The sequence below is a fragment of the Epargyreus clarus genome, unplaced genomic scaffold (genome assembly GCF_041222505.1).
Source record: "Epargyreus clarus isolate Ecla_fem2 unplaced genomic scaffold, WU_Ecla_fem_2.2 ptg000021l, whole genome shotgun sequence".
Classification (NCBI taxonomy): Eukaryota; Metazoa; Arthropoda; class Insecta; order Lepidoptera; family Hesperiidae; genus Epargyreus; species Epargyreus clarus.
The window spans coordinates 8,342,033-8,393,831 of record NW_027332228.1 but is presented as its reverse complement, the minus strand read 5'-3'; the positions used below and the strand labels follow the sequence as shown (position 1 = coordinate 8,393,831).

Below are 51,799 nucleotides of genomic sequence, written 5' to 3'. Positions count from 1 at the left end.
ATCATCGCCAAACCTCTTTCTGCTTTATAATAAGAATTGTTAAGCGGTGCTGAGTTGTGGTCAATGGGTGGCAGTTTGCTTTTATATTTAAAAAAATATATGCTAAGCATATTATTATGTAAAGGCGTAATTCTATCATTCATTTGGTTGTGTATTTTATTTTATATAATGAAACTTTAACTGGGTTATCTGGTAATCTGCACTACCGCCAACACAGCATTAATCGTTGGCCGCATGCGGCAATTGAAGTTATGCGTCGGCGATCCTAAGGCGTCGTACCTGGATGTCTATATCGTTATCTTCGGCTGTTGTCAATGTGAGGCCGTCTGGGACTTACCTGGATAGCCGACAGAACTTGGGTTCTCACTTTGAACGCCTGTTACCTCGTTTATCGGATGGTGGCGGCGCGAGGAGGCTGGGGCTACTCACTGGCACAACAGGAAAAGTAGAGGGGCAAAAAGCGAAGTTGCGTCAATGGGCAATAGAATCGTAAACGTCCAGGCTGACACAGTCTAGCGTTGGCCTGGGGTCTAATTCCTCAAAATTTTCAGCGGTGGTTAGTTAGAGAATTCGGCACCCTGTTCTTCAGTCTTACTCAGGCGTTCTTGGTACTTGGTTGTTTTGTTTTTTTTTTATAAATTAGAAGTAGAAGACGAGCAGTCCACCTTATGGTAAGTGATTACTGCCGCCCGTGGACATCTATAATCAATCTCAGATAGGTTTTGATATTCCTACCTGAGGTCGGCCACAGATGCGCCGCTTCCCCTGAGGACTAAGCTGGAACCCTTCGGAAAAGTGTGTCTCCCTTGCCACACCCTTCAAACCAGAACACAGAAGCGCTTAACATTGCTGTTATAAGGCAGAAATAGGTGTGGCGGTGGTGCCACCGGAGTCGAACCACAAAGGGCTTTACCAACTTTACAATCTGTATCTGTGTCAAATCATTGCAACGATTACCTAGACGAGATGGCCCAGCTTACGCTGGAGGTATTGAGTACTTGGAATGTGGAGTGCACCGCATTCAGCTATGTATTGAGAGCCGACCTCACACTTTCAGCTAAGGAGGATGATGTATTCCCAACCGCTTTTTTGCAAGACGCTGCAGACTACATACAAGATAAGACGCTGGAGAACAGCTTTCGCATTCCCATGCGTCTATGGAGTCACATTCGGCAGAATTTACTATTGCCGGGCCGCAAATGTAATGGAAACTTTTTGACGGAATCTGGGACCTAGCGTCCAGAAGAACACCGTGGACTTCTACTCGATAAGAGTCCGATATACCCTATCTGCTCCGGGCTAAGGAGTTGTTTTTGTTTTACATTTAACCTGACGATAATGCTAACGGGCTACCTGATGGAAAGCAATCATTGTCGCCTATGGACATTTGTAACACCAGAGGAGTCGCCAATGCATCGCCGGCTTTGAAGGAGAGCTCTTATTACACCTCTCTTGAAGAACTCCACGTCATAGTCCTGAGGGAATACCTCAGAAGGAAATTGATTCCACCTTTTGCACGTACGCGACAAAAATGACCGAGGACTAGTTACATGAGGATATTTCCGCATTAAAAAAAAAATAATTAATTGGCAGTGAATGCTACTAGGCATTAAGTTTACCCTTTAACTCAAGGTGTTGTAAAACTAATCAATACATGAGAAATATAAATGCGTTTTCACAGGGAAGTTTCTTTTAAGCTAATTTAAAGGACGCGTACGATCACGAAATCTATGTATTCATAGTTATTGTAGCGTAAGCCTATATTTCCAACACATAGCAATTATCCATAAAAAATACTTAGTAATGTTGGTATTATTGCTAATAGTCGCAATACCCCGGTAATATACCGGTTTCTTCCATCCATGGACATTTGTAATCAATTCTTTCAGAATGCAGTCCTATCTGAAGTAAACTACATAGACGTTGCCTAAAAGGATCAAATTTGAATTCTTAAAATCAGGACACAGCTACATGATTATTGCTACTATAAAAGTGAATGAGGCGCATTTGAAACCTGCGGATATTCTACCATCTCAAAATAGAATAAACTTTAAACTTTTGGCTTATGGATTTTTTCTTTTGTTTAGAGACCAAGGACATTTATTATAATTAGCACAGTAATAATATATCCTATCCTGCCAATATTAACACATTTTGGATCAGCTAACATGTTAGCACGTTAACAAGTCGGTGTGCATAATTTAATGAGCAACAAGATTGAGAAACTTTGCTAATGAATAGCTAATATCAAACTACACATTATAAATGAGAGGAACTGGACAGGAGAATCACTTCATAAAAATAGATGAAAAAAAGGTATAAATAGGAACTGATCTGTGAGACAGCACATTCAGGTAGTTTAGCTCGTACAATAATGCGCGGACTACTGGTACGTAATTAATTAGAGTAAATCAAATTAAATATTATTAGATCATCTTTTAATATGATTCATTTATTATCATCTTTTCAAATTTACGGAGTAAAATTTGTTTTAAGTAAATGATTATTATGTTCTACGAAGCTTTGTTTCTAAAAAATATTTTTTTGTTAATTTAAGGTACTTATTAAGAAAAAAATAACGTTTTTTTTTATTTATTACAGGTGATCTGTTTCTTTGCCACGGTTGCTTTGGCAGCTGAACCTGGAAAGTGAGTTTATTTTTTTTTAACACGTAAATTGTAATAAGGTGTATCAATTCGTTCTAGAGCGATGGAGTATAATCCAAACCCTTTTCAGTCTGAGAGGAGACTTGTGCTCAGCAGTGGAACAATATTGGGTTGATAATATTTTAACAGGACGTAAAAATATTCAAAGTATATAATATTTATTATTTATAGATATAAATAAGGAATATTTATATTAAATAGCAATCAATTGAGCTAAAGAAATCATTTTGAAATTTAAAAATATAGCGGTAAACAATGGTAGTCAAAAAATATTTCATCGTTGGAGTAGTGTTTTTTTTTTAATCTTAAATAACAAGAGCAACATTTTCTTCTTGGTAAGAATGTATATTATTCTTTCTTTCATTGTTCTAGGTACAACCCTTTCCAGTACGGCACCAGGGCAACAGCGACTGCAGCTACCCGCAGATACAATGATGGAGGTCGTTACGAAGCTGGTCGCTACGACCCCGGCAAATACGACCCCGGCAAATACGACCCTGGCAAATACAACCCCGGCAAATACGACAGCTCTGGTCGCTACATCCCCGATGGTAGCGGCAAATATGAGTAAGTATAAAATTAAACAAATATTAAAACACGGTTCCATATTCCAAAATTTACAGAATGGTAACTTGAACGTACAAATAAACATAGAGCACACTTAAATAAGAATATATTTTTCCAGTGGTGACCGTGGAGACCGTGGCCTAGCTGGTGGTTTCTACTCCGGATCATCCGACGCTGGCGGTCCTGGAGGCGCTTACGTAGGCAGCAAGGACGACATTGAGAAGTACAAGCCCGACAGGAGCTCTTCTGGGTACGTACATTTTTTGTAATAGAAATAAAACAAAAAATCTATCCTAGAAAATTCTTTGAAATAAGTAGTGCAGTAGTGTTATATTGCTTTCATTGAGTAAATGTTACATTTACTTTAGGCGTATTTTATAATATTTACGATGAATCATATTTTTCATACTTTTGATATGTAACAATTATGAATAACAATCTTATTCTATTAATTTGTGCACTATACCTAGACGAAAAGAATATTATTTTTTTAAGTTATATATTACTCGTATATTTCGACACTTAATAGTAGACACTTAGTAATTTAATTATTTTATTGCTATTAAAAAAATGTGGTTGACATTTTTAGGGGCGATGGTTACAAGGGAGACAGAGATAGTGGAGCTGGAGCCGGTGCAGGAGCTAATGCTGGTGGCGCAGGCGCCAGTGCCAATGCTGGTGCTGGTGCCAATGCTGGTGCTGGTGCCAATGCTGGTGCTGGTGCCAACGCCGGTGCCGTCAGCTCTACAGCAGCGCCCGTTCCTGTCAGCTCTACTCCCTTCTACGTTAGCTCCACCCCGATCGTGGTCAGGCCGACCCCTATCGTAGTTAGGCCCACTCCCTCCTACGTCAAGGTCGACTCTGGTACCTACGACTACAAATACGGTATCATCCGCCAAGAGACTGACGTTAACCCAGACGGCTACCATTACCTCTATGAGACCGAAAACAAAATCCTCGCTGAGGAGGCTGGAAAAATTGAGAAAATCGATAACGAGAGCGACGGTCTTAGGGCCAAAGGCTTCTTCGAATACGTTGGTCCTGACGGTGTTACCTACAGGGTCGACTACACAGCCGATGAGAACGGCTTCGTACCCTCTGGTGCTCATTTACCTTAATTTCTAGTCCTGTCCTACTACTTTAAGATTGAATATAAACTCTATATTTCTTACAAGGATTAATACAAATTGTGATCACTAAATTAAAATAAATGTAAATATGTATATCAAATAATTCGCTGACTTTTATTTAAACCTGATCATTATATCTCGGGTTAATTGTCCCGAGGAGTACTATTTTAATATCTGTATACAATTTCAATTTAACTAACAAGTTATACTTGGCGGTCTAGAAATTTCATCATCATAAAACAAGTATAAATCGATTTTAACATAATCCTGTTTTAGTCATTTAACACTTTGCGCTACATATTTTAATATAATAATTACAAAGAGTTAAGATAACTAAATAGTCACTTTAATTAATTTTATAAAATAAATATATATGGATTGGTTCTAAACATCAATTTATATTACTGGTGTCGATAGACACCTGTAATCAACTTGGAAGTCTTGCTTGATGTCACTGACAAGTTATAAATTTATTGATACAGATATTGATATATTTGACAATTACAATTATAGGTAAAAATATATACAAATTATTTCTAATTTACAATACATACAATCAAGTGTAAAAAAGAAAAAATCGTATGTAAAAATCTTCTAAAATTACCGTGTGAGGCATGGTTTTTAAGTTGTTATATTTGGGTAGAATTAAAACACCCCGTTTAAGTAAGAATTGATTAGTAAGAATATAACGTGTTGTATTACGATAGTCATATCTGTGAAAACCATTAATAATAATGAAGAATGCTTAAGGATTTGAGTTCATATAAACGGCGTTTTAACCGATTACGTTATATTGTACGTCAAATACAACTTTTAAGGTTTAAATTGAGATGTTACATTATGATTAAATCAAACATTTTAATTGGTGATTAGCACGTCAAATAATATTAAAAATAAGTTAAAATAGGAAATATAACAGCGCTGTTCGAATTGTAGATAAGCATAGAAACATTTTATAGAAGCTAATTTATGAAAAATGACTAATGTCCCATACATTAAGGGGTTTAAAATTGCCGATGTATGAAATTGCAGTATATTTATTTGACTATTACTTGAACTTAAATGTTCTTTAAACCACGTAAATTATGAAAATATCGAAGAGAAACATAACTTAATTTTCTACTAGTAGGTATATAAGAGATGCAAAGTTGTAAATAATTATTAATATAATGTTATGTTTGTTAATACTGGTAATGAAAACTTTTGTAGTTGTATGTGTGTTCATAACACACACATAATATATGTGTATAACAGAGTATAAAGTATCAAGTAAAGTAACTTCTTGAAGTCGTCTCTCTGACTAGAATGTCCAGTAGCAACTTTGAAACAAGGCAATAAAAACTAAGTATTATGTTATGCGCTACCTATAACTGTCATACACCTACGCTTCTAGTTTTGTGTTTGATGCGTATTGATATTAATGAATAATATAATATTTAAATGTTTATAGTTTCTGTCTAGCGGAATGTGTAGATAGACATTATTGCTATATTTGCTATGCTTGGCGAGGCGTTAATGTGTTGTTTTACAGACTTTGTATTTATTTTGACTGTAGAAAATATTGATGTGAATAGGTTATTAGAACTTATTAGCATTTTGGTCAATCTTTGTATAAAAAAAGATATGTTTTGTTTTCCAACGTACCTACCTGTGTGAGTCACATATTACTCCACAGAACAAGGGGAACTACGGTTCTTTGACAATTTTCTCATACCTTATTAATATTGTTAACTGGATTAACATATGGCTAGTCATATGGCACTATATCTGCTAAAACTTCAACTGAAAGACATGTTCTTGTTTAGGGATATTAGCTTGCTTATAATAAATAATGTAAAGCACGTTTTGCTTAAAAATAATCGAAATTAGTAATAATTATTCTAAACTTTGGTCAGCAACTATTTATAAAGATTTATTATTATTTACGACTACCGAGACTAGAACACCAATAACATTTATCTACTTTAAATTATTGCTTCTTGTAGAAAATAATCTATCTATATTTGTTTGTTGTTGAATATCTTACTAGACTCAGCTAAGTTTCGCTGCTATGATTATATTTTCCTTACAAAATTAAAGATAAAAAGGACATAGGTACATATAAGCTGCTATAAGAATACTCTTACTTATATAGAAAAGCAACAATGTGCGAAATATTTAAGCAAGATCCTCTAATTTTTTCGAATTTGGAAAATAAAACAGCTACCGTATACTTATCTGAATTATGTGGAAAAGAAAGATTGTGTTGAAAAATTCGTTTTAAATTTTTGCTATGAAAAATTAGAGTTTGCAATAATAACTGGTCCTTAATATTGGCAGGTAAATAACTATGTTTCGCATAAATAAGTAAAACTGAATAAAAGTATTATTTAAGTACATTACTAATATAAGTTTATGGCATTTTACGATATTATAAGAATTTGTCGTGAATCCTTATTCACAATTTTTACAACTCCTTAATTCTGTTTCAAACATATTGTATAAGTCGTGAGTGTTATTGCTCTTGTTAAAAAATTAGGCGGTTAAAATCTTTAAAAAAAAGTCTGCACGAACAGGTGTATGTAGGTACTTACTGCTTTACATCCAACTTTGTAATTGTGGGAGTTAAAATATACCATTTGTAACATGGTTTTTGATTCTATACAGTTACTAATTAATTTATTTGTGTTTTTTTAATGAAAACAAAAACACAAATCAACCAATTGTTTTTTTATAAGACTCGATCTGTAGTCTATACTATCTATACTAATATTATAAAGAGGAAGACCTTTTTCTACATTTATTTATATTTTATTTTAGCAATGGTATTTTAAGTAGTAAGATATAAAAATATTTCTGTCAGCAAAGTGTTATTGCTATTCAAAATTAACGGAACAAAGAAACAAATCTCAAGAAAATACCCATTTATTAATACTTCCTCAGGCTTTATAATCTTAGGTCCTTCAATATTTTGTATAATAGTCCTTATGTCACCTTCCTCTAACTCTAAACTCGTCACAGTTGCATCAGCATTGTCATGAAGCTGATTCTTCTAGACTTATGAATGTTCTCAGTTTTAGGTGGCGATGTTCAGTTAGTACCAGATGCCCTATCTAATTGTTGCTTGGGTTTTTCTGTTTCATCAGTGTTCAGTAAATACCAGGTAATCTATATGGGTAATAATTTTTATCTTTAGCGAAACTCTACAGTTAGGTTCTTTGCGCCGTTTCTTCTTAATAGCAAAAACACTTTGCCAATAAAAATAAATTTTTGACACATATTTTTACTTTATGGTTCATATTGTGTTAGCCAACGTTAGGTATAAATTCTGTGTACTATTTTGTAAAACTATATTCTAGCTTAATTAAAACTAAAACTATATTCTATAAGTGTGAATTCATTAGAATTTATTTATGTATGGGTTGAGAAGAATGAGAACTTACAGAGAGATTTTCTTCCACCTTCGCGTGCGTACGCGGTATTGTTTTTTTATCTCAAAGACGCGGTTATAGAGGTGCTGAAAATTCAGCGGAACACGATAGGTAGTCGTACAGAAAGAGATCGATATAAGTTGCCTGGCGTTACAATGAAACCAGCAACAACCGCGTACGCTGCGAAAATAAATCGCGCCGTGAAAATAGCAACTGTCATTTACCTGCAATTTCATATTTCTATGCTTGTTGCGGTTTCACATCCGCGGCGGAGGAGGGGGAACGTTCTATGGGTTGCCTCTTATATTATTTCCATTTCTTTATTTTCTCGATGACAGAACGACGCCCATGTAATTTTGTGTTCTTTACTCAGAGTCATGCTATAGCTGTTATTCTATGGTTGTTTTCGTTAAAATGTCACACAGATAATACTGTACTTCATGGACAGGTAGTGATGTGCAACACATAATGATTACTATAATAAAGATAAACGTAACACGATAACAGACTCGTTTTTTTCTACAAAATGTAAGAAACTAAACTACTGACGGATACGTTTGTACAAATTTATTAACTATAATATTATATTACAAATATCCTAATAAGCATCTTTCAGAAAAACAATAACGTCTCTCTCTTACAACGTAACACTTGAAAATTATACAAAATTATATTTTGAGCTCAAAACGCTGTGTAAGTCAGTATCAAATATTCGCAACTTTACATTATATAGACAAAATATTTAAAATATGTATTCGTACAAAGAGCAAGTTATATACATGAAATTTAAAGTAAGAAAAGTAATAAATTAAACTATAAACTAAAAAAAGAAATTATTTACAAATTTAAAAATTATAAGTAAAATAAGCCATCTAAAATTGCCGTGTGAGGCATGGTTCCCAAAACGCTGGCGGCGTTACCTTGCTGCACGGCAAGACTTTATCTTTGTGCAAAGTAGCCGCCAGCTCTTTGGTCACTGGAAGCAGTTACAAGCCTGGTCGACATATCTGACATGATTTTTTTTATGTCAGATGACCATGGACCCATTGTTTCTATAGCAAGCGCCGTAGATAAGTAATTGTCTAATAAATTAATAATTACATATACCTATAATATTATACTTCATTACAAGATGTTACATGTATATTTTTTTGATTGATAATGCCTACTTCTTTAAAATTTTCGAAGCTGTTGTAAAATAAGTAGGTATAGGTAGGTACTCGACAATGAAACGAAATAATTATTACGACAGGTAATCTTTATTTATTTATTTTATTCAAAATTTGATGAATCGTTACTGTCACTATATGAGATCGATATCATTACAAACAACTGTCATCGAGAAAATAAAGAAATGGAAATAGTTTATGTTACTTTTTGCCTATCAAATACCGACATTTGACAATTCCCATCTACTAGTAATGGTTAACTTTTGATCATTGGTACGCAAGAATTGGATAGATTGTTTATTAATAAAGGGCGTAAGTTAACTTGGTTAGGCTGTGTCCAGAAGTTACGGATTATTCTCTCACATAACTAGACGGACATACAGGAGAATTAAAACTTATCTGTTTGATATACAGGGTGAATTTTTAAAACGGGCCTTCAGGGCCAAATCCGAAACTATAAGGATAAGCGAAAAATGCTGAAAGGAGTTACGAGGCCGATTTTGATAAAAACTAAAACTGCATCATTACTTTTTTAAAATAACTTTTTCCCTAGCCGGGAATCGAACGAGTTCATTTTGAAAAAAAATGCACCCTCTATATTATTCCACTATCTGATAGTGTCGCTTATAAGGATCAAGTTCTGGGAAGTAATGTTATGTGACAAATTAAAGGAAAAGGAAAATTTTGAAGAAAATACGTATTTTTCCATACATTGGCATACTAATCCTTAAGGATTATACATAATAAATGATTTATGTATAATTCTCTAGAAACATACATAAGTCATACCATTGAAGAATTTGTTGGTTAATCAACTAATTATTCGATGTTATGACTATGACATACGGCTTAGTATGAGAAAGTAATAGTTTGGCAAATAAGTTACCGCCGTTTTTAGTATTTATTTATTAATGAAAATAGAGAACTGATTAAATAGTAAATTCTTATTGTTTGTTGTTCACAACTTCGTTTCAACGTTAAATATGATTTTCTATATCTCTTTTTTTAGTAATCACTCGGATTTGACTCTAAAAAGTAATTCTCGCAAATTGTCAACTTTACATCTGTATTAAACAAAACTCCGTCCATAGCAAGTAAATCTATTTTAATGGTCCTAAAATAACCTTAGCTAAGTTGGACATAAAAATATAAATTATTGGGAAACAAAACGTCCATTTCGAATGATTAGAAACATCGAGCCAAAAAAATGTTAATACACGAAATGTTTAAATTAATGAATGGCGGGAACTTAACTGCCAAATTAATATGAAAAAATATGTATTTTCTTAAAATTGAGGCTTTTCCTTTAGTTTGTCATTTATCATTACTTTCCAGATTTTGATCCTTATAAGCAACACTATCAGATAGTGGAATAATATAGAGGGTGCATTTTTTTTCAAAATGAACTCGTTTGATTCCCGGCTAGGGAAAAAGTTATTTTAAAAAAGTAATGATGCAGTTTTAGTTTTTATCAAAATCGGCCTCGTAACTCCTTTCAGCATTTTTCGCTAATCCTTATAGTTTCGGATTTGGCCCTGAAGGCCCGTTTTAAAAATTCACCCTGTATATGGTGTTGGAATGAGTCTTTTACTACAGACATCACCCGGAAGCTCAGGCTAATTCAGCGAGCTATGAAGAGAGCTTTGCTATTTTTTACGTGAAGAGTTCTTCACGATAAAAACCCAAATACAAGCATAGTTTGGTTTATAAATGATGTTATTTGGACGATTGATAAATGAAGTCATGCAATTAGTCGTCGTCGTTAACATATTACTGTCCTACTGCTGGCCACGGGTCTTCTCTCAGAATGAGAGAGATTACTCTACTGCGCTGGCTAAGTGAGTATTTGTAGTGCGTGCGTAGACTACTTTGAGATTTTTTTTAAGATTACTCATGTATGCAGTTTCCACACGACGTTTCATTCAACAATGCAGGAGTAGTGAGATCGGATATGAGGAGAAACAGTGTCATCCATGACTTTGTACCAATTGGTAATAAGTTGTTTTGAAATATATGACAAACGTCAATCCGAATGAGTATCAGTGTGAAGCGTGATGAATGTTTTTGTATGAAAATCTAGATAATGGCTATGTACTTAATGTCTTTGCTGCTGACGATCGTGAAAGAAAGATTTGAGAAAGTCAGACGAAGAACTTGAGGGAGATACCAGTAAACCTTTGGATTAATTTACAGAACGCAGTTGCTAACGTTGCTAAAAAGCAAAATTAAGGACACAACGAGCTAAAGTACAAGTTCTAATCATTTTGTTACAGAGATTTGTAAAAGGAATTCTAAGATAGAAAATGTTATGTAATAAACATTCTTTTATAAAAAACAATATGTCAATAAAGAATTCGGACCAGGAACTCACAGTGATTTATTTAGACTAAATAAAATTAAGTATTATTGGAGGAGGTCTCATAAATATGTTACACATGTTTTATATGTCACCTTGTGATTCGATGAAGGATCTTAATATACATGATTTGAAATGTTAAGTTAAGATTTGATGATTGATCAAGTTCATGCGTTCATAACTAGCCGAATATGGTGACTCTGCTTATGTGGATAAATGATTAAATTTTACCCTTTTAATAATTAGAGGGGAGACCGCATATGAGACCAATCACTTGCTTGTTGGTGAAACAGCCTGCATTGCCGGAGCAATGGATGAGGACCGAAGACTGGGCTCAATGGCTTGCCTTGAGGGAGACCTATGTTTAGCAGTGGACCGATTCTGGTCGTTAATAACCTTTTCTATGTCCATCAATCTATATGGGCTGCAAGGCATGCCAAGAATAACACACAAACATATATACATTGAAAAACGTCACCGTGCGCGTCGGGTAAAAATAACTTGGTCTTAATTGGCTTGCTGTTGATTACCTCACTATAGAAAAAAATATCAATTTTCATTTAATACTTACAATAATTGGTAGTAATTGAAGTTACTTCAGTCAAAGGTTGTAGAGACTTTTGTCGATCGAGTCCGATGGCACCACCGCTTCTGTTTAAAAATAGCAATGTGTTCGATTTGAAGGATGTTATAAGGAAGACATATTTTCCTAGGTGTTCCAGCGTAACCCTCAGGAGTAGCAGTGCATCCAAGGCAGTTTTGAGCTAAGAATGTAGAACGGACGTCGCACACTTTAATTTATCCTTCAGATATACATGTATGAAGTCCCATGCCCTAACGTTTTCTTTTAAATAATTTCACTGCACCTTCGATACTAAATACTTCATAGAACTTCTAATGTAATTATAAGGGTTATTTAATTGTCATTTCAGTACAGCATTAAAAAATTAATAAAAAATATTATATTCGTATACCCGTGCGTATCATGAATGCTTGTGGAGGCCACATAACATAGATGATTTAATTATCGCCGCAATTACGCCTTATTAGTGTTGCCAAAAATTTGTCACGGTCATAAAAGTTTTGTAAATTATTCAAACACTTCAAAAATAATGATCTGCAAAATTTTGCACCTATGAGAGCAAATTAATTTGGTGTCATTTTATGACCATGAAAACTTGATCTTTATCAAGATCCTTAATAGGTTTATGTTTAATTTTACGTCTCAGGGCTTATTAACATCAAGCTGTCATGCGATGTCACTTGCTCGTAGAAGGTGTCTTCTTCTTGTTTACGAGGGGGAAACCTACTAGGGAAGGTACTCGGTGCTGTGGAAGTATCACGTGGGAGTCTTATCGCACTAAAACCCCCGGTAGCCATCCTCAGCGCTACGTTGAGAACTATCGGATCTCCAAAGGATCGCAACCGGAGCTCTAAGCGCGTTGCCCTGTCGATCCGCCCAGGTGAGCATAAGCCCGCCACACTACATGGCGTGTACGATGGCATGCAGCAGCATATACCGACGTCCTTCCCGAGGTCGCTGGCCGTGCGGTTCGAGCTTCCACTAACGCCGCCTACCATTCCGGAAGCCCCCTTTTAGTCACTTCTTCCGACAGGCAGGGGATACCGTAGTTCTATCTTGGTCTTGAAATTGCAGGGACACTCCGAAGGTGCCTAAAATATACAATCTACAAAGAGAATTATAAGACTCTAAAGCGGACATTTACAAGATTTTCGTGCAAAAAAATCAACCGATTTTGAAGGTGGTAGACCCTCAGTGCTTGGACTCTGTTTAATAACACCACAGTTAAACTGTTGTGTTCCGATTTGAAGGGTTTGGTAAGGGAGACACAGTTATCCGAGGCATGGCTGGAATGCCCAGCTTTCTCCACAGGGGTAGCGGCGCATTTGTGGACACTTACCATCAGGTGTACTGCATGCTCGTCTACTACTCCGATATTATAAAAGAAAAGACATCATACAACACCATGACTGATTGATTGATATATATTTGAAATGTTTATTACTCAACTAGTAATATTGTATTGTCGGAATCTTCCCTACACATCCACCCTAAGTGTATTTTTAATGAATAGAATAAAACATAATATATAGTTATTAAGACATACATAGTGATTTTTTGCATGTATGTCGAAATGCCCCAGCCGGGAATCGAACGAGTAAACAATAAAAGAAAATTTAATCATGAAATTGTAATATCTGTGTTGTTGTTTACCAAAAATAAACTGACTACAAATATATTTTTTTTATATAGAACAATACGTAAAAGTTTGCTTGAAAATATTTATAATTAAATTAGTTGACAAATTGTATCGTATTTGTCATTTTAAACACGCGATATGACTCACTTGTATGGAACGTTTCAAAAAATAAATGAAAAAGCTGTTATAAAACTCGTTTGTGTTTAAAGATTTAGGTACTTATTTTGTTTATGTTATGTTGTGCAGTTGTGCCATAGAATCGATAGTGTTAATGTGCTATTATATATAGTAATATATTACAGGGTGAATTTTTCATATGGGCCTTCAGGGTCAAATCCGAAACTATAAGAAAGCTGAAAAATGCTGAAAGCAGTTACGAAGCCGATTTTGACAAAAAATAAAACTGTATCATTACTTGAAAAAAAAGCACACCCTTTATTATTCGACCACCGGATAGTGTCGCTTATATAGATCAAATTCTGAGAAATATGGATAATTGACAAACTCAAGGAAAAGGTTCATTTTAAGTAAAATAGATTTTATTAAGGGTACAGAGGAAAATTCGTATTTTCTTAAAAAATATAAAGCTACTATTAGACGAAAATTTGTCAAGTGTCAAACTACGTATTATTTTACATATTAGAGAAGTAGTTAACGGACATGCAGTCCAGCTGAAGTGGCACTGATGGAGACAGAACTAGGTGTGGCAATGGTCCCTCCGAAGTCTAAGTACAAAGTATTTTACCACCTTCTGATGATCGTATTTTCGCACACACATTATAAATTGAAAGTATGACAAATAATAAGAGAATAAATAAGTTACAAACAGACGAACTAATCAACTCTTATCACATATCATGTATACAACTTTTAACAATCAAAGAAGATATATTATTAGTCGTTATTCCTTTTATGGACTGGTTTAATATATTCGTATTGTGAAATTATATAGAGCACCAATTTTTCATGTCATGAATTTAAAATATGGTGTTTACGATTTTTTAGTACGATTAAAAAATCAAAATAATTTCTACAATTATTCTCAGGTATGAAATGTTTCTTTCGTGACACTATAACTTTTTAATTTTATGTCATAAAATTTAATATGTGTTCCGCCTTTTTTGTATAAATAATTAGAAATATGCTAAAATAGACCAGACTATTTAAAGTAATAACTTTTTAGTTACCATATTAATTTTGCAAAACAAGTTTTAACAATATTTTATATTATGAATATGGTGAGCTGTCGGCGGCTAGCTTAATTAAGTAGCCGGCGCCGGTGCGTAACCTAGTAGAATATGTAAAGGTAGCAATAAAGATCCGTGTTCTCGATCGTGTTGAAAACTAATAACAATGTTAATTTCCTTTACATACGTGAATTCGAAAGTTCCAGGTGCGTAAGGCGATGTCTTTTTTTAATATTTCTTTGCGCCTCCGTCGTCCAAGTGTCGTCTTCATACCAATCTCAGTACCACTCCTTATTGGTCGCGACGCTCCTGTCAGACTAGTTTAGAAGATATAATTCGCTCAAATTCTGAATATAAATAAGCAATTTGGGTGATATGATTCTTTGTGTCTTCCACGTCAAATTTGTGTAATGTGGCCATGCCAAGATGAGTGAATAAGAATTTGACCTTTGCGTGTTGGATCAATTTATCTTTATTAGGATATGGACATAATGCACTAGACGTGAAGAAAACATAGGTAACGTCCAAAGTTTTTTTTAATTTGTTAATGTTAAGCTGTTACAGTAGCATAAATGTTTACAGTTATTATTTTGTAGAGATTAGCTTTATTAACAGTTACATCAGTATAATTAAAATAATGTACATGTAGACCCCTACCTAATAATAAGGTCATCCGTATGTCTGCATACCTAAGTATATAATGTTTAAGCATTTTACGACCGATCAGTTATATTTTATGCAAATTGATTCTTTGAAGTAGGTAGCTCCTCTTGCGGTCTAATCAAATTATGAGAATTACGACCTGATGTGAGCCAGTCGCCTTTGAGTTAGTTCTGTATACATTGTTAAGATTTAAAGTTTTGTCACAATTCAAGAAAGTGCAATAGTGAGTGATCGATACCGTAGCACATTAGCGCCACGGAATTATCATTATAATGATATGAGCTATGCAAATTCTTCTGCCTGACCTCGTCACACCTGATTTTAGGATTCTGATCCACTTTTGGTATGTCTCGAACAAAATTTATTATACATTTAAATGTTAATTAAGGCAATGAGGAATAAGATATTTTTTGACGAATATTGGCTGTTATCTAACTAAAATACTGCTTACTTATGACACATTATCTGATCTAGTTTCAGATCTAAAACATAATCTGTGGAGTAAACAACCTGTACTGGTTGAGGCGTGTGAAAATTATTATTAGCAACATTAAGTATTTAAAATAATAATAGCTGTGACTCCTAATATAGCTAATAGTAAAGAAATTAGAGAAAGAATATGAAGCAATTTGGAAATTTTGTAAGTAGCCCGTTTTATACATGATTTATGATTAGTGTGCTTTTACGCTTACTTAGATAAGTTTATCAGTGTTGAGTGCTTTTTAGCTTTAGTATATGTTATTTATACATTTAATGGTGCAAGGGTAGATAGTTCAACATAGTAACACCGAAATATTTTTTAATTGAAATGTATAGTTATGTTGAGTATGATTAGATGTTTTTTAGTTTTCTTAGTTGATAGTAATAGTAGTGAGGAAATCTGCATACCTGAGAGATTTATAAATAAAATCTCAAAGGTCTGTGAAGTCTGCCAATATGGACTTGGCCAGCGCGGTGGACTATGGCCTAATCCTTCTCATTAAGAGAGGAGACCCGTGCCCAGCAGTGGGACAGTAATGGGTTGTTGATGAGTCGATAGTAATATGATAGGATTTATCATCTCTGTGTAGAATATTGATATTGTATAATAGTAACGTATAGTATTTAATTAGAAAGATTGCAGTTATGTTATTAATAGTTTAGTTAGTGAGTTCATAAGCGTAGGTTTCCGTAAAAAGGGATGTATGGTGTGACTCCTCTACATTATTGATACTTGAATTATGGATTTGTATGTATTAAAGGCTATTTAGTTTAACTTCTTTATTTAGTACCTTGTTTATTATTGAATATTTAGTTATTCAGCTCTTTCTCATTTTGAAATTTATCTGCCCAACCTAACTAACTGGTAGTCGTGAGAGTAATAACTTGATAATGAGGATATTGACTTTCACAAAACACGGGTTAAACACAAACTATTTTCTTAAACTAGGTTTACTGCTGATATGCCCGTTTTGTTATTTTGTCCTGGAAAATGATCTCTTTCAAATTACTATAGACAGTAATGCATTTCCTTTTGTATTGTCTAAAGGGTAGATTCCTAGTGCGAGTTAAATAGATTATGGATGCTGTTCCATTTAATAGAATAAACCATTACTTGAGGATAACTTGACTTCACTTACGCCACGTACTAATAAATAATCTGCCCAATGATCTGTCTACTATAGATGGAAATTTGACCATTAGAAATTCTCAGGATCAATATCTTTGGTAGGATAGATTGATGATTGATTGATTGTTTTAGTAGGCAGGAATTGTAAAATTTCGACGATTGGATAGATTCATTATAAAGAATGAGCGTTAGGTGGTTTTCCCTTATCCGGGTTCGATCACCCTCATTTGGACTTTTTTCTGTCTCATACAAAATATTTGACCTTGTTCTGGGTATATCTTATATTGAATATTAATTAACATATTAATGACAATATTATTAAATAGTTTTCCAGTTATGTTGCTGTTTAGGTATAATATGACATAATTTTACACAGGTTTTTAAATATTCTAAATACCTAATGTAATAAGAAAAGTAGGTATTAAATGTGAAAAAAATTAGTTAACCGAACTGTTCATACAATTTGAAAGATTGAATGAAAAGAAAAGATTCTTTAGTAATCGAAATAATCTAATAATATAAAAATTGTCATTCCAGATTCTTCTAATCTCCCTTTGGGCCCTCGTATGGTGTTCGCCGTACGACGACGGAAAATACAAACGTAGAAATGACTTCGATGATGGAAAATACTATAGGCCTTTAGATGAAGGGAAATATGTACCGGGAGATGAAGGAAAATACACATACATTTACACACAAGGAGTGTGGCCTTTCGATGGGACATACAAACATTTAGAACTGGGAGACTCTGATGATTATATAGGATTTAAGATATACGCACCGAGGTTCCCGTACATACATAACGTGATAAAGGCGTTAATAAATAAATACGTCTCACCGGACAGTTTAATTTACGAAGAATCGGAAAGTGGTGACAATTACTTCAACAAAATTTTCGAGGATAACGAGGTTGCGCTCAAGTGTAACATTTTGTCTCCAGAGGGCGAGGCAAAGAATGAAACGGAAATCATCACAACGTACGTATCCAACATTTTTCTACGATATCATAATCATTGCCTGGGTTCATACTTACAGTTATACGATAAGTGTATAGAATAACTGCAACATTAAGCTAATAGAGGCTTCCGATGGTTCGTAAATCTACGGATATATGTACGGACTGCAGAGCAACACGGGTAGCCACGAACCTTACCAAGGCTCTACCGTCCGTGCGTGTCGCATTGTTAGTCTTGAGATTCAAAGCTATTTTACTCTTACCATTTACCATCCCTAAATTAAATGGGACGCAAAGTGAGAGCCATCTCTTGGCTGACCCGACGAACCGCTACGGACTCGTCTTCACCACCATTTTTTATACGCGAGAAAACTCTTCATAGGTTTCTCTCAGCACCGGAGAGGATATGCCGGTCTCCTGCTAGCGGTAATCCCACGGTGTTCCTCTGGACACCCTTTGTCGAGACCACTGTAACACTAGTAGAACACGTCTGCGGTCCCGACGGCGTTTAACCGCATCCGGGCCCTTCTGGGTTCGGGGTAAAGCTGGAGCTCATCGCTCATCTTTGAGGCACACCGAGCGCCACCTCCATGCTTGATATTGTTTTTGGCGTCTCTGTTATGGGAGTCGGGAATGGACTTAGGGAGCCCTTTTCCTACTCCTGGTTGTGTCTGCGGATAGGTAGGACTGGGGATTTTTCTCTTTCTCGTTAGTACTAACACCAACAACTCTCTTCACACGATGCATCTGTGCAGGCTGGTTTCCACCCAGGAACCCTTAGAAGCCAGCCTTAATTCAAATAGGTACAATCCATTCAAACTGAATCATAATACGTAAATAATCTGAAATTGACTTCTTACTTCTGTATTATTTGTTGTATGCAGTAAATAACGATGGTCTGCTGAGACAGTTTAACATCAGATAGGCTGCATGTCCGTTAACAGTTTCTTGACATAAAAAAAAACAATAGTTTCATGTAACCAATACGTATACACCTGATTTGATAATTACATTTTGAATTCAGATAAGATAATTATATAATTTAAATGACAGTACCAAAACAGAAACAAGGATAATTGACTAGTATTAAAGCTTTTCTTACCAAAACAAATAGTAGTCTCTTAAATATTTTCCTTAAATATATCAGGTAGTCAGCTTGAAAATAATAGGTATATTGTAATTTAAAAACACGATAAAATTTGCCCTAAACATAGTACGTTTAGTTTTTGTGTTCTCGTGTCGAAAACTAATAGAATTTTGTATTGCCCGACTAGGTATATAAATAGTTTTCAAAGGTTGTATTCATTGACCTAACGACAAATTGGTCGGTTAATGGTTGTAATCCCCCGTTTTATATAGCAGTAACCGTGGGTGTGATGAAATTCTGTATAATTTTGACCAAGTATGAATAAAATTTAAATACGTATTCCATTCCTACTGAGGGTCTTAAGACCCCGGACACAATGTCCGGTATGTATTTACACAAACACATATTATTGGTTTTAGATAGATATTTTTGATATTAATCTTAAGTGATTAATTTTAATAATATGAATTATTATTAATTTTAAAACTTCTATCAAGCTTTTGCTTTCTTTGAAAGTTCCTAAACTAATGCTGAAATTAAGTCACGCATTCATACACAGTTTCATGAAAAATTGTGAACTTCGCTGCGCCAGTGTTAATTATTTCCACAGACTAAACAGATTTTAATTTTTTTTGTGTACTTTTTGTGATGGGTAAAAATGTTAAACTCGCGTCAGGAAAAATGACCTGATCGAAAATTCGTAAGACACTGCAAAAGTCAAGATGTCAGCCAGTGTCAGTATAGAAAAAATATGTCAATGAGTGTCAGTTTTATTTTTTATCTATACTAATATTATAAAGAGGAAAACTTTGTTTGTTTGTTTGATTGTAATGAATAGGCTCATAAACTTCAGGACCGATTTTAAAAATTCTTTCACCATTCGAAAGCTACATTATCCACGAGTAGCATAGGCTATATTTTATATGAAATATATTTGATAAATAGATTTTGAGGCGGTACAAAGTTTGCCGTGTCAGCTAGTTTATTATATTTTATTACTCAGGTTAGATTTCGAAAGCTTTCAACTCTGCCGGCACTCCCGGAGTGCAACCCGTTGATGTTTTTTCTACTTTATCATCATATAAGTATTTATTAAATTGACATAAATAAAAAAATAAAAATGGTATTAACCGTATAGAAAATAAGGCACTAATAAACGTAGTTTCAAATTCATATGAATATTATTTTAAATGATGAAAGTAAATGATACATAACACCGCATTGATCTTAATTTTATTTTTATTAAGAGTAGATACTAAGTCAGTATTTAAGGATGCTAAATAAATTCAACATATTTTATATTTTTTAAACAATTTTGGATTCAATCTTATCTCACAAAATTTATACGAAATAAATCTGTTCTCAAGCTTTAAATGATGCTTTATTAAGGCAGATCTAGAATATTTCAACAGGTTATATTCAGACGTATAAAAAATATTTTAATTGCTATCACGGTCATTATAATTTTTTTGTGATTACCATACCTATATATTACGATTATGTTTAAGTATTGCAAGTTTAAGTTTAATGCGACTATATTGATAGTAAACATTTAGTTGATTTGAACAAAGTAATTATCTATTATGAAGGAATCAATTTTAAGGACTGGAAGTATTTTTTTTGGTTCATCTGTTTATTTGAATATCTGTCTTAGATTTAAATAATGGATATCTTATACAGTGTATATAAAAGTGCAGTGCGAGTGCTTGATGCTGCAATATTTTTATGGCAATAAGTATGTTGACAGTATCAGAAATGTCGAAAATATATCGGAAAAAATTATATCTTTTATTATTTTGGCATTTTAATTAACAAAATACTCATATTTTACTCAGTTATTTTATTCAAAAATATGAATTTAAAACTGCTTTTTTTAAACTTTAAAATTCTGCAAAACTCTCACAACTTTCACAAAGAATATGTTGAAAGTTTTTTAAATTAACTGACGTACGAGTAACATAACCTAACTAATATCACAACACATTACCTACAGCATCGTAGCTAGCTTGTGAGAGCAATTACATGTAGTGAAACATATGGGTAAACTAGTCCTTAAATTGAGACTTTTTTAAATGTATTATGAGCTCTACGACCATAATATGATTGATAAACGATTAATCGGGATATTTTAAATATTGTACATTCCATAGCGACTTGTAAAATTATTTGTTTTCTTTATAAATTGTATAGTTATATGTATATATATAACAACAGAATACTAGTGATACGCCAGTGATTATCTTAATATCCATGGGAAACGTTATGAAAATATACAAAGTATAATCAATGTTCTAATTAACGAACGTGCATAAAAACGCGATAAAGATATTTGATGAGGTGGCGATACGCTTTTGTCATTGCGATATTAATACAAATTCAAAGGTGGTAGAACCCTTTGCGGTTCGACTCCGGCGGCACCTCCGCCACACCTATTTCTACCTAATAACAGCAGTGTTAGGCGCTGCTGTGTAGTCCTCAGGGGTAGCGGCGCATCTGTGGCCGACCTCAGGTAGGAATATCTAATCCTATCTGGGGTTGATTACCTATGTCCATGGGCGGCAGTAGCCACTTACCATCAGGTGGACTGCATGCTCGTCTGCTACTCCTATATTATAATATATATATATATATATAACATTCCGTTGCGAATATTATTAAATCAACTAAATTCCAATGTAAAATGTAAATTCTAGCGTAAATATCACTGATGTTATCAATGAATGAATTTCATGGCCAATTTGTCATGGCATTGCCGTATCGTGGATATTGATGAAACGAATTTAAAGTTTATGATAATTTTAGTAATTAAAATTATAACCAGATCATATTTCCGGATCGTCTCAAGGAATGCGGATATGTCAGAAATGTTATTAAGAGACGAGTATTCCGTGAATCCTTGTGAATGACGTGGAGGATGAGACCTGTTTCAAAGTATTGGCATGCTTCAATTCAATTTAGTTAAAACTGATTTCAATAAATTGTCGATAACGTTAAAAATAATATTTAAATGAAGACATGTAGTGGACAAAGAAAGAGCTATATTTAAACAAAGCATATACTGCGTTGATTACAATATAACAATATCTATTGTTGCAAGGCCGTACTTACTGAAAGATGAACGAATGATGACTTACTACTAACTACTTGATATAGTGTTTTTAATAATAAAACATATATCAAGTATTTTGTTATTAAAGTTATGTGCAGACCTGCAAAAGTAATTAAACGTCGTAAAGTTCCAAAGGTAGATGAACACTACGTTGTCAAAAGTGGCTGACAGATCATATAGTGGCGTTAGCTATTTTTGTACATGTTTAACTACTTGTGATGCGTTAGTGTTCATTTAATTTTGACGCTTTACGATAATCTAATTATGATAGTATGGTGTGTTCAGATATTTATGAGCGATTTTTTGTTTAGTTATTTTTAAAATTTTAATCTGTTCACCTATTTTTGAAGCTGACTGTACTTACATATTTTTGGTTCACAAAAAAGTATTTAGGTATTTTCAAGTGGATATCGAATCGATCGCAATCAGAATCAAAACGATACGACGTTAAGTGTTTTTATTTTTGATAAAATGTTTTAGGCAGTGAAATAATCCAGTACCTACTTTAGCTTATTGATGTTACTTTTTACCTTTGATAAGTAGATGTACTTCGCCGCCTTGAAATTGAATGAAGCCACAAAATGCTGATTTGTCAGTTATTTTTTAAATTCTTGACATATAAAAAACGTTTTTAGAGAAAATTTACGAATAAATAACTAATACTGCGTAATTAACATAATACATTAATAAGTATTTCAAATATTTTAGGGAAATTTTAACACGGTGGCAAAACTTTTTTACGCAACTATTTTAATTCTTAAAACTGGTTACATTTTCTTGTTAGGAGTGAGTATCTTTACTAATCTATGCTTTTTACGTATAACTAAAAATATGTCGTATGCACTTGGTATTACTAATTTAGATAACTTAGTTATTATTAATATAGATTATTTATTTATTTATAACTTCATTATTTCCCAAATAAAAATGTTTTATATTAAAAACAATTTGTGTGACCTATGTGATTAATTTTCAAGTATCCACTCTACTATTAAGTATACTACTTATACCGAAGTAAGTTTTATTACGGAAATGTAGTGCAAGGTTACATGTTAAACCAAGTTCAAAATAGGAGGTTCTGTATCTCTCTGTATGTTCTGTGTGGAGGTTCTCTATATATTATGTATGTTTGTATGACCGCGATTTTGTCAAAAATACTCATTTTAATTGCATGGGCTTTCGTTATAATCTTCCGGTTTCAATTGTCTGTTGCTTTTGGGTGTCACATTTATACTTAAATAGGTCATAGATTAGTAAAGATTACTCGCTCCTAACAAGAAAATGTAACCTTTTGACAATTGTTACTGTCAATTATTTTCGTGTTTGAAAAATATTTAAAAAATGTAGTTTTTAGATCAGTTGAATGAAACGATATTTCTTCGCACTTTTTATTCGATTTCGTGTCTTAACTGCGCATGTCGGCATTATTCAGCGTAAATTACACCATGACAGCCATTAAACTGCTGACAGAATTGTCAGCCGTTTAAGTCAGTTCCTAATGGCTTCCTTCAATTATAAGGCGATGAAATATCTATACTAAGATAGTTAATTTTATCAGGCGTTACTTTGCGGAAATCCATGCTATTAAGTTAGTAGTAGTTAGTATATGTATGATGGTATATTTGTAGCGGATTGTTGCGAAGTAGTTTTAATCTTAAATTAATATCTATACTTATCTATGAAGTAGATAAACATGTATAAAAAAGACTGTATTAAGATAATGGATAAATATTGCAATGTTATTGTCTTTGTCATCTATATCTTACCAATGCCTCGTTTCCTTCCTCGGTTCCTATCGGAAACATTACCCATGGCCAAGAGTAAATGTAAAGTGTATGATTTATGTTAGTTCCTAACAAATGTTTAGTATACAACAAAGTAACACATTAAACGTCTTTTCAATATAGGAAGTTATATATCTCAAATATTACTTACATTTGAAGGTGGTAGAACCCGTTGTGGTTCGACTCCGGCGGCACCACCGCCACACCTATTTCTACCTAATAACAGCAGTGTTAAGCGCTGCTGTGTTCCGGTTTGAAGGGTGTGGTAAGGGAGACAGACTTTTCCGAGGCGTTCCAGCTTAGTCCTCAGGGGTAGCAGCGCATCTGTGGCCGACCTTAGGTAGGAATATCTAATCCTATCTGGGGTTGATTACAGATGTCCATGGGCGGCAGTAGCCACTTGCCATCAGGTGGACTGCATGCTCGTCTGCTACTCCTATATTATAAAAAAAAAAAAAAAAAAAAAACAACATTATATCCTGTGACTGTTGTTCTTGCTGTAGGATGTTAGCCATGAACATCTAACCGATCTTTTTATAGTTTGGAGTATAATAAATGTTATATCTATACTGAAATGTGGGTTTCGGTTTGTATAGATCTCATCTATCCACAAAGGTTTCCTGCGCGGTCGTAAGTTAAAAGAGGGTCAGAGTCAGTAAAAGTTCATGTGCGTTTCTTTGCACGGCAGGCACTTTGAACTCTACCTCGAGTGTAATCATAGGAAGAATGTAATTAAACCATGTGCAAAGGTTTATGGTTTTGAAAATATTCAATGTAGATTTGCCACTAAGGGAGCTTATACACGAGAGACAGTTCATGTCGATAAGTTTAGACATCACTCCCTTTCAATCGTGTGTTACCTTCCTTAACCTCTACATTAATCCGCATTGGATTGCAGTGTGGTATGCTTTATACATCCCCAGCTATGGGAAGGTATGTGCCCAGTAGTAAAACATAAAAACAGTTGCAGCAATAATAACTGCAAATAATTCCATTACGAAGCATAGTGAAGGATATTAATTAGCATCTAATAATATTATATTTAATATGAAATGCAGCCTTTAAAATGCATGTACCATAAGTGTAAACAAATAAATCAGATAACTTTATTAGAGGTTATGAATAATAAACCGAGGATTAATAGTAAGTATGCTATTATATACTATTTTTAAATCATACTTGCGACGATTGTTAGGAAAACTCGATGAATTATTATTTTATTAATTATTTGAAGTGTACTAATTAGGGGACGCTTATGTCCACAAAATATTTAATGAATGGACGATATTGGATGACAGTTTGTCGATTATTATTATCTGTTGTTATTATCTGTAAAAAAATCGCATTATAAGAAGCAATCTTCATCCCTCACGCCCAACGTCATCCGTTAATTATTACTAACAAATGCATTTATTCATTGAATTGTGCACGAATAATTAATCATTTGCATATGACACTTCTGAAATAGACGATGTTATGTACTGATTTAATCTTTAGTTTAAAAAATGTGATGTTTAATATTTTTTATTGGTTTGCTAATTATAATTGTGGTATGTTCACAACTACTTTTATTGTTTTTTATGACAAATATTCGTACTTTTGAGCCACATAGAAGCCTGGAGGTTTTAACGCGGTGAGTGGAAACTCATTTTGCATAGGTACCTAATATACCGTCACACAACATTTTGGCTTATGTTTTATTTTATGTCATTTATTTACGAGTATGTTCGTTTTTCGTTGTTATTTTGTTTTCATTAATTTTTTCTTTTATTTTATTTTTACCAGATAGCTCGTAGTGTTTGCAAGAGTATGTATGACGTATGTATGTGTGTATGTATGCATGTTGATGGATTTTAAAATATTGTTGACGGATTTTGACATAGGTATTATTATTTATATAACTACTAAAATCAAAAATAATCGATAAATATTATTGAATAGTATTTAACTAGCGTTAATTTCTTTCTATTAAAGTTTGATGAAAATCAGTTTTTCTTTTGAAATATTTAATTGAAAAAAAAATCTTCATATCCTAATAATAAATGAATCTGGGACACATTATCACATTGACTAAGGCTCAGAGGTGGTAGCCTTCGCAGAATATAGCACTCGCATTTATGTTCGAATATAAATACATTATAATTATCTTTCAACATATAGCAAGTTGTATAGGTATATGATGCGCCCATGATTAGTCTTAATAAATAGAAAAAATACGTGTGGCACTCGGAGACTGCCGCGGTAAAGCTATTGCATAGCATTTTTTATCAACTTATGCAATTACAATTATATATTTATTTTATTTATGCAGTATTTTTTTTCTTTTTTCTTTGTTTTTTTTTCTTTGATGTTAATTCAAGTTACACTTTGAGCGTGGTGACCGATAAAAAAACATTTTTTTTTCTTTTATTAAATAAATGAGATGTTAATATCTATTGTTCAAAATATTTTTATTATCTTTCAATACATATCGGTTCTTCAGGAATATTGAAACTATAGGTTTATGGTAACTGAAATAAGAAACATAAGTTTGAGACTTGATATCTTCTAAATATCTGGAAAATACCGCGTCAATGGTGGTTCTATATTTTGTTGTGGATTCTTGTGGATCATTATTCATATTCAAATTCAATATTTTCGAAAGAAAACTTGTCAACCGCTCTGATTTTTTATCAGCGAAGTTGATGTTGAAATCGCCAGCCAAGATAAGTGGAAATTTATTACCCTTCTTCAGTGTACTCCAGTAAAGTGCGATGAATAAAAATCATAGTGGCGTTTTGATTTTGTACTGTCAAGTCTGTCAGTTGTAATTGTACGTTTAAAAATTACAAACACTCTTTTACGTTATTTTATTAATCCAGAATTCAACATAGCTTATATTGATAAAACATATTATTTGGATAATGTGGTAATATAATTTTGAATTTTATAATGGGAATAAAAAATATACTTCACGCAATTTTAAGATTTCCGCACGGATTATAAAAAAATGTGTATTACTGCCATCTGTTTTCAAGTTGACGAATTAAGGTGTTAGGAATTTTCGTTACGGAATTTCTCGATTCGGTCGCCGCACTCAAAGCCCGCGATAAAAGCTATGCAATAGCTTAAAAAGACGATTAGCGGAGACTAAAATAAGGTTGCTACTCTTGTTACGTCAAACTCACGGGATGAGTCTTTCTTTATAGCTTCTTATAGGACGTAGTTGGAACTTCTTATACGCATCGCTCATAGGCAGTGCTGATAACATGGGATAGTGGGCAAAAATATTCGAATCTTAACGGTATCCTTTTTGACCGGATACATTTTCAATATAAATTAAAATATTATAGTATAACAAAACTGTATGATGTATATATAGGAGACCTGTAGCGTACTCTTCCTTCCTCCTTAGGCCTCCGACAAGGTTTAACAACTGGTAACCAATGATAATCACAGAGACTAACAGCTTAAAGCGCTCTACGGAGCAACGAGCAAAGTTAGCCTATTAACATCCATACAACTTATCACCACGATGTTGTTTAACTTTGTAGATCGGTTGAAATCTAAATAAACCGTGAAATTAGGTTCTTTTAATAAGGCGATAATTCAAAAGCCATACATTTATATGACATATATTAACATAATAATATGTCAGTCCTTTCAGTATGTAATCATGTAAGTTATCTATAAGTCTATCATAATATGAATAAAAGTAAATTAAAACATACTCTTTAATTTTTTTTATTGTTACAGGTACCCACCTCAATTGAAGGTGGAGAAAGGTGAAAAGTTAGGATCAATTTATAGCTTTAAGGGCACGAAAGTACTAAGTACGGTGAAGAATGCACTAACAAATAAGTTAAAACTCGAGTATGAAGTGATCATAAGAGTTGTGGAGGATGTAACTGAGTAATTTAAGATTTTAGCGTTTAATAATCAACTATTCTCTACGGATGGCTTCCACGCGTAACAGAACTTTAAATTATAATAAACTATTTTATATAATCAAATGTATTGTTTCATTGAAAAAAATATTTACTAACCGATACACGATATTACGGAAACTTGTATTATTATAAAAGTAATTATAACTGGAATGGTTTATGTATACATATTAAAGAGCTACATGCATTTATACATAGTTCTATACAAATTTGAAATACAATATTTATTGTAAGGCCAGAATTACACAATATAATTTTAGTATTTTTGTAGCTTTAAAGGTTATCGATAACTTATACTACATCCTTAAGGTATATTTACTATAGGCTGTATGATGACACACAAACACAAATATTTAAGAATTTTAGAATTATAGTCTTTAGATCAAAACAAAACAATTCGAGATGTCACATAATAAGTTATGAGAACAAGCCTACGCAACACGGATGCCACATTTGTTTGTTTTATAGAATTTCTATGGTGGTTCTGTACATGTTTTTAATTTAAATTATATGCAAATTATATATGCAGTAGTTTTGAGTATATACACACATAAGATAGTAATTTTATTTGATTGTTAAATTATAGGCTGATTGATTATTTTTTGAAATTTACAAATCAAGCATAACAATGAAATTAAGCTGCTTCATTAAAAGAAAAACGAAATAAACATCAATTTCAATATGTAATTTAAGATTTAATTTTTAAACATATTTTATTCACGATGAACTATTTAACTTATAGACCACAGATATTAAATATATAGGACTATAGAGTGGACATTGTGAAGATTTTCGCCTAGATTAATTTATTACTAGTTTACTAAGTAATAAGCTTTAACGTCTATTAAGTAACTTTAACAATAATTTATAAGATTATTCATATTTTTAACCGAATATTTCTAAATAAAATGAAATAGTACATTTGCATGAAATTCCTGGAACGCATCAACTCTACATATTTAAAAACTTCGTTATGAATTCTTGCGCATTGAAGCTTTAAAATTATTCAATTTCGCTAACTTTTAAAATCAAAATCCAATCATGAACTTTGACTTACATCAATGATATTAGATAAACATCATATATAAATGTTACGAAACCCTAAATATTTAAGATTATATTTAGATGGCTAAAGTATGATGGGTGTTGGAAGATCGATAATCTTTTTCTACATAATGCTCTTAAATCTGGTCCTATGGGCGCGGTTAATGGCGTAATATATTACACAGAGGTCCAAATAAGCTTTTCAATGCCATCTTAACAAACCCAAAATGTAAATTAGATTATCTACGAATTCGGCGGCTGTATCCATGGTCTTGCAATAAGTAGTCCATTTACGATTTTGATCACTCTATAAAAACAATCGGTGGGAGGATGGGTCTATCATTGTTCCTTTGACACTGGGGTCCTGCGAACTTCTAGAAAAATGAAGACTATCGTGGTAAGTACTAACAATTAAGTGAAAAAAATAGATTACTTTCCATTTTTTCTCTTACCAATATTTGTGATTCAGATCGATATGATCAGTCGTTCAGATCGATATGATCAGTTCGATCATCAAAAATCTAAATTCTTCATTTACTGTCTGGCCGGGGTTCAAACCTTAAACCCTGTACGGTCAGGCTGATATGATAACCGCCACTTACGTTGTTATCATCGTGGATTATTCAATGACATTTTTAGTATTGAATAAACCTTTTAGTTAAACAAAATTAACCTTTTTTTTACCACCAAGCTTTGACGGTATAGTGGTTCAGAAACATTGACATAGAAATTACATATCAATTACGTATTTCGGAGAGAAAAATAAGGACTAATACCTTAATTAACCAGGAGTTTAATACCATAACTTGCTAAGGGCATACTATCAATACCAGTAGTGTAGAGTGTACGTGTGTATGTGGTTACATGGTAGAAAAAGAGACTTAAAACAAAATGCAAACCAGCTTCATATTATTAAACAAATACCTTATATCAATTTCCGCAGATAGCCGTCCTAGTGCTTGCAGTTATAGAACTGTCTCAAGCCAACGACGATGGGAAGTACGACCCAGCGAAGTATGGAGATGAAGGCAAGTACCGCGGCGTGCAAGATGGCCAGTACTACGACAGATACAGGAACTTTTATGGAAGAGACAACTCGTTCTATCGTTACAACCCTTACTACTCACAACAGTACCACAAGACTTTGACGCCTTACCAGCAGTATTTGAACAGGTACTTTTACTTTGAAAAATATATAGAGATGTAGTTAAGATCAAGTGGGCCTTATACTCGTACAATACACAGTGTACGCCTTGGACATCTGGTCATATTTGGCCACAAAGAACCAAAGTAACATTTTCATAATTTTGATATTTAAAGTAAACGCATCCTAACGACATCATTGCTGATGTGATATATTAGAAGAATTTTTATATCCATAAAAGCACTATCTTGATACTTTGTTGTCTTGTCTATTTTTGTTCGGTGCATAAAAACGAATAAATATACCTCATCAAATCCTTCAAACCAGAATACACCAACTTATACAGTAGAGTAGAAAGAAGAGTGTTGGAGAGGTCGCCACCCGTCGTGTTTTTGGTTAGGACTCTATGAAACTATGCGGACTATGTTTAAATTTTCATTATTTAAGGTACATATCTCCTTAGAGACAAAGCTGAAGCCTACAATGGTTACGTTCATAATATTTATGATGCTTGTTATACGAACATTAAATTTGTAATAAATGATTTATTGCCAGTGCCATTAAACGTTTAACAATACTGTTTACAGGATCGAACAAGAGGCCAGTGTAACCTCTCGCCCACCAGCGGTCGTGTCAACAGCTCGTCCTATTGTCTACACTCCTTCAACCGCCGTGCCCATATACAGAGATCAGTATAATAACGAACACTACGCCAGAATTGTGTCTCAAGAGAGCGATGCTAACGAAAATAGCTACCATTACAAATATCTGACTGAAAACGGCATAAGCGCGGACGAGAGTGGTGTCGTTGATACTGTGAATGGAGGAACCAGAGTCAGTGGTTTCTACGAGTATGTTGGAGACAATGGCTTGACGTACAGGGTAGACTATACCGCCGATGAAAACGGATTCCACCCCACTGGAGCTCATCTGCCTTAGTTTTGTCGTTCTTTAGCAAGAGGCTTAAATTCTTTTAAAGTATTTATTACAACTGGCTGCCCTTTTATGATTACGACCAAATCGAACCACAAAATTTTGAATACATTTTAGTGTGAACGAAATTCTTTGCATGAAGAATGATTAGAATGTAACTAAAATTTATTTGAAATAAAATTATGTGGTCAATGTATTAACGTATATTTATTATAATAAAATATAGTATTTTTTTATTTGTTGTAGTTTTATACTGGGCTTCGCCCGTGTGAGCCTCTGTTAATACAGTAATGAGTATCCTATGTTTTAATACTAGTCATAAACTTTATGTAAAATTTCATCAATATCTGAATGTTAGTTTATGTCTTGATGAGTAACAAACATCCATCTATCTTCAATAACGTTTATGTGACATTAATGTAAAGTAAGAAATTTTTGAGGCGTTCTTGTATCCTCCACATGCAATATCTAGAAACGTATTACACAAGGCTACTAAACATTATGTCCGAAGTTATTGGTTTTCGATGTCCTTGCCCATATATTTTATAGCTCGCATGTGGGAGCGCAAAATTTATTTGATGAGCTTAACCAAATGTTCAGGACGGTTGGCAACAATAAACCGATAAAATTTGGATGCGAATAAACTCAGGGGTATACAGCGACATTTTTTAAAATCCGGGATCATAAAGGCAAGGTATTTGCTTTTTATTTTTCAATCGAACAGAACCTTGTTGATTTTTGGTCAATAATTTATACCAGCTTTAAAACCTGTCGGTTGGAAATAAATGACTGAAAGTTTATCGAACTTTACGCATCAATTGATTATGCTTACTCATTTATTATGGTGCAATGTAGCGGTATCGTATTAAATTTAATAATTTACACTTAGGCTTCGGATTGTGGAATAATTTATTTAAATATAAGCAACCAAATTATTCTGTTTTCCAATTTTTAAGTATACAAATTATCCTGAAAATATTTTAAGGTGGTAGAACCCTTTCTGGTTCGACTCCGGCGGCACCACCGCCACACTTATACTTCTACCTAATAACAACAGTGTTAGGCGCTGCTGTGTTCCGGTTTGAAGGGTGTGGTGAGGGAGACAGACTTTTCCGAGGCGTTCCAGCTTAGTCCTCAGGGGTAGCGGCGCATCTGTGGCCGACCTCAGGTAGGAATATCTAATCCGAGGGGTTGATTACAGATGTCCATGAGCGGCAGTAGCCACTTACAATCAACGGTACTGGAGTAGGAAATTGCCGAAACTAGACATTAAACTAGCGAAATCATGCGTACAGAGTAGATTTCCAGTGCATGCTTTTTATGATGGGAATGCCATGCTTCTTCAGCATTGATCGGTGGCATCAGCCATATTTTACTGAACGTAATCAGATAAAGAGTTCACGCTAGAATACACTCTACATCTGCTCGTTCTTCAGATGTGTAGTATCTGATTACTAACCGATTCTCACAAAATATTGACTGGTAACTGTCGACAGTAAGGTTAGACAAGTCGTATTAGAATGTTATATTGTCTTGTCTAGAAAACAGGTCATAGTGGTTATAATACTTAGAAGGTGGTAGAACCCTTTGTGGTTCAACTCCGGCGGCACCACCGCCACACCTATTTCTATCTAATAACAGCAGTGTTACGCACTGCTGTATTCCGTTTTGAAGGGTGTGTTAAGGGAGACAAACTTTTCCGAGGCGTTCCAGCTTAGTCCTCAGGGGTGGCGGCGCAACAGTGGCCAACCTCAGGTAGGAATATCTAATCCTATCTGGGGTTGATTACAGATGTCCATGGGCGGCAGTAGCCACTTACCATCAGGTGCATGCTCGTCTGCTACTCCTATATTATAAAAAAATACTAATGATAAAAATAGGTAATACGTGGTTTTGTTGGGAGAAGTTATTTTACATGAATTCTGTTCTACTTAGTAAGTTAACTATGAACACACTCACATATTACAAAAATATCAATGCTGTGTAAAAATGAACTTTACTTTTTGAAAAACACTAGCAGGAAATAGATAAACATTAAGATACATGATTGATTAAGTAATTACTTTTTGAATGTAATCGAATCTTTATTGCAAACCTGGGGTCATTGTAACTGCTGCATTTTTAAATTATTTATTAATCTTTATTCCAGTCTGGCGTCTTATAAAAACCTTGTTTTTATTTTAAAAGTTACAAAAAATTGTTTGACCTCTGAACCACGTTAGCGATTTGATATCCTCTGACAGTAACAAATTGGAATAATTGCGATTAACGGTAAACCGATGTTAACAGAGTTCAGGCAGAGCATTGATCTTGAATATTTTAAAGGAAAATTACCCTTAAATATTCCGAATTTGGCCTCTGGGATACTGCCGATATTATATCGTTTTTATTCTTTTACTTTTTGGTCCAAACCCTTCTCAACGGTAGCATTATTATGTAAATGCCCTATACTGTAACCGATATTCAGTTTTATTAAAAGTCTGTCATAAAAATAATATTCGTAATAAAAGTTTCGGAAAAAACAAAGAGGTAAAAAAAAATAAAGACCGTTAACTCTGTAATAAAGTTAATAGCAAAAAAACAATTCTTCTTTTCGGTAGTTAACTATGTATGTTATTTATATTTTAATTTGCTTAAGATTTATAGTATTTTGTTAGTGAAATGTTAGCGTGGATTTAGCGTTTAATGATACTCATGTAGGTAGATGTAATAGTATTTCAACAAAAGGCTTTTTAATTTAAACAAAAGCGCAAAATAGAAGATATATGCTTCAAATAAAAATTGTAACGAAGACTTCTTTATGGAAACTATTCCTTAATGTTGCCCTTTGATAATACTGAAGTAAATTAAACTTTCAGTTATATATCTTCAGTCAATTATTAGTTACTTGCATTTTAAATATTACCAACGACTGATTTTATTACTACCGTAACATATTTACAATCTCCTAGTGTTTATTATTACTCTAACACGCGTTTGTAATTTTGCTATAAGATAATTCACAGGATTTAGTTTATTACGAGAGAAGTAGATTTAATCTTTCGTGATTCATTGCGTGCATAAGAATATATTTTATACGATTTAATGTTGCTGATTTTTGTATTTTAAATATATTTCACAAATAATACGTAAATAACATTGAAGTCTAATGGATTATTTAACGGTTGCCTTCGATATACTTGTCTTCCTTTTTAAAGTAATAATTAATTAAACATAATATAAAATTAACACTATATTTTGGAAGATCACAAGTTAACCTTGTTATTTTAACAAAGTTTCTGTGTTTTGTATATATCAGCGTTTTTCAAAGTGAGGGTCCTGACTTCCTACGGGGGTCGCAAAGTCTATGATGGTAGCAGGGGTCGTGAAACCACGGTAAAAAGAGTTACACGGAAAGTAAGTAAATGCTACAAACTTCGAAAAACAATATTGATTATTGTTGAGGGTTTGCTGAAATAGTTGAATTAAAATAAGGCACTTAACATGAACTTATCCGATCCATATCGAAAATAAAAACATATTGAACGGATTGTACATTTTTAATATAATAAAATGAGAAACCACAATGAGAAACACGTAGTAGGGGGTCATGAATTTTCTTACCAACTAAGGGGGTTACGTCATTGAAAAGATTGAAAAACACAGGTTCAAATAGAATTTTATAGGCCAGGAAATTGATCATGTTACTATTTTGTTCGTTTATAAAGATAGCCTTATTTGTCAAGATCGTCTTCCAAGTGGCTGTGTAAATATTGATTAGCGAATTATATATAAAGCCTTAAAACAATATAACTGATAATGAATGTAATTTACATGTTACTTGAGTTCCAACAGAAGCTTTCTTTTAAATATCTAAGCAATAACGCTATTTGTGATAAACTTAAAACATACATTTTAAAAGGAATTGATGCTCAAAGACGCTTTAAAGTTACATTTAAAATTTGAAATACGTATTAAGATACTTTTGGGTAGGTAAATATTTAACCTTGACTTTTAAAATTTGTGCAATATATCCTAATGTGACATGGGTACCTACTCCGAATGATGTTCAACCTTCCTAACATGTGTTATATTATGCAAACAAGACAATTATTATTTTCTTCATTATTATACCTTTATATAGGACTAAAAATCCTTACTTCTTTACTAATATTATAAATCCGAAAGCAACTCTGTCTGACTGTCTGTCTGTTTGTCTCTTCTTTACGCCTAAACCACTGAACCGATTTTAATGAAATTTTGTACAAAGGTAGTCTGAGACCCGAGAAAGGACATAGGATAGTTTTTATCCCAGAAATCCCACGAAAACTAGGGATGGCGATCTAAGATCGATTAATCGGAGAATTGATCTTTTGGACCAAAAAATCGATTATTTTAGTAAGGATTGAATCGTAAACTATGCATTTGATCAAGTGATGATCTTTAGCAAAGTTGTTGTCCATGAGCCCACAAAGGTTTCATAGTTGGTACAACCAATTTTCGCCAGATGGCGCCACTGTCATTCCAATGAAGGTACGAATTTTCAGTTTTATGTATGTCAGTATGTCATATTAGTTTCTTTTATACGCGGGCGAAGCCGCGGGCAAAAATTAGTATCTTATAATTTTATTTTCGTTACAGATTCCGTAAAATCATCTTCAACAGAAATCCTATCGAAAGTAAAAAACAAATCTGACCCGTACTTTTAGTGATTAGATCCTTTTATGTATCTTAGTTTACTTGTAGGTTTTTCTAAAAGTTTGAACGGCAGTAATTGTCATCTTAGGTATAGTTTTTTGACACATTGGTTAGTGTAATTACAATGTTTTTATTTAAGACAATAGAGTTTCTATCATTTATGTTATCCTCAATATAACAAGACCTTTGGATAACATGATAATACGGAATTATCACGGAATGTTGTTAAATGAAGCCTAACTATAATAAGCACTTTATATAAAACTTTATAGCCCCTATTCACCTGTGAAACGAAACACGGTTGCCATTTATTACAATGCATTTGATAATTAAAATAACCTATACAAGCGAGGCCCGTAAGGAGCAAAGTGCGTACGAATCACACTCGAAAGACCGCCTCATTAAATCACATCAAACTGTTATTAAAAGGTTATATTCGTGATTCATACTCAGAATTTGTGTTTAAAAACTTTTTGTAGACCGGTGGAGCTTTGATTCCTTTGGATAATGCTAAGTGATTATTATCGTTCCATTAATATTTTTTATGGAGTCTATATGCCTAGTCTTTCAGTTCTACATATTAAAATACACAGTACCCTTAGTATGAGGTTTTAAATTTGCTCGAAAGCTTTACCGTTTACGTATTCGCTCATACAATGTCCCCGTGGACTGTATTGGAACAAAAATTGCCCTTTATGAGTTTTAAAAAACTGAATAGTCAATTGTAACGACATTTAATTTTACAAATATAAATAGAATGCATTTTTAATTTAAATTTGATAGCGTCACAGATCCGTTTTTGAAACTTATACTGCGGAATTTTAGTTCCGATGTTTTTTTTTTATTTTTTGAAATTTACCTTTGTGGCTAAAGAACCTTCCTTCGATTTTTAGAAATATTTGGCTCGTAACATTTACAGAGCTCATATAATAATATTGTATATCTTCAATGATTCTGTGTTGATGGCGGTATGAATATAGAAAATGTTAATGGATCTAGTTCATTTTGTAAATTTAAATAATTCCTCAGAACTTTATAAGGTAATTAAGATGAAATCTTCACAACGGGTCTATAAGCGTCGAAGGCCGAAAACCATAACATTTCCAGTGGTTAATTTCCTTTTATTATTTCACATGATTTTTTTAAATTATTAAATATTTTTATATGAAAAAAATGCGGATACGGCTATTGGACTTAATTCGATTCAAAATTTTGTTATATATTGCTTTAAATTACTATTTATTAGTACTACATATTATTAATAATTATAATAATTAATACATAATTTTAAATTGACAGATCAAGTAGTATGACACGTAATTAACAAAAAACCAGATCATATCGTTTTCCTTAATAATAACAGTTTTATATCGGTAACAGAATTTATGGTACTATTATTAATTCAATGTCAAATGAAGAATCGATACATATTTAACTGGTATGAATTTATTAAGGCTATATTGCAAATTAGATCACATAATCGGAATTTTGTTTTATTCTAAATTATATTTTAGCTCAAGTTATCATATATACATAATTATGGTTATATTATAGTTAAATGTAACTTTATAATTTACGATTCATATCACAAAGGTCAGTAGGATAACAAATAATTCAAAATGTAATGTAAATTTAAACATACCGATAAAATACACATGGCATTTACGGTCAGAGTTTTAGAAATAATTAAGAACATATATCTAACATTGTATTTCTTTTATATACTAATTGTATGTGTAATCGAAATGATTGCGAATGCCACATGAATAAGGAACGTGCAAACATAATTAAAAAAAAACACTTTTTCTGCCTCGTAGGTACTGTGTTATGGGTGCCACAGATTCATTGATAAAGAATATAGAAACACTTAAATCCAGAACAGAAATCTAACCTCATTGATCTTATCCGGCACTTTCTGTATTTAGAGTAGTGCCTGGTTGCCACGGAGGTCGTTGATGTCAAGCCTATACTCTATTGCCAGTGCACAACCTTACTGTTATACTTTAGGTATTTAAAAGTATTATAAAAGTGATATAACTATAATCGAACGCAAACCACTACAAATATGTTCAATTGTTTATAGCTTTATTTAAAATTAAACTTGTACTTCAAACAAAAAAAGTTTAACTTAATGTAAAATTAGTAACTTAGTGATTATTTGACTGACAAAACGGTGTGCTCTGAAGTAGTTCCAGCTTCACATGTACCATTAGGTTAAGTTTAACATTGTAAAAATATTTTTTTAAAAGATGTGTGTTATAGAGTTTCTTTCGCCACTTCTTCTCCATAATAAAACACCTTGTGAAGTGGTGGTAGTTTTACTGACATTCAAGAAGTGCTCTGTAAAGAACTAATTTTGAATAAAAAAATTGATTTGATTTGATTTGATTATAACGTCGTATACATAACAGTTCACAGATGTTATATTAAAGGCAAAATCCTAATAGAGGCCTTGTTTACAGTCATACTGATTAATTTAAGCGTATTTTTCTTAAAAACAACACTGCCACGGGCGTGAATTTTAGGGTCGAAGAACTCTATATTATTCACATAAATGTTTGTTTGATTCTTACGATCATTTAAAATTAATTAGTCGCATCTGTGAAAGCTCGGCTATAAATTTAAAAATGCCGCATTTTATTATAATCCATTTAAATAGGAGGTATTATTAGACTTTAGGGCAGTATGGACAGCATTTACAAGGTGCGAGCCGCGGTAGAATATAATAAAGAGGTGTAGTGTAAGTTCGAGCACCCCTAGGAAAATAGGTTGATAAAAAAGATCTTCCAGTCCTCCATAAATAACATTTTGCTGCCCCTTAAAATATGCCGCGGATCGAAGTATTTTTATGAACGAATAATTTCGTTGACGCAAATTAATACATTTGAAAAAAGATGTATTCATATAATCTCTCTACGATGTTCCTTGGAGCATGGCATATACATATATATGGAATAAATATAAAAAAAATAAATATACATAAAATTCATTACTCAAATATCTGGCTGGCCGAAGATTGAACCAAGAAGACTGTACATCAGGAATTTATAATACGATTAGCGTGACCTATCGTCCATTTGGAAGATTATCTATCGATGTGTTTCTATCTCTGAGGATTAAGTTTTAACACCGTGTGTAAATGTAGAAACACACACAGAAGTCCTAGAGCCCTTACCGAAATTTTCAAACCCAGAAAACAGCGGCGCTTAACATCTCTGTTACAAGATAATTATTGTGGTTTTGGTGTCGCCGCTATTAGACCACTAAATACTAATTATGTTATCAATTACACCATGTTTATAATTGTAGCTTCACATTATGTTTTGTTATATTTTGATTTTCCCTCAAAAATATACACACAAGTAGTATGGAAACAAGTACTCGTATAGAAGAAAACATACCGTGAAGAATTATACATTATCTGTAATATGTAAATGGGCAAAGAAAAATATTTCAGTACATTTTTATCTTTTTTTGTTTCATAGCAATTGATTATAGTGATTTAGTTTTAGCGATAAAAATATAAAATTTACGATTATAGTTGATATTCGACCACTGGAGACACTAGTTTTAATTTATAGTCTAGAATATCATCTCATCGTTGTTCTGAGTTCTTTGTTTAAACATTTTTTATCTAATAGAAATACACTGCCACATCTGGAGTTTTACGCCAGATAGGATCAGAGTATTATCTGAGGTTGACCACAGTTGCGTTGCTATTCCTGAGGACTAAGGGGGAACGCCTCGAATAAGTATGTCTCCCGTACCACACAAATCCGATCTCGGTTCACCGGTATGGTGACCAGAGATCGCGGTTCATGGTCGAGGTTACATATAGAAACATATTTTTTGCCCTGAGCTGTTATTATTGTCTGCTTTACTATACCTTACATGTAGCTGTCAAAAGTTTGAATGAACTAAAATTAATTTTAAAATTGATTGGTAAATTATCTCTTTTTTCTACTACATATAGATAGTCATCAAACTTAATAATAGTTAAGGTTGATAACTCCGAACTGTTGTTCGTTCTAACTTTTAGGTTTGATTCAATGTTCTTATAAAAATTAAACCAATATAAACCTTTTGTTATAAAAAGCTGAAAAACAATTTTAGTTGTAAAATTCGCATCAGATTAAGGGCTCGTACACAAAACTGCAATGCGACGCGATGCGGATTCGCAACGCAGAAAATTGCGACACGAATTGCTGCGATGCGATATCGAGCGGCATAGCGTCTTCCAGGGTGACCATTCTTTACATAGACATAGATCGTAAAAAGAAGTGTGCACTTTTGTTATTGCTTAAGAGATACAGGAAAGAGTAACAAAGAAAATTTTGGGCTCATCCATTTATCATATATCATTTATTTTATAAATAGTTTCCCAAAGAACAGGGCGCTCGTCAATCAGTAATATAAAAAAGTCAACGACGTACTTTATCATTTTTTTACATTAAAGTATACTTCTTCCCACCCAACAAATACAGGTCTGTACGTCTTCCCCACACCCTGTCTCAGAACGAACTAAAAATGGCGTCAACAAGTGTGACGAAACATCGCAGGAACGTACGATGCGAATTAATTCGCAAGTTCTTGCGATGCGTCGAGGGAGCTCGCAGATTTTTACGATGCGACGTCGCATCGCAGTTTTGTGTACGAGCCGTAATACACTAGTATTTTCTAAAGTAATATTATGATATTAAATTCTAATTTTGCCTTAGTACATATTAATATTTATTTAGTATATATTTATTGAAGGTATCGATTGAACTTATGAGAAATAGCTTTGCACGTAATAACTTTTAAATTGATTAAAAATAATTTTATCAATGCAACCTTGTATACACCGTCTCTGTATAAAAATAAAATGATTGAATAAATTAATATCACATTTTTTAAGTTTTCTTCTGTTCAGATTAATATTTATAAAGCAGAACTAGTTTTAAAGGAATTTTGAGTTGAAATAGATGTAAGGAGAGACTAAGGCTATGCATAAATATAATCAAATGATATGTTCCTTCAAATACTTTTAAAATCTTAAAGCATGCGTGAGTGAAGCCATGAGAAGAAATTAGCTTAAATGTAGCAATTATTATTAATTTTCATTACGAATAATGCAAGAAGAGACAAAGGCTATGCATAAATATAATCAAATGATATGTTCATTCAAATACTTTTTAATTCTTAAATCGCGGGTAAAGACATGAGTAGAATCTAGCTTTAATTTAGCACTTATTATTCACTTAAATTAATTTTGCTGGTGATTAGACTATTCATTAATTTTATAAATATCAAATATCAAGAGATAATAAAAAGTATGATTCGAAATGAATTTTTAATATCTTTACTTGTCGTGGTGGAGCCGTAAATAAATTTATAATATATTTTTACTTGCAGTCTACAAAAAGTGTAATTATATGTATTTTTTATCTTACTACTTACTAAAACGTAAGTAGTAAGATAAATATACTATATCTTACTATGTCATTAGTCATCCAAATTGGATGTATCGGTCATAATTATGGATGTTACATTGTAGTATCATATAGTAGTGTAGTATCTGCCTTTGAAGTGGCTAAAGTACCTTACCTAGCCAATTTAGTGTGTCACAATAGAAATGTATATACATAAGTAGTTGATTTTGGAGCTACACCAGACGGTTAAGTTAGTCGAATATTAAACATGTCATTGACCTGGAGTAGGTATAGCTTCTGTTTTTTTGGTTTAGAGGAACATATTAATACATATATTTATATTTGCAGATGATGTAATTATTTTTGCCGTCTAACTAATAATTTGCTACTGTATTATTAGTTGAGTCGAGCTACTTCACATGACTCTCTGAGCAAAAAATGGAATCCCATTAATGCCATGGAAATATATAAAGACCCAGACTTAGAACAGAAATCTAAGTTTATCATTTAGATATCTATTTGGCTGGGAATCGAACCCGGAACTCTCTGCCTGTCTGTTGTGGTGGCAGCTATGCTACTCGGGTCGTCAACTATTCATTATGTGTTTTGAAAATATTATGAGTAAAATAAATAGGAAAACTTTATCATAAAAATGCTAAGCGTATTTTCTTTACGCTGTTTCTACTTTACATAATGTTGCCTAAGTAATCTTGTTTAGACATAAAAACTCTTATCTCTATGTCGCCACACAAACAGAAAATCAAATTAACGACGTTTCAAAACGGTCGATAACATGCGAACGTTTTTGTGAACTAGCATAATTTTATGGGACTGCGAGGTGTCGTTCTATAACCATAAGCTCGATCCCAATATACATATCTACGAAACCGGTAGAAATTATGTTTTATTTATTACTCTTAATGAGGCGTATCCGAAAAACGTGCGTAAAATGATTAAAAATGTAATTATGTGGTTCAGAGTTGATTTCCTATTTTGCTCTATAATTTGTAGTAACAGAACAGCGTATCTTCGTTTGTAATCAATCTTGTTTACGAGCAAATTGTAGTATATTTAGACGCCTGTCATAAATAAGTTAATATTATTTTATTCATATTTATTAGGTATATATTTTGTAAAAAAATTGCTGCTAAATATACTTTACGGTAAGCAGTTAAAGTCAAGTGCTTTTAGATTCGGTTACACGAACGAGTTTGAAGACTTAATTCTCCTAAAGTAAGACGACGAGTAACGTATTAATGATAATTACAGAAGGTGCTGCTACCACTGAGGACTAAGCTGGAATGCCTCGGCAAGTATATGTCCTTACTACACCCTTCAAACAAAAACACAGTAGCTAACATCGCCGTTATTAAGAAGAAATAGATGTGGCGTTGGTGCCGCGGAATTCTAACTACAGAGGATTACTACCTGGCCCCACCACATCCTTGACTGCTGTTATAAGGAAAAAACTCTCGAAGAGAACTCCGGGATCTCCGAGGGAACACAACCGGAGTCCTCCAAGCTCGATGCGCCGATCGGGCTCTGCCCTGGGGGAGCACTTTTGGCTCCTCCCACACCATCTGGTGTTTACGACGGTATACGATCACACATACCGTCGTCCTTCCCGGGGTTGCTTGCTGGACGGTTCGAGCTCCCACTCTTGCCGCCCTTAACCCTGGAAGCCCCCTTTTAGTCGCCTCTTACGACAGGCAGGGGATACCGTAGCCCTATTCTATTCCCGAGACTGCAGGGACCGCAAAGGTACCTACAAAGCTCATAAAGTATATTATCTCGTAATACGACGACTTTATTTCAAGTAACGACAACCAAGTACTACGACGTAGCTGAAAGCATGTCATATTAATATACCGTGTCTCAGAGATCAATTACACGTGGTGTTATTACTATGCAGTGTAATTATTTTCGTAGCAAAGCGAATGAGTCATGCGTAGCGCCTAGCGGACATGATAAAATGTATTAGACAAGTTAATAAAATGATTCACATTTATAATAAAAAATAATGGAACCGTCTTTTATTTTTATTAATATTAAGTTGTAATAAGACAGAATTAGCAGTCTGGTTTTGAAATAATAGATTGTGAAATAATTTTGATTAATACCTATAACATATATCTATAATAGATTGTGACTATGACTTTATCCGTACTCCTTACTAATATTATAAATCTGAAAGTAACTATGTCTGTCTGGTTGTCTCTTCTTTACGCCTAAACCACTGAACTGATTTTAATGAAATTTTGTACAAAGATAGTCTGAGACCCGAGAAAAGACATAAGATAGTTTTTATCCCGGAAATCTCACGGGAACTAGGGATGGCGATCTAAGATAGATTAATCGGAGAATCGATCTTTTGGAGCCAAAACATCGATTATTTTAATCGATATTAGTAAGGATTGAATTATAAAGTATGCATTTAATGAAGTGATGATCTTTAGCAAAGTTGAAGGTACGAATTTTCAGTGTTATGTATGTTAGTATGTTATATTATTTTCTTTTAAACGCGGGCGAAGCCGCGGGCAAAAACTAGTGTTTTCTATATTACAGAAGTAGCAAACAATCGTGCAGTTCACCTGATAATGGCAACTGCTGCCAAAGGACAACTTAAATTAACCACGAATAGGATGACCTGTACCCTTAAGTTGGGACGCCTCGTGTAAACCAGGGCTGGCCACATAGTTCGTAGGACCGATAACCGGTGGGGTAGGAAGGTCTTCGAATGGAGACCACGTCTCGGCAAAAGGAGTACAGGATGCCCCCCGACCAGGTGGACTGACGACCTGAAGCGGACGGCGGGTAACCGCTGGATGCAGACGGCCCAAGACCGGTCGGAGTGGGGCAGACTAGGGGAGGTCTATGTCCAGCAGTGGACTAGTAAAGGCTGATGGATAGATGTGTAAACCAGAACTCATCAGCTTAACATAATTGTAAGACAGAAATAGGTGTGGCAGTTTTAAAATGTGTAAATATTCGTCAAGGTTACATTGAATAAGGGAAATGTTACGTCTAACGTATATAATGTCTAGTATACCAAACTAGAGAAAAAGAAGATTGAACTGACAGTAATAAATATTCGTAATGTGCAATCCGGTACTACAAATTTACATTTGAGAATATTATTATGTACATATATATGATCTTGTTCACGTGTTAGAGAATAAATTAAAGTTTGATGTTTTTTGTATATCTGTTAAACATTTCTAGTTACTAGATATACTCTGACTCCACCCAACTTACAAAAAACTGGTTCGATCGCTTAAGTTTTCTAATGGCGTTCATGGGTTTGAAGCATTAATCATAGAAACTCTAAAATGAACGTTGCAATAATTTTTTGCGTATTCAATAATAACAGACTCATATGTCATTGTTGTGGTCATGGTGGTGTTTTAAAACTGTAGCTCCAGGTGTTTTGTATATCTGTATCTGAACATACCTTCATAGTTTTATTGTATTATTCAGCATTATTGCTATTTTATGCAACGAACCCGGATGACACAGCATGATGATGTAAACCTTAATAATGAAAGTCTACTAGGATACATTTTACAGAAGATCTATGTTTGAACCTAGAGCGCAAGCTATTTATTTCCAAAGACATACAATTTACGCTAGGACACCTATGAAAAATACTTTGAGGCAACTTTATTGTTGAGGGGTGAACCTTTAAAAGGCACCCTGGGAGTTTACAATTGATTATGTGAGATTCTTACCCACTAAGTAATGTTCACGGTGACTGCTCTAAACGGCACGTGGACGTGGTAAAGTCGTCTTTCCTAGGGTCACTGGCTGAGCGGTTCTAGTCTCGACTCTTGCCGCCCGCAACCCCGAAAATATCTATTTGTCGCCTCTTACGTCAGACAGGGGACTACCTAAGCTCTATTATGTTCTCTAGACGACAAAAACAGTCTTGAGTAAACCCAAGGGTATGAAGTATATAAGCATAAGGTTTACTTAACTTATACACTCTGGGACTGTGTGATAATGGGCTAATTTAAAAATTTCGTATGCTAGTGTTTGTTTGAAGCTTTTGAAAGACTTAGTTATTTTCAACGGACATTTACTGCTTCTAATGTTTTAGGTAAATATAACATCTATTAATTGGTCGCACACTATGTGGTTCTACTGTTAATTATGTCGGAAAATTTACAAACGTAGGCGTAGTGCTAAATAGACTACCGGTCTTTACTTTGAATATGTCATAAATCACTCCACAGAATCACACAATACTTTTTTTATATATAAAATATTGGAGTAGCAGTGAGCACGCAGTCCAGGTGGACTGCGTGCTATCAGGTGATAGTAAGTGGCTACTGCCGCCCATGGACATCTGTAATCGACCCCAGATAGGATTAGATATTCCTTCCTAAGGTCGGCAACACATGCACCGCTTCCCCCGAGGACTAAGCTGGAACGCCTCGGAAAATTATGTCTCCCTTACCACACCCTTCAAACCAGAATACAGCAGCGCTTAACACTGCTGTTATGAGGAAATTGGTGTGGCGGTGGTGCCGCCGGAGTTGAACCACAAAGGGTTCTTCCACCTTCAAATTACTGTTTTAATGATTCTACTTATAATATGTACCAGGTTACATACTACGGCGGTTCTTTAGTACCTACAGTGGTGTGTATTAAAATGAAATAGTTGATATTAAGGTTTAAGAGCAGATCGAGTGAGTCTCTAATTAAGAAAATCTGTGACCAAATTACAATTTATTGTGATTTACGATAGAGGTATTGACGATTTTTCGATGAAAACACTTTATTCAAAATTACTTTTCGATAGGCTTCATTCAGAAGAGTAATGTAAAACCATTGGGCGAAAAAGCTTCCGGCTCTCTGGTCACCCGATGCGACGATAACTCTGTAAAACGTGTTAAATAATATTTAAAAATAGAATTTATAGCAAAACACCCATTGAATTATATTTTTTTTTAAATACAAGATACTGTTTCTTAAAATTCTAAAATGTTGGAAAGATCTACTGTGGAAATAATGTTTTGTTTTTCATTACGACCGCTTTTTAAAATAACATGCGTAATCAATTTAAGAACAAAAAATCAACAATTAGGTAATACATACTCTCAGTCCAATGCTCTTGTAAAATTAAGAAATATAGATACTAATAAGCAGTGATAGCCTAGTGGTTAGCCTAGGGAACACGGCCTCTCGATCGAGGGGTCCGAGGTTCAAATCCCAGGCACGCACCTCTGATTTTCAAATTTATGTGCGTATTAGAAATTAATTATCACTTGCTTAAACGGTGAAGGAAAACATCGTGAGGAAACCTGCATACCTGAGAGATTTATAAAAAAAAAATAAAAAAAAAAAATCTTAAAGGTATGTGAAGTCTACCAATACGCACTTGGCCAGCGCGGTGGACTATGGCCTAATCCTTCTCATTCTGAGAGGAGACCCGTGCCCAGCAGTGGGACAGTAATGGGTTGATGATGATGAGATACTAATAAATATAGCATATTTTCCTTCATATCAAAGACATATTTTTATTAGTATGTATCTTAACAGCATATAATTTGTATGAAGAGCAGTATTTTATGAGTTCACTGGTTATAAAACTATATGGTTTGGGTGCTACGCTTTGAATAATCGCTTTGAATGTCTTGCGTATCCACACAAGTACGCAAGATCATTTTAGTTTCAACAGTAATTACATATTAATTATATTGCCATTGACTTCTTATTTTCTGTACACAGTACGGTACAAACAAATGGCGTGTTTAATAATTAGTTCCATTTTTTCTCTGGTGTAAAACTAGTTAATATTTGTTCCTCTTTATTTAATATTTTACTAATTAATATAATTACCTACCTACCAGTTGTATTATAATTATGTTTGTGAGCTTTAATTTACATATTTACACATACAACACATTCTTTGTACTTACCTACGTATGTATTTTTACCTATTTGTTTTTAATACAACATTAAAAAAGAAAAAAATAATAATATTCGCAAAAGTTGAAGAAAAAATCGCATTCACATTTAAGTGTTTAAATTATTTCAAATAAATAGATTTAAACTGAATGCTTTTTTTTATTTTAAACATTAAAATTTAAAACCAATCAGATAATAAATTAAATATTATGCCATTAATTAAAGTGTCGTCTACGTCAAAGAGATCCGCGATGTTAATGAAGTCATACGATAAAATAAAAATAGCTTTCAGACATTTAACACAATACTTGTATGAAAAGTATGATCTTTAATGATCCTACATTGTTATGACCTTATGAAATTTTATTACTAATACGGATAGGCCAAGTGATATTTTAAATAATTCTTTACTCTCGTAGCAAATTATTTAAATGTTATTGCAATTCGCCGCCCAATGTGGGTGGTTCTATGAGCGTTATAAAAGCCTGCGCGGATTTTTTACCCGCATTCAAACTAGTTCAACCAAGCTAGGCAATCTTAAAAAAATTAAAATGAGATTCGCCGTAAGTAAAATTAAATATTTAAAACCAAAATTAATTTAATTTTAAAAGTATCATTAGTAATAGTGTATTTCATGTGAATATTGGTGAATAATTTGAAATATTTTTGTGGACACAGGTTGCAGTTTTGGCCTGCGTGTTGGCCGTGGCTAACGCCCAATTCGGAAACTTCGGTTTCCCCAACAACAGGTACACCCCTGGCCGGTACAACCAATATAACCAAGGACAGTACAACCAAGGGCAATACAACCAAGGCCAGTACAACCGCTACCAGCCCTTCCAACAACAGTACAACAAATACCAGCCCTTCGTTTCCTCTACTCCCTTCCCTAAGCCAGTTGTAGCCAAGGCGACAGCGTCAGTAGTGTCGGCTACCCCTGCACCAGTGGTGGCTCCCGCTCCAGTGCCAGTTGTTCCCTTCGTGCCAGCCGTCCCCGTGCCGGTCGCGCCTGTCACCGTCGCCAGAGTAGCTGCTGATGCTCGCTCCGCTGAAACTATCAAGTCTGGATACGACATCAACCCCGATGGCAGCTACAACTACTTGTAAGTTCATTAGATTTGTTATAAATGATCAAGTAATGTTCATAGTTTGTTAAAAATTGAGCTAACCGTTACATGTTTGTGACAGCTACGAGACCAACAACGGTATCGCTGCCCAGCAACAAGGTACTCCCCGTAACTTCGGTGGCAACCCACCCCTAGTTCCTGATGTTGCTCAGGGATCCTTCTCCTGGGTGAGCCCTGAAGGAAAGACCATCTCTGTTACCTACGTTGCCGACGAAAACGGATACCAGCCCCAGGTGAGGATTTAATTTTAAAGTACTGTAATTGTAGAGGGTGTACTCATGTAATTGTAGAGGGCGATAGCTCAGTGAGATTTGGGATTAGAATCCCAGGCTATTTTCTCGGAGTTATGTACGTATCAAAACTGGTTATTACTTAATTTAAGACTGATTGCAAAAATCACGAAGACCTACACGCGTGAGAGTTCTGTAAAAGTACTCAAGGGCGAGTGAAATCTACCAATTCAGACTTGATGCACGCAATAAAATATAGCCTAAACTGTCTCACTGAGCGAAAACCCATGCCCAGCACTGGGACAGTGACGACCAATATCAGGAACGAATGTAATCAAATAACTGGAACTGAATTAACTAACGCAGCGATTGAATAAAAATAGAGGGAAGTACATATAAATAGATTTAAATAGTATACTTGTTAGGGGATATCATGAATTTGAAGGTGGTAGAACCTTTTGTGGTTCGACTCCGGCGGCACCACCGCCACACTTATTTCTACCTAATAACAGCAGTTTTAGGCGCTGCTGTGTTCCGGTTTGAAGGGTGTGGTAAGGGAGACAGACTTTTCCGAGGCGTTCCAGCTTAGTCCTCAGGGATAGCGGCGCATCTGTGGCCGACCTCAGGTAGGAATATTTAATCCGATCTGGGGTTGATTACCGATGTCCATGAGCGGCAGTAGCCACTTACCATCAGGTGAACTGCATGCTAGTCTGCTACTGCTATACTATAAAAAAAATATCATGATACAGATTTAGTTAATAATGGATGTTTCTCATGTTTCAGAGTGACGCTCTTCCCGTAGCGCCCGAAATCCCCGCCCAGATCGCCCGCGCGTTGGAGTACATTGCCAGAAATGCTAAGAACTAAGTAGTCATGTATTTTCAAAATAAGAATCTCACCGCGTAGATACAACATCCTTTACATCTCAATATTAATATAATTTTATATTACTTATACGATACTAAATAAATTAATGTGATATGTAAGATACGATCGTGCTGTTGCAATAATTATTTCGAACGTTTATGTGCAAGACAAAATAAAAGTAAATAGTCAGTACTTTCTGATATTTTATTTGGTTTTATACCAATGCCTGTTCTATTCCAGCAATATTTAGGATTAAACATCTAGACAAAGGCCTCACATATAATAGACTAGGGTTTTGCTTTAATCACAGATATTACGTATTGGAGAGCACAGTAGATAAATGATAAAATTAAAATTAAGTAATCATACAAGTATAATTATAACTTTAAACACATACTATAATATATAAATATAAAAGTAATTTACAAATGTAACTATTATAGTAAAAACGTATTTGGAGTAATAACTTTATTTTCAGCGTTATTATAAATAACTATAATAAGAATTACTTTATTTTTAAAAGTCATAACGATACCTACCTTAATTCGCAAATCAGCCAACTCCACTTTTTGTCAAAATATTTCTTTTTTATTTATTTTGATAGTAAATGGCGTTGAATGAAATCAAAATCAATAAAAAAATCATTTTGACAAAAAGTGGAGTGGACTGATTTGCGAATTAAGGTATCGCTACATTATGTATAGGTTTTAATATTTCTTTCATGACCTTAGGGCTTCAAACTAAAATTAAATTGTGAAAATCAAATTAATTTGCTAGGAGTGTAATTCTATTAAGAATGAAATGAATGTAATTTCTGTTTTTAAGCTATTATTATATATTATATTATATATTATTTATTCATGAATATGCAGGACATATAGAAAACTAAGATAAATTTTACAACATACCTTTAATAAAAAACAAACGAAAAAGTATTTTATATAACCAAGTTATCTTTTAAAAAAGAGTCGTAGTTAATGACGAAATATAATCTATTAAGTATATAAAACATATGTACCAGGATGTAGTTTTATTAAAACATCAATACTCATATTTACATCATAACCTGTTACAAAATTAAATAGATTGCTAAATTTATTAGTATTGGCTGTTCATCTTTGATTAACTGTTATCGTAAAATCTAATACATCTGATTAATTGCTTCAAGTTGTTTTCCGTTCCGGCAAACCGAAGGACAATCCATTCTATTAAAGATATATCACTTGACATTATAAATCTCCCTATGTCAAAGTATTTGCCCTTTATACAAACCATTTGAACCGACTGTGGCGCCGACACATCGCTAACAATATGTTATATTAAGAAATATTTCTCTTATTTACTGGAAGTAGCTGATGTAAAGTTGCTAATTTAGCCCTTAGTCCTAGACTAAAGTTAACAAAACTAAGTACAAAGAATTAGAGTCCAACACGATGATAATCATAAAATTCACATATGTGTCGTTTTAAAGATTTGGACCGCTTCATGCTGCCGTAGCTTTAACTTTAATAAAACCCATGAAAGCAGCGTGGTGAGCCTGTGGCAAGCCTGGGCTCTGGAAAGATATATGCCCAGTATCGGGATACAAAAGCCTCGCAACGAATGCAAAATAATCTTGCACCTTCAAATCAGAATGCATCTACGTTACCGTGTTACATAAACGAAAACAGATTTAGGCGATTCTTTTAAAGTACAAATTAAAAGTATAACCGAATTTATAGCTGAAACTGTAAAAACGATTATCAATGTTATTTATCCATTAATGGCTGACCGTAGCAATTTTTCAATAGGTTTTCCATGAGTGTTTCTGTGTTATATAAAAATTGTTATTATAATGTAAACCTTGTCGGATACTTTTAATTCAGATGGGTTGGTTACAGAATAAAAGGTAAAGGAAGGCCCTTACAAGTGCATAGTCCCAAGGAGACACCCATACAGCACATAATATGTGTATGATGTAAAATTTCTATATAATTAAATAAAGGCACCTATTCATAATAATCTATCAATACTATTGGGTAATAACAATGATTTTTAAATCACGTATTGCTTATTTGTTAAAATTAAATATATTCACAATGCCTCTAGAATATGGGAGAGAATTTTAAAATATAATTATATCGTAGACACAAATTAACAAAATGTGCGTTGTTGTTTGGTTTTCTTTATAATTCTAAAATGTATTAATTGAATCATTTCCTAACAAATATGTATGTAAATAAAATATTTGACATTCAGACCAAATTCACTCAAGAAGAGTTTAAGAAATAGCAGCTTATTTTAAACTAAAATATGTAGGTACCTAAATCCAGTCAATTTGAAGCTAGTTTATTCAAAATTTAAAATAAAGATTCTACACATGCATGACAGTACAGGAATTTAATCGAATGAATCTACTATATTCTAATTTATATTCTATATATAGTAAACGCATGGTCAAATAAAACAACGGATTATCATTGCCAATCTGTTAGTGCCCGCGACTTCGCTCGCATTTAAAAACTGAACATTACATACTTATGACTGAAAATTTGTACCTTCAATGGAATGACAGTTTTTATAATATAGGAGGTTTTTATAATCTTTTTTTATAATATAGGAGTAGCAGACGAG

General features: G+C 33.6%; 4 protein-coding genes across 5 annotated transcripts; all 4 read left to right on the top strand.

The window, feature by feature from the left end:
- The first annotated feature begins 2,292 nt into the window (after positions 1-2,292).
- On the top strand, positions 2,293-4,460 carry CPR41 (cuticular protein RR-1 motif 41). The gene is made up of 5 exons (XM_073084489.1): positions 2,293-2,389; positions 2,602-2,648; positions 3,039-3,233; positions 3,352-3,483; positions 3,823-4,460. The coding sequence occupies exons 1-5, from the start codon at positions 2,375-2,377 to the stop codon at positions 4,349-4,351; spliced, it is 918 nt and encodes a 305-aa protein (XP_072940590.1). The 5' UTR covers positions 2,293-2,374; the 3' UTR covers positions 4,352-4,460.
- A 10,504-nt stretch (positions 4,461-14,964) lies between these two features.
- On the top strand, positions 14,965-27,906 carry CPG21 (cuticular protein glycine-rich 21). Of its 2 annotated transcripts, none has more exons than XM_073084822.1 (4): positions 14,965-15,224; positions 15,845-16,010; positions 17,517-17,956; positions 27,650-27,906. In XM_073084822.1, the coding sequence occupies exons 2-4, from the start codon at positions 15,990-15,992 to the stop codon at positions 27,807-27,809; spliced, it is 621 nt and encodes a 206-aa protein (XP_072940923.1). In that variant the 5' UTR covers positions 14,965-15,224; positions 15,845-15,989; the 3' UTR covers positions 27,810-27,906. The 2 variants fall into 2 exon arrangements, with proteins under 2 accessions (XP_072940923.1, XP_072940924.1); XM_073084823.1 differs by lacking the exon at positions 14,965-15,224 and adding an exon at positions 15,485-15,713.
- A 1,237-nt stretch (positions 27,907-29,143) lies between these two features.
- On the top strand, positions 29,144-31,145 carry CPR40 (cuticular protein RR-1 motif 40). Its single transcript, XM_073084777.1, has 3 exons — positions 29,144-29,281; positions 29,828-30,057; positions 30,616-31,145. Exons 1-3 carry the CDS (start codon positions 29,267-29,269, stop codon positions 30,965-30,967), a joined length of 597 nt encoding a protein of 198 aa, XP_072940878.1. The 5' UTR covers positions 29,144-29,266; the 3' UTR covers positions 30,968-31,145.
- A 16,291-nt stretch (positions 31,146-47,436) lies between these two features.
- On the top strand, positions 47,437-49,378 carry LOC140750529 (uncharacterized). Its single transcript, XM_073084087.1, has 4 exons — positions 47,437-47,522; positions 47,638-48,062; positions 48,148-48,319; positions 49,103-49,378. Exons 1-4 carry the CDS (start codon positions 47,511-47,513, stop codon positions 49,184-49,186), a joined length of 693 nt encoding a protein of 230 aa, XP_072940188.1. The 5' UTR covers positions 47,437-47,510; the 3' UTR covers positions 49,187-49,378.
- The last annotated feature ends 2,421 nt before the right edge of the window (positions 49,379-51,799 follow it).

Excerpts from the sequence above, each read along its gene's own strand:
- CPR41 (XM_073084489.1), top strand. Across the intron at positions 3,234-3,351 it reads GATGGTAGCGGCAAATATGA|TGGTGACCGTGGAGACCGTG; the intron begins GTAAGTATAAAA and ends ATATTTTTCCAG. Across the intron at positions 3,484-3,822 it reads CCCGACAGGAGCTCTTCTGG|GGGCGATGGTTACAAGGGAG; the intron begins GTACGTACATTT and ends TGACATTTTTAG.
- CPG21 (XM_073084822.1), top strand. The coding sequence starts at position 15,990 with ATGAAGCAATTTGGAAATTTT. Across the intron at positions 16,011-17,516 it reads TGAAGCAATTTGGAAATTTT|ATTCTTCTAATCTCCCTTTG; the intron begins GTAAGTAGCCCG and ends TTGTCATTCCAG. Across the intron at positions 17,957-27,649 it reads GAAACGGAAATCATCACAAC|GTACCCACCTCAATTGAAGG; the intron begins GTACGTATCCAA and ends TTATTGTTACAG.
- CPR40 (XM_073084777.1), top strand. Across the intron at positions 30,058-30,615 it reads TACCAGCAGTATTTGAACAG|GATCGAACAAGAGGCCAGTG; the intron begins GTACTTTTACTT and ends TACTGTTTACAG.
- LOC140750529 (XM_073084087.1), top strand. Across the intron at positions 48,063-48,147 it reads GATGGCAGCTACAACTACTT|CTACGAGACCAACAACGGTA; the intron begins GTAAGTTCATTA and ends TGTTTGTGACAG. Across the intron at positions 48,320-49,102 it reads AAAACGGATACCAGCCCCAG|AGTGACGCTCTTCCCGTAGC; the intron begins GTGAGGATTTAA and ends CTCATGTTTCAG.